The sequence below is a fragment of the Bacillus rossius genome, chromosome 7 (assembly GCF_032445375.1).
Source record: "Bacillus rossius redtenbacheri isolate Brsri chromosome 7, Brsri_v3, whole genome shotgun sequence".
NCBI lineage: Eukaryota > Metazoa > Arthropoda > Insecta > Phasmatodea > Bacillidae > Bacillus > Bacillus rossius.
This window is the reverse complement of record NC_086335.1, coordinates 40183801-40249431: the sequence shown is the minus strand read 5'-3', so window position 1 is coordinate 40249431 and position 65631 is coordinate 40183801. Positions and strand designations below refer to the sequence as shown.

At 38.9% G+C, this 65631-nt stretch overlaps 1 protein-coding gene across 1 annotated transcript; it reads left to right on the top strand.

Annotated features, from left to right (window-relative positions):
* Positions 1-17761: 17761 nt before the first annotated feature.
* On the top strand, positions 17762-60628 carry LOC134534536 (proton-associated sugar transporter A). Its single transcript, XM_063373018.1, has 13 exons — positions 17762-17853; positions 31393-31558; positions 34717-34979; positions 39048-39272; positions 40399-40500; positions 41822-41943; positions 44215-44307; positions 46220-46363; positions 48092-48271; positions 51240-51370; positions 53876-54050; positions 57038-57265; positions 60324-60628. Exons 2-12 carry the CDS (start codon positions 31401-31403, stop codon positions 57260-57262), a joined length of 1818 nt encoding a protein of 605 aa, XP_063229088.1. The 5' UTR covers positions 17762-17853; positions 31393-31400; the 3' UTR covers positions 57263-57265; positions 60324-60628.
* The last annotated feature ends 5003 nt before the right edge of the window (positions 60629-65631 follow it).

The following is a 65631-nucleotide window of genomic DNA, read 5'->3' as shown; positions in this document are numbered from 1 at the left end:
TGAAACTTTGAGTATATATTGACAGAAAATTATAATTTACAACAAAAGCATTTAAATATTCCTTTAAAAATTATTATTTTCAAATTTTAACTTATAAATTAAAAGTACAACTGGTTCACTTTTAAATGGAAATTGTTGAATATTCGGCTTTGATTTTACATTCTTTAAAATATACATAGATTCTAGATATTTTTGACTTGTATTCGTAGATTAAAAGAAACTGCCAAATCATCACGAATAAAAAAAATTACTTTACCTTATTGTTTATTAAACAAAATAAATATATGTTAGACATGCCAGTCATTTTAAAAGTTAAACTTTCAACGTATGGTTAAAAGACGACCTCTGTTACCCGCATATCCTCTTTTCGTAGCCTTGTTAACAATCCAGAGGGTTTTCTAAAAAAATCTATCATATGTCGTTGATTTTTAAAGAGAAAAAAGTCCAAAATGTGTCTGAAACAAATTATGTGAGAGCGATATACTGTGATAGACGTGTGAGATGCATTTAAGTGTATATTGATAAAATTAATAAAATTTTGTTTGGATGTCACTATGTTTGTATTACCTTATAGTTGTTGCTCATTTGGTATTAATTTTTAAATGTAATTTCCTTCATTGTACAATTTGAATAAAGACTAAGCTATGACTGTTTATATTTTCACCAATGTGTGAAGAACAAATTACGCAGAGCATGAAATACTAAACATACATTACACTATCAAAAAAAAACTGTTCTCTCATTCTTCTGTTTTTCTTGTTAGTTGCTTTTAAGTGGGTTTTTTTTTTGTGTGATACTCAACCAGAAACCCAATTGTATGAGACATTAACTCCCAGAACTATTTTATTCACTCGATGCCAACTTGGCAGGGTTTAAACTTGGCCAAGTTTACGTAACATTGCACGCAGTTACTGACAATGACTTTTCAAAGGTTGATTTCAGAAGTTTTCAGAAAAGCCTGAATGACCTGTGAACACTTCTTCGTGACGTAGTACGGAGGCACAGCGAGCAGGAACATATTGCAAGTGGGGAAAAAATTTATTTAAAACAGCGAGCATACCTACAGCCTGCTTTAAACATAGGCCTGAATACACAACCTCTCACCCTGAAAGCTAGCTTTCAATAATTGAGTACTTAGGATATTATTAGTAAGAACATGTCGTCCTTAAAAATATGACTCCGTGTATACGATTGTATGAGTGTATTAGTTTATGTTTGTTTACGATAGCCAAAGCCCTAGGTGGTACACGTTTGAATGCAATTTTTGGTAACTTTAAAATCAAACTTAAATATCATTCATCACACAAAATATAATTAACGTTATAATGAGCCTAAACTCTTGTTTGTATGTATCAAGCGAGGTGAGACTGTCATGTAGTCAAAATCGTTAGGTTACTACCATGCTAAATATTTTTCCTAGTCTAAATGAATTTAAAAAACCGAATGTAAAGACACCATATTTAAAATATAATTCTTTTTCGAGATTTTTAAGTTTGGGAACTGTTTCTCACTATCTATTGCCAACTGAACAGGGCATATAAGCATCGGCTCATCCTATCCTAGTCAGTGAGAATTTTTTTTCAACGGTTGATTTCAAGTTTTTTTCGGATATGTTGAACGGGCTGATTCACATGCATTTATGCTCGACTAGAACTACTTTTTATAGTTTTTACTTAGTATGTTTGGAGTAGTCTGTACGCAACAACGTTTAGGTTTTCATTACTACTGAAGCCAAATAGGATTCAATGTCTTTCAATGTGAACAGGTGTTCTGAATCACAGTTTTTCTTAATGCAACAGTCATCCTTTAGTTACGTAGACTTTTGCGGTATAGAATAGTTTCACCACTGGAGCGGGAAGTTTTCGTAATCTGCTCTCCACCTTGTTTAAAAAAAACTTGTTAGGTATTATATAGTCAATTCGTGGTATTTTTTAAATTTTTGAATGAGGGCATTAAAAAATCGACTCATGTTTATCGCGTTTGGTAGTTTCTTATATAGCTCACCTATTACAAGGATTTATAGTAAAGCTTGCATAAAAAAAAATGTTATTTTTCACTGAAATAACTTTCACTAATCAAGTGTGCCAATTATTAAATTTATTTTACAATGAAAAATAACTTTAAAGTGCTGACGGGGAAATAATATATTGTTAATAGGTAATATGTAATGTAAATGGCATGTACCTACATTATAACATTTTCATGTTTCAGGCAGCATTAGTGAAAACATTAGCCTTATTACAAAATAAATACATTCTGGTTGGGCTATCGAGGAATTATGTCAGGCAGTTTTGCTTAGTTATTGGCGAGGAAGCACTTCTATCGCAGTGGAAGAATATTGATAAATGCACGCGCGTTATAAATGAAACTTCAAACATCAGTGAACCACTGGAACGATAAAACAAAATATTCAGTAAATCGCTTGAACTATGTGACTAAACTATAAAGTACACAATGAAATACTGAATACCGTAACGTCTACGAAATGTGTTGTTGGGAAACGTATGTATGTTTGTCACCGGGTATCCACACTGTTAGGAACCACAGTAAATACACGGACTTTTCAGCGAATAATTAAAATCAAACGGAGAGTACTGTTTCATAATTTCAAATAATTGAATATTCGTAAAAACTAAGCCGTATTTCGACTTCCCAGTTGTGTATTTCGTTCTAAACAAAGGTAAACACACGGGAGTGGACAAAAGAAGAGAGGTCTTGCTGTAGACTAAACCAGTTTATAAATGTTCTGCTAAAGTACCAAGAATTTTCTTTTGGATTCATGTTCAAAGTGAATTCAGTGTCCGAATATTTATGAAGGTAGCCGTAAATTTACGAAGAACCTTGATAATTTGTAACTATAGTTTTTCGTAAATTGAATAGGAAAATTGATTACAATGTAGTGTAGCAGTGCAGCAGGACTAATGTTCACACAGGAGTTTTACAATCATATTTACATTAAGAACTTGGTTTATGACAACGAAGTTGTCTCAATAGTAAACTATTATCTAATATATATTCCATTTTAATTTTATGAAACTACTTTTTTTAGTGTAGAAATATCATAGGGGAAGGTCGGGTAATACCGGACAGCGGGTGATACCGGACAGTACCAGTTTCCAGAGGTGCGCGCTAGGGGCAGCACCAGTCGGTCGTTTGTCTCGTAGGTCTCTGTGAAGGACACGCAGTGTCGCCATTATGAGTTCGTGCGTTGTCTGCTTGTTGAGTAGTGCTACGTTTTATTGATTTTAGGCCAAGATCTTCTGCACGAAGATAACTTTGCCGGGTTGTTACAACATAACAAGTAAGATATTTATAAGTTTAAGTATAGTAACTTGTGTACTAACCATTTATATATTACCATACAGTGTAACATCTGTGTGCGACAAATACTAAATATTTTATGACGTAATTTCGATGGCATGTCCGTCGGGTAATATCGGACAACCTGCTGGAGGGTTATATCGGACGGTTGCGGGTGGTATCGGACACAATGGTAGAGTAATTTCCCGTCTATTCTGATTCAAGTATTCTTTCTATTTGCAGAAAATGGAGAAAAGAAGGGGAAGGTGGAAAGAAGAAGATATGAAATTAGCAGTAGAGCATGTTATAAATAAAGAAATGAGCATTAGAGAAGCAAGTGAACAATTTTCTGTTCCGAAGAGTACACTAGGTGATCGACTCATTAAACTTGGTTCGGGAAATGAGGCAATTATGAAACCACACATGGGTACTTTCAGTAATACATTCAGTGATGCACACGAGGAGCAGTTATACAACCATGTTAAAGCTTTAGATAGACAACTCATGCCATTAACTCGAGATGAATTTCTTAAATTATCTTTTGACTTGGCAGAACACCTAAATATTGATCATCGCTTCAATAAGCAAAAAGAGAGGGCTGGGAAAGACTTCTATTATGAGTTCATGAAGAGGCACCCCGATTTGAGCCTAAGGTCTGCAGAATCCACAAGTTTGCAGCGAGCTGCAGGGTTTAATAAAGAACAAGTTGATCGGTTTTATGAAAAGCTGACTGAATTAATGGACAAATATTCATTTAGTCCATCGCGGATCTTTAATGCAGATGAAACTGGGGTATCCTGTGTTCACAACAATCAACTGAAAGTCATGACAATAAAGGGAAAGAAACAAGTGGGGAAATTAACATCAGGCGAAAGAGGAAGAAATGTAACTGTTCTCTTATGCATCAATGCTTCTGGAGACATGTTTGTTCCCCCACTCTTTGTTTTCCCCAGAGTTCGCATCGATAAGGATCTCACTAAAGATGCTCCTGTTGGAAGTGTGTTTGACGGACAACAAAGTGGTTGGATAACCAAAGATGGATTCCTAAAATGGTTCAAATTATTTGTTGAACGAGTTGTGCCAAGTGAAAAGAACCCTACACTGTTAATTGTTGATGGTCATTCAAGTCACAAGGACTTAGAAGTGATTCTGTTTGCTCGTTCCCACCACGTCCATATCCTGAGTTTACCACCTCATACAACTCACAAAATGCAACCACTGGACAGAGTAGTTATGAAGCCATTTAAGAATGCTTTCAATGAAGCATGTTCTTTGTGGATGCGAAAATATCCAAAGCTGAAAATTGCTCTCAAGGACATAGCTGGACTGGTTAACTATGCATTAGCAAAAGTCTGCAGAATGGAACTCGCTCAATCAGCATTCATGTGCACTGGAATTTACCCACTCAACCGTAGCATATTCACAGACTTGGATTTCCATACTAGTTTGAATGACTTACCAATCACTGTTCAAGAAGAATCTCCACCGTGTGTTCGAAGACAGAGTTCACCAGAGCCTTCAACTTCAGATCAAGCAGTAGGTCTAACAACACAGCAAATGTCAACTCCATCATGCTCCAGAATGGAAGGTTCTGAAAGCACTGTACTGCACACTTCAGCCTTCAATGTAGTAGAACAAATTTCTCCACTTCCTAGCAGTGCAGTTGCCAAGTTGGCCTCACGAAAACGACGGGGAGACAGAAGTGAAGTTCTAACATCTAGCCCATACAAAAATGAGCTTGAAGCAAAAAGATGCAAGTTGAATGTGAATCAAAAGTCGCAAACCACTAAGAAACTAAAAGGGAAACATCTCAGAAAAACATCAATGCATAGAACACCCCAACCAAAAGTTCCATGTGCAACAAACGAAGAGACTACTGACTGTATCATTTGCGGTGAAAATTTCAGTGAGGATTGGATACAATGTACCATATGTAAAGGATGGGCACATGAAAACTGTGCTGACCTTGAAGGGGATGCTGTATTTTATAAGTGTGATGTTTGTAAGAAAACCTAAATGTTATTTACAGGCGGTATTTTGTAAAAATCTGAAGGGGAAATGACTGTCCGATATAACCCTCCAGTTTACTGAAACTTCCAAATACCACTGTTTGTTCAAATGTAAAATACTAATATTTCTAAATGTTTTGGCCCATTTTCTTTATTAGGCATTATAAATAATTAAAGTACAATTCCAGAGACATATGTACATTTCATTTTTTGCAGTAAGTTATATTTTTATTAAAAGAAAACCTAAGGTGTCCGGTACTGCCCGACCTTCCCCTACTAAAAACTCACTAACGCTAATTTCTGTACAATTTGTCAAAATTCTATTAAAATTAATTACATTTTTAAAGAGAATATTCTTGTTTGCGGCGTACGAAGTGTGAGAGTGAGACGTGGGGCGCTCGATGTTTCCCCTCTCTCTTTTCGCTATCGAGCGCTCCACTCCTCTTCTATCTGCCTATCTGCTGTAAAGAAGTTTCACTTCGAAATTACTTTTTGGTGCAAAAGGCAGTGGTACGTGGTTTCCTCGTGTGACGTTCCACCCACGTACTCTCCTGTCCTCTGTGCAGGACTCTGCTATGTGGCTCTGTGCCGCGAGCGGTCCCCTCGACTGTAATTGACGGGTCGTTACCACAACGCCGAACGTACAATAACGCCGAATACCATAACGCCGAATGCCAAATTGACCGCAACGCCGACAGCTATAAAACTGCTGTGTACCACAACGCCGAAATACAGTAACGCCGAAAAATGTTGCTGCGGGGAGGGGGGGCCACAGGAGCAAAATGAAAAACAACTGAATGAATTTGTGTACTAACCTTACCTAACCTAACCTTTGTGGCAGTCCTGCAATGACATTTTTCGGCGTTAATGTATTTCGGCGTTGTGGTAATTTGGCGTTGTGATACACAGCAGTTTTCTATCTGTCGGCGTTGTAGTCAATTTGGCTTTCGGCGTTATTGTACGTTCGGCGTTGTGGTATTTCGGCGTTGTGGTGCGTCCCCGTAATTGACTGTGGTCGGCGATCGCTCGTGCCAGAGTCGAGACGTTCGAATGTCGGTCATGTTGCGTCGTAACAGGGAGCGGAGACTTAAGCTCCTTACAGCGACGGTCGTTTTTAATTGGGCGCTGACGTCGGATAAAAGCTTCTTGCGTCTTCTTTTTTTGAAACAAAAAGAAAAAAAAATCTATGAACAGAGTGAGTGAGAATTCAGCCTACAAACTTTCACCACGAGTTCTTCAAGGGAAAAAAAATAAACTGAAAACATAGATATACGATGTCTGGCCTCGAATGCTCCCGAAGACATATCTACACACTTGAAGTTGGGACTGAGAAAAAATTCCAATGCTAATAATAGAGGAAGTATTACAGATGTATCACTGATCTTCTGCACTGTTAGTAATGTCCACCTTAAAGTCACAATAAATCTGGTTACACATTATCTAGCGATCTTCGTTAATATACTGTTGTCTTAGTAAGTTTAAGGAAACTGCATTGAACATGAAAACATGAACCCACAAAAGTAATCTTCGTATGAAAATAATACATTCAAAAATTTGTCAATTCATTCCTCACACTCGCCTGTTTACCCTGTTCACATGGGAGAACGGAACTAGGAAGTTTGAATACACTGTAGAATTTACTAAGATTCAGCTACCTAAATTACGAGCTTTTAATTTTCTTGAGGTAATTTCTACGTTTAGAAAAAAACGTAAATTTAGTGTTGCTAACAATGTGAATAATATTAGATATGTTAAAAATATGTGGTATAAAGATTTCTTTTGAATAATAATTGGGAATAATAACACATCAGAAAATTGAAGCACTTTAGTCCATATGTCGTACAGTGGAACCTGGATAATTCGAACTTCTTTAATTCGAAATCTTCTTTAATTCGAATTTTCCTCTTGGTCCCTAGCATTTTGTATCTAAACAATGCTAAAAATCGTGGATAATTCGAATTTTATTTTGGATAATTCGAATTTTTGGTGCGTCTAATTTAGTGAATAAATTATAAACTACGGCTCAAAAAATTGTAAATTTATCGGGAAATACGTTTTACAAACAATACTCGGCAAAAGTTAAGCGTTTGACCAAATGCGCGGTAGCTTGTAGTGTGATGACTCACCCTTCCCCTCCCGCACACTTGTGCCGAGTGCCGACCGCCTGCGCGTAGCAACAACACGCAGCAGTAATGTCTCCAAGGTCACCCCTCCCCACACTCACCCCTCTCCACTCCTTACTGTACAACTGTGCATCGTCTGTTTTGTAACATACAATGTACTGTAGCTTATTTAAAATTGTCTTTTGATGTGTGATTACGTGTAGTTTTTACGTACAGTGACGTTTAGTGAGTGAACTGTGAGAGTAGCAACCATGGCGTCGACCTCGTCTACAAAATCCCGTGCTTATAAAACTTTGACTCTAACTGAAAAAGTAGCGGCGATTAGGGAAGTGGACAAAGGCGTGAAAAATAAATTGGAAATCGCGAAGGACTTTGGGATTCCACCCAACACTCTATCCACTTTCTTGAAGAATAGAGATAAAATTCTCAGCAGTGCAGAGGAATTTGATAAAGACCGAAAACGACTACGAGAACCAGATAACCCAGACGTCGACAATTGTGTTCTTAAGTGGTTCAAGCAAGCCAGAGACAAAAAAATTCCGTTGAGTGGTCCCCTAATAAGGGTAAAGGCCGAGCAATTCGCTAAAGAATTGGGCAAACAAAATTTCAAAGCTAGCACTGGATGGCTGGATGGTTTCAAAGAACGTAATAAAATTACGTTCAAAGCAGTCTGTGGCGAAAGTGGGGCAGTGAACCAGCAAGAAGCCGGCCAGTGGAAGCGAGATTTAGAAGAGATGATCCAAGATAGAGACCCAAACAATATTTTCAATGTTGATGATACTGGCCTTTTTTTTAAATGCACACCGGACAAAACATTGGCATTTAAAAGCGAAAAATGTCATGGTGGAAAACTAAGCAAAGAAAGAGTGACGCTTTTAGTCGGAGCAAACATGGACGGCTCAGAAAAGCTGCCCTTGTTGATGATTGGAAAATCGGCTAATCCCCGTTGTTTTAAGAATGTCAAGTCGAAACCGGTGGATTACGTTAACAGCTCAAACGCTTGGATGACAGGCGACCTGTTTTCAAAGTGGCTAATAAAGTTGGACAAGAAGTTTATTAAAGAAAAGCGTCAGGTGGTCCTCTTCATCGACAACTGTACTGCGCATAACACCATACCAGTGTTGAAATGTGTTAAAGTGGTTTTTTCCCAGCCAATATGACATCTGTTGTCCAACCAATGGACCAAGGGATTATAAAAAATTTGAAACATTTCTACAGAACCTTGCTGGTAGATAACATACTGTCCGGAGATGGAAACGCCCTGAAAATAAAGCTCGATATTCTGCAAGCTTCCAGAATGTGTAAGCAAGCGTGGGACAGAGTAAAGCCAGAAACAATCAAAAACTGTTTTAAAAAGGCAGGTTTTGTTAAAACCGAGGACGAAACTGTGGAAGCCACTGAAGCGGAAGCCATTACAGCAGCAGTCGACGGCTGGGAGAATGTGGGAGCCGACCCGACCATCTCGTACGAAGACTTTCTCAATGTCGATGAAGATGTTGCGGTGTGCGGTGACGTCGCTGACACCGAAATCATCGCAGAGGTGCTCGGCAGTGAGAAGCAAGACGATGACGGGGAAGGTTCGGAAGAAGAGATCGCTGGAGTAGAAGAAGAACCGGTGCCGAGTGCAGCTGACGCCATGAATCACATAAAAGAACTTAGACGTTTTTTTGAGAGCCGAATTAATGTAAGTGATTCATACTTCATCTCTTTGAATAAGTTAGAATCTTTTGTAATGGCCGAGAGCCTTAATTCGAGAAAACAGGCCAAAATATCATCTTTTTTTCAAAAACAATAGGTTGTTTTTATGTTTCAGTTCAATAGTTTTAAGGTCATTTTAATACGTATGTATCGTTTAGGCATTAATCGATGTATTTATTCAAAAAATGTCAACCAATAAAGAGTTTTAATAGAAAATATGATTTTTTATTGTTTTGGCCCTATTTATATTACGAACTTCCTTAATTCGAATTTTTGGATAATTCGAAGTTTTTGACTGGTCCCTTGAGGTTCGAATTATCCAAGTTCTACTGTATTTATATTTTCAACCTTTTTTTTTCCGTGATGAACCTGCAACCTAAGTTGGTCGGTCGAATTCTGACTCACTTGGTGTATAGGTGTGCGCGTTAATGTATCACGTGTGCTATAATATATCGTTTCATCAAATAAATCCATTGTTACTTTAATGGCAGGGAATCTCAATTTTAAAATGTTTTATTCCTTTCCTCAATCGGTCTTGCTTGTTTCTGTTATTTCTATGAAGATGACGGGATATTTGCCTGGTAGTCCAGTAACGCAACTGTTACAATAATGTTTCAGAGGTACATGTTTAATTATATTCTGGAGAAAATTGCAGTGATGCAGAAAAAATATTTTTGGTAAATTTATTGATGCGTTAAGTCTTATAATGTCTCGAGCAGGCAACTCAAGCGGTTTGAATCGAAAGTACGGTTACACAGAAAAATTGACAGTGAAAATTTAATGAAAATATTTTTAAAAATTACAAATAATTTTAAACATTAATTTAATAAATGGTTCGTGATTGGCTCTCAGTTCATCTGAAGGTCTCTGAGCCCATAAAAACATTTCAATCAAAGAAGTGTCGAATCGCAAGCATCCCAGTTGACAGGTCTCTCAAGTCAGTAGCCAACGAGCAGGCGGCATTTGCCCAAGTATTTAGGGGATTGAAAAGTACATCGTATAGGCATTATTTTAAAGAATTATACGTGAAATTTCGTGTCCAAGTTTCGTATTAAGTGCATTTGCAACACGAGAACCCATTAATTTGCTGTTTACCGTGGTTGGATGTGAAAGACTAGATCACTTTTTTTTTGTATGGACGCGACTGTTTTTAACGACGGAGATTCTAATTCACACCTACCAACCATCGTCTGAAGTCATCAAAGCACCATCTCTGCGATGTTCTGGATGGAACAATACGGCTACGGCGAGGTTAAAAACTGACTTCAAATACTACGTGACAGAACGCCGTCTCCTGGCGATTCCTAACTCCGTGGTTTTCACACTCTGTCTCTGGGTTCGCGGTAAGTCACCATGTCGACTCGCAGTCGTTGCATCTTATCCACGCTTGGGCGCTCCACGATGAGTTCTCGTCCACGTGACTGTGACGTCACTGAATCCCCCTCACGTGTCCCCACTCCGTCGCGCCGACGGACTGAAGCGGCTGACTTGCAAAATGGGTCGTAAAACCCGTGGATCGCCCCCCCCCCCTTTCACCCCTGGGGGTCGGGCTCTAAAGTTTAATTTGGACGCTGCCTTGGAAGTCTCTTTTTTTTCAATTCGGCCCGGCAGTTTACTGTCTCGCAGGATAGAGACCGTATAATTCTCTCCTAGCTACAGAACACTTGCTCACGGCGCGAGAGCCGGGCGGAACAGTTGTGCACTGCCGTCTGGAAGCCCGCCTGCGCTTTCTGCGCAGTCATCACGATTTCATCTTAAAACAATAACAAAATACCAAATTTATAATAACTGTGTTTCGTTTTCATTAACTTTCAGTAAATATGCGAAATTTAAGCATGGAAAATTCATAAGTTCAATGGCTCAATGTTTGTTTGAATTTTTTTTTTATAAAACTATAACTGTAGTTTGACGTTACCGTTCTATAAAACATAGCGTTTTGCAAAAAAAAATCAAAATAAAAGTTCGAACCAAAAGAAATTTCTGAAACCAATCTGGTCCTGGTAAAACTATTTTCAACTTATATATATATATATATATATATACACATATATATAGGGCTACACATTTATATCAGCCCCGTTTATTACTAGAAAAAACTTATCTGTCCTATTATATAAAAATAAATATTGAAACTTGAGAAACTGAAATAAGTGAAGTCTAAACAACAGTATAATTTTCTGCTAAATAAAAATTTGAAGATATGATTGCTGTTACGAAATAAACAAATATTTGCAATATTACCCGTCAGTTAGATGTTAATTTGAAGTATTTCTTGCCTAGATATATTTTCCATACCAGACAACCATACCTAATGAGTAACATCACTTTATTTTTATGTAAGTAGTACCTAATTGTCAGTACTTAAGAGGCCACTCCAGTGTTTCAGGGGCACTACGCAACCTGTGTTAACCTCATAAGATTCAATGCTATTTTCATTTTGCTTATAACTAATTAACTAATATAGATTTCGAAATGATGCTTGCTTGATATGTAAGACAACGAGATTTTATCAAAGCTCCTTTCTTCAAAAACATGCATAAATTATCGTTAAAACGTAGACAATACACTTATTCCTATTAGTAAAGATTAGTATAAAACCATAATTTATGCACGTTTTTGAAGAAAGGGGCTTTGATAATAGCATCGTTGTCTTACGTATCAAGCAAGCATCATTTCGACATATATATTAGTTAATTAGTTATAAGCAAAATTAAAATAGCATTGAATCTTATGAGGTTAACGCGGGTTGCGTAGTGCCCCTGAAACACTGGAGTGGCCGCTTAAAACGACTAAATATATACTCCAGATATCATGTTATGCCTTGCACGTACTCTTGCGTACTATGAGAGACCAGAAGTCTATGGTTATTATTAAGTACAAATTATTGTGCTCAAGAATACTGCATTTAATTACAATAATCTGCGGACTTACTGGTTCTGTCCAACACGTAGAGTTGTTAGAACACGAAATGCGAAAGCCTTCTCAAGTCAGCCAAGAAGTCGATTGATTTCCCTTCGTTCGGCAGAACCCAGAAATGGTGAAACATTCAACCAGTGTAAAAGAGTGAATTCCAGGGAGCATGTAAAAACATTGGAGTTTATGATGAGTCTAATAGTCAATATATTGACGTTAGATTATTTTCAAACGGGTTGATGTCACTATTTTATCACCTGCATTAAAAGTGTAACGCGATAGGGTAAAAAAAAGCGAATTAAGTGCCCCGCAATACGGTGTGCAGAGCTTCAGAATAAACTACGCGATATGAAAGCTGTTCAACATATCTGAGCGGAGGTTGTTTATGGAAAGTATTTAAGCATACACTGAGGGCGGATACGTAGTTTTATTTCCGGAGTTAGTTTTTAAGCTGTATTTTTAGTAAAGTGAAAATGGCCAAAAACGCGTTTTTTTTTTTTTCAGAATAAATTTTAGGCATGAAACATTCTGGGTAGATTCTTGAAAAGAATCAAGTGACTTTCATGACATATTTATCTTCGTTTCTCCTCCACAGCTTGTTTTAGATACCTTCGTGCGACGGGAAGATGTGCGCCAGTCCACAGCCTTGTGCTTAGAGGCGATACCGTGCTAGAAGCACCAGCGAGCGTCGCACTTATAAACCCGTCTCACTAAATCACAGACACCTCTGACTAGGCGTTGACTGGTTGCCAAGAACTCCAGTAAAATATGAAAATTTGCCTATCTAAATGCACGGATGTATGACAAGTAGCATCTTCTGAATTTTCAGGCGAATTTGGCCGTATAATCCACCTTTGAAAAATGCAGCAGTATTGCTACTACCACTATTACTGCCGTTTCCTCGCAGATAGGCAGTAGGCTTGCGCGCATCACGGACTGTCTACGTTACAGCATATTTAGTGGCGAACTTTTTACGTGTATGTGTATAGAACATTTAGAGGAGATTATTCCCTGCCAATTTAGATTTTTTAAATATATGGCCACGGATGCACTACAAATGTGTTGTTTCATTCTTTGGCTCGAATAACCACGGAAAATTAACTTTGGACAATTGTTGAAGTCAACGTATATGGCACAGCGTAACTGTTATGGCAACTACAGTCGCCAACGGGAAGTAATCAAATATATCCTTTCGCCGTTGCATTCTGGAGTATAGTGATTAATACCAGATTATTACAACTCAAAAATATTGGGAAATTGTTTTATTTGTGCATTTTCGTTACGATTATTAGTATCATGTATTTCAAAATATGAATTATAGCAAAAATCGTCAAAATCAAGATGCCGATTTTGTTCCGTGTTAGGGCTCTTGCATATTGTGTGTTTGTGTTTCGTCTCAAATTTTCTATACTGAAGATTGTCTAACAGTGGTAAAACAACACGCAAGTGTTCGTGAATATGATCACTTGCTTGACCTTCTTCGGCTGGAAAATAACGTTCAGTAAATATCTCCCCAAAAAAGCTATCGTGTTAAGATGACAGGAAAATCCATTATTTACGAGCAGAGACCACCGACGTTTCTGTTGATAGTATTGTATTCGCTATTTTCAGGGTAACAGTCTCCTACCGAGACTATTTAAAGTATGAGACTGCTATCTTGAAGATGAGGTAACCAACTAGGCATGTGAGACCGAGGCTTAAATTTAACAATCTGTAATTCAGAACCTGGACGTGCCAGTTATGCAGAAGTGCAGAATAAAAATAAAGTATAACATAACTTTTACAAGTAAGAGTGCGTCGGTGATCAGTGTCGCTCAAATATCAGAAAGAGCAACGAAATTCAGTGCCGTTTCTACGCCCCTGTGTGTTCTTTCATAACAGCCACATCGATTATAATTGCCACTATTTTCGTGTGCCATTAATTCTCGTTCATTTAACAACAGTTTTTTCTTACCGTTATACTTAATACTTCACTTCTGTAATCAAGGTTTTTTTTATGGTAATATTCCCTGAGTTTTCTATAGCGTCTAACTATGGACATAAAACGATGGTCACCGTTTGGACTATAAACATTTTATTCAATAACAGTGGAAGTAACCGTTAGGTTTGGAACTCTGAACAGAGTTTTACGCTGTGTGTAGTGCCCGGTTGTTACTATAATGCAGCAAACCTTGTACCATTGATGGATGAAGAGATATTTTTCAAGTTGCGATGTCTTCCACGACAGCCAAGGGCCGGGAAGCAGGAGGAGAGGGGGGGGGGTAAGGGAGGGTGTCCCTGCTGACGCGCCATCTTCTTGCCTGAGATCCGATTACAGGGTTGAGGCCCGACTCCTGTGCGGCTTCGCGGCTGGTAATGCGATGTCGTCGCCGCCCCAGGGCGCGCTGCCGGCCACAGCTGAGGAGCGGTGAAGACCACGTCCGGGCGAGGGATTGCGCCGACACACGCTCTTAGCGATCACAGTCAATTTGCGGTCTTTCCAACCAAGGATTTTCCTCGAATAAACCAAGAGTTCTTCGTAATCTCAGATAACTTGACCTTCGTAAAAACAACGTTGCATTTCGTCTTCCGGGTTTTTTTTCCCGTAATAAACAGGATACTCACACTTGGAATAAACAAGTGTCTCTCAACCATATAGTCTTAACAGTGTTCGAATGTTTTGCTTACATGCCAAAATTATTTCTTGTGGATTCATGTCCGAAGTAAGTGAACGTAGTACCCGTAGATTTACGAAGATACCTGGGTAATTTGTAACCAGTGTTATTTGTAAAAAAAAAAAATTGAAGTTGAAACATTTCAACAGTGCACTAGGCAAGGGTTCATCAACCTATGTGAAACGGTTTCGCGATGCCCCTGTAGGCACGCAGCTAGTGGTCGCCAGCAGATGGCATGCTGTGACGTGACTTTCTAACTCACCGTTGCCATACTGCAACACCCAACAGTGAGTGGTGCTTGCTCACGTCTGATGTAGGTTAATAAGTGTGAATTAGAATTCCCGTCGTTTCAAAACACTCATTTACATAAAATACAGTCCTTCAGAACTGTTCCCGCAGTGCGAACACTACACTTCTCCCAGTGGTTTGGGCGTGCCGCGAACATGGTGAGCTGACGTGAGATGGACAAAAAGTAAATTAATGCAGTATCCGTGGCAACACTTTGATATCCAAACAAATTATTGTGGTAATACATAAAAAAGAAAAACTAAAAATGTATAAAATATTGTATCCATGCCTTAGAGAGGAGGCTCATGTTTTACGTTAAAATATGCAAAACACTAACTAAGGGAAGCTAATCACAAATTTTTTTTTAAACTTTATAAAGATTTTCATGAAAAATTTTAATACAAAAGTTATGTATTTAATATTACACTCAAATTATATTTATTAATTTTTTGTTTTAACAGTTCCAACATTTTAAAATCCAGAAGCCGAAAATATCGACGCGTAAACATGAGCGTGAAAATGTATGTAGTGTGCCGCTGATTTCAGATAGGGTTCCACGATAAAAAAAAATAAGGCCTGGGAAACATTTCACAATCTGCTCGCTTGCTACTACAAGTTCGCTCAGTATCCAACACTAACTTGTCAACTCGCGACTCACTTCGCTTCAGCGAGTAATGCTTATGATTGGGCCACTTTTCTCGCTACTCACTACCTGGATAGTAAAAACTATTTTTGCTTACTTATTGTTAAGTATTGAAATAACAGTTTAAGGACGAAATAATGTATCTTTTGAATCAAAGTAATTTTAGTACTAATTAAATAATTGTAAAATAATGTGATGGAAACAAAAAAAAATCACAAATTACCTTTGCTGAGCGAGTTGGCGAGTTTCACTAGCTCTACACAATTGACCTCCCTCGGAATATCATAATACTTTGAATATCATAATACTTGTCTGCTGTTAGTTTGGTTGCACATGTTACCATAACGGAATTTTTGCAATTTTTATAATTTTAAAAGAGAATTCGTGGATGTCCCTGATTTTACGAATACCAGAATGTTTACCATATAAAAATTATAATTTTAATGTGACTCTAAGAGTAAGTAACAAAAAATTTAAATCAATACTATGTAGGGACGCTGTTTCCATCATTAAGGTAAGAAGTCTAGGAGTGAGCGTATTAAAGTCCTTCCCATCCGGACAGCCTAACTTTTTTTTGTTGTACTGAAGTTTATCTCTAATTCGTTGCTGATGTGTTGTCAAAATCTTTGTTTAACAATACCCACTTTATGATGGCTTATGGTTCTTCCTAGCAAGTTCATTTCACGGTATTGCACAAACTTTTAGAATTAGCCTTTATACAGCTACGGTTTGTTTTGCTAACCAGAGTGACTTCAACTGCATATCAGACACCCGCTTCATGGACTAATTAATACCTCCATGATCTTTATCCTAACGTAAAACCTACACTTCACTTCACAAAGCATTTTCAACGCGCCCGAGTTTTTGCCTTGGTGTGACTTAGAGGTTTGTAAGTGTGGGTTAAAAGCGTGACATAAACATATCAAGTAACATATACTTACGCCGTTAAAAAAACTAGAAAAATATTTGAAAATTCAGCAATTATATTGGCACGTTACTTAATAACTGTTGTTTTTCGACACGTTCTAACTTTAATCCTTTCGGTCACACTTTATCAATTCCTAAGGTATACCCAATTTTAATTATTTTTTGTAGGCAAACTATTTTTTATTTTATTTTATAATAATTGATAAAAGTAAAATAAAATATATTTATTTCATAGCCATGAAGTATGATGTCAAATAGAATGTAGGCGCACCTTTTAACATACACATCCAAGGTTTCATAAACTCCATGTAACATTGAGATACAAATGGTCCATTTCAGTGGACGACTAGGCTGAAAGGTTTAAGGTTCCTGACGTTGTTGAGGCAAGCTGTTTGCAAGTACAGCAAGGACTCGCTCATGATGGCGCCCGCGTCACTGAACAAGCCTAACTTTAAAAGGGTTAACACACGTGAAGTTAAAAAAAAATTGGTTGTCTGTAAAGTCGGTTTACGGACGATAGTTTAACGTGACAACGTCATAAAAAAACATTGATGAAAGGATTGCATACTTTATGAATAAAATTTAATCATTTTTATTTTAATAATAAAAGAATAAATACTTGAAATTATACTAGTGATCAGATTTTTTAAATGCAAGAATAATTAACCTTTATTGCCGAAATTGTTGTTGTAATAAGCAATGAAAACCACATTAACTTTTCACTTTACTTTATAAACAGTCGACGAAACAGTTCAAGATGACTTGTAATTAATTTTAAAAACTGGCGTTTAGCTATAAAGTTTAAATATAATTATGAACAATTTTTCATATAAATAAACTGTAATCAAATATCTATCATCAGTTATATGAATCACCATAATTTTTTAGTCAATTGTAACGTAACATATTATTACTGCACTCGCCGACAGCGTAACGGGACACAGCGTAACGGGACAATGTGTGTAACGGGACACTTTTTCGTGCGTGCAGCCTACGTTCATCGATTTATTAGACGTTGTCACGTCAAAAAATCCCAAAGTTACACTGCTGGCGAGTACTCGGTCGTGTTGAAAAGGCTTTGTGCATTGTAGGTATCCCCCAATCGGGGCGACGGAGCGCGCATGCGGACGTAGTTCGCGAGGCGCCCGCGGGGCAGCGCTGCTGCGGCGTGGCGTCGCGCGGGCCGACAGAGCAGCGTGGGCGGCCGTCCAGCGCTCTGATTGGTGCGCCCGCTGAGCCGCGACTGGGCATGGGACCTGGCGTCACGTAGGAGAAAATTTCAACTCCTGATTTTTAAGGTACGTTGGCGTGCGCCCTCGCGCGCCATTTCGATTTTTAGTTTTATCGGCATTACCTACTATTATCTAAGGCTAACTTACGTAATTTTAACACGATACCTCCCTTGAATATGTTGTTCTGTCCCTAATATTTTCAACAGATATTCTCTAAGTGTAAAATAATAAGCGTAAATAGACCTGCAAGTTATAATTACGACTACTTGCGTGACATTTTACACCCGTTCTGTTGAAAATATTTGTGACAGAATAACAAATCTAAGGAAGGTATCGGTTTTAAATGATTTATGAAGTCACAAGGAATCCATATACTCGTCAAGTTTGTCGTTCAATGTATTGAATAGTTATCTTTTAATTAACAATTTTAGTTTCGGACATGTTCGAATGTTCCGTGGTAACCAACCGTATAATATTTGTAGTGATTATATTTATTTTAATAAAAATAATTATAACTTTATTTAGTAAATAAATGTAATGTAAAATTACGCCAGTATGGATAAAATAAATGAATGAAATTAAACTGTCGAAAATTCATTTAAATGCTTTATTTCTATTGTTAAAAAAAAATACCTAAAAGTAATTGAATATGTTTTTAAAGTGCCATTCAAATAAAAAAAAATATATTTAAAACTTGCGTTTCGAACTCTGTATATTAAATAAAATGAAGTAGCTGAATATGTACGTGTAACTCACTGAATCACCAATCTATACAAATTTTAACCCACTTCCAGATGAGCAAGGAACTTGTGAGATTTAACCAGCTCAAAGATTCGGTCTGTATTCAATGAAATGATTTTAAAAAAATTATAATTTCTGTGTTTTTAAAAACCAAAAAGTTCAAAACTGCGACACGCCTTTAAAGTTGGTGCAGACCTTTATTCGGGTAGTCTTCGTGGCTGAACGGCAAGACAACCAAAATAACCGAATACACCATGAATCGGGTCTGGCAAGACCTGTAAATTTTATCGAATTTCTTTTTGTTGTATCTTCATAGGGTTATAGCTCAGCTGGAGCTGAATTTTTTTATCCCACATATTTTTTGTTTATTTTCTACAAACTTGACATGTCTATCTAGGTAAAAAAAAAAATCAATTTTGGGCTTATACCACAAGTCGTATTTGCATCGGTTATACCTTGGATAGTCAACAAATCTTGTATTAAGGGATTTTTCACGTATAGCTACTAAAAGGTTTTTTTTTTTTTTTCGTAATTGGTTGGATCTGCAGTTGAATATGCAAGTATTGCTGCTAAAGCTGAGGACCCGAGCTGTTAGGCAAGTACTCCTTATACAAACTCTATGTGAGAGAGAGGGGGCGAAATTTCCAGCCGTGAGCGAAGCCCTCGAAACTCCTAACGAGAGCCGAAGCCATAAGCTATTGGAGGTTTGGGGTAATCTCCTAAATAATGAAAAACCCAAACGAGTAGAAATTTAAAACAAAAATAATAACTTATTGTTTTCGAAAGTTTTGCGATACAATGGATGTTAACACAAGATAAACATGTTGTCATTAATGTATTTTATTCTTACTACAGCGTTTGAAAGAGTATTGTACTGATCTTCAAGGTATTGTTAGTGTATGTACTGTGCCGTCTGGCGCCGACCAGGGTCTACGCCCTTCCTATGAGCTCTATGTGAATCGCCAGCAGCCACCTTCCATCCCACATCCGCAGGGCTTAATCTCCCGCCAACTTGCGTGTGCGTGGGGGAGCGGAAGACTACCATAATGACAGTATTCCGCCTGGCCTCTTCGAAAAAGGCTGAAATCTGCCATACGTTCAAAGGACGAGACGGAATTCTGCCATATTTTCGCATACACTCTATGGAAAGAGTACAGCGGCCTTGCCCTCAAAGTAGCGTATAGAATACTCGGTAGGTAGCGCTGTCAACCCTCTAGTTGTTTCTCAGGTTAACTTTAAAGCTTACAGATATGGCTTCTGACGGTGATAGTTGCAATTACAAATAACGGCCTTACTCGCAAAAAAGTAATGTAACTAGATTCATAGAATTTACATTTTTGCACACTGGAATACTTGAAGTAATTGTAGATCGTTATTTAATGAGTGCAAATCCAACGCAGATATTAACCCAGATATTAAGATTTTGAATGTCCATATTAAATTATTTAAAGTCTACAAAATGTGTTTTTAAGATGCTGAAATGCGAGGGAAATATTTTTGTGTAGTGTAGTTTGTTGGCACAGGCACCATATAAGCACATAGAATAAAAACAAAAAAAATTAACACAAGACATACACTGATACTTTACGACAAAACACGAAACAACACAGCACACAGACAAATAAAGAATGATAAAGTTCATATTAACTAATTGGTTACTTTGGTTTCAAAAAAATCTTAAAACTTAGGTATAAAAGTTTTAAAAAATATATTTTCAAATGAATGTTTCTAGATTATTCAAAAAGTTATAATTTTTTACAAATTTTATAGTTACTAATGTTTTTAAAGTGTCACTAATTCTATAATTGATTAATTTAAATTCTTAATCCAAACCTAGATATTATGTCTGAAGCATCAAAAATAGTAATGAAACGTATATATTAAAATGTGTATCACTGATTGTGCGTCTAGTAAATAAAACATATTTAAAAGGAATTTAAAAGCCTGAAATTTTAAAATATTAATTAAAAAAATTTATCTGTATACTTTCAATTCTATTACAATCAAAATTAGTTATTTATTTCCAAATTACGACACTTCATAGCTAATCAATTTGAAGAACAAAGTATACATACAATCAGGTATTGATGCAGAGAAAATTATAATATATTAGTATTATCTAAATGTTGGTGAAAATTAAAAACTTAACATCCACTTTAACTCTAAGGTATTAAAAGTGGACACCATGTTTAATGCAATTTCTTACTATGTGATAATTATAATTAATTGAATTAGTTTTTTTTACTAAATGTTGTACCTACAATAAATGCTATCGTAATTCAGAGACGTTTGTTTACCTGAAAACCAGATCTGGACAGCTGAAATATCTTGCTGAATAGTTTCACAAACATATTTCCTTTTCTTTTTCTTCAGAATCTTTTCTTGATCAATTCTGATTCCAGTTGGAATATCATTTATTAAATATTAAAGAGTAGTTGAGATAAACCTAATACCATGAAATTGCATTTGCAAATTTGACTGCAAAGCATATTTCTGTAAGATAATTAAAACAAATAAATACCACCCATTATACTGTGTGTGTTCAAGACGCTCATCCTGGTTTTTCAGAAATAATATTTTTAGGAATAAAATTCATGTGCCTATAAATATTTTTTTCGTCAAAAACGTCTAAAATACTACATAACAATAGTTTGTGACTAAAATTTAACTGCCAATAATACTTCACGAAAATATATACCGATAAATGGTCGAATTCACAATAACGGTATACAACAACTCACTGAATGATACACACTTAATTAAAATATTTTATGTAAAAAATGTTTTAAATGTTTGTTTGAGCTCTATTTATGACATGTTGGAATGATAATGCTACAGTTACTAAAAACAAAAACATTACAAAACAAAATTTTTTTTTTTTTTGCAAAACTCCGTTCCCCCGGAGAAACCCCCGGAATGGCCACCGCATGGGGAGCCCAAGAAAAGAAACGGGCTCCCCATTTGGAAGCCACCTGGAAGGTTTTTTTCTGTTCCACCCACCGTTTCTTTGGTAGCCTGACTTGTTACAAGGGATTGTATTCCTACCAGAGAAAATGCCACCATTTTGCCTGGGCAATCCGCCTTGGAGGAGCCGGGGCGCGAACCCGGGTCCTACAAGTCACAAGGCAGGCGCTCTACCCCAGAACCAGAGTGGTAGAGCGGATACTTACAGTCTTCTTAACACTGACATGGTGTTATTCCACGAGTTTACTGTAGTTTCGTGTGTCGTTAACACGTGTAGTACGTGCATTAACATCTAACCTCGGTAACGAACAGATTTATGTGTTCTTATGTTGTTCGTTCAGCATGAAATATGTAATTTCTTAACAGTGAAATATAATTTGTATGACTAGTCTGGCAATTTTTTTAGTTGATTTTCTGCACACAAACTTACAGTCCCGCTGTACAATAATTATGTAAAACTATAGACTAGTACAAAAATATGTATAGAGCTTGTAGGCTGTCGATGGTAAAGTTATTTTGAAATAAATTTTAGATATTAAAAGAGTGTGTTTAGTTAAAATATTTGTGTGCTTACAAGCATGAAGTTATTGTATAACATTTTATTTATTTGGTTTTAAAGCCATAGAAAAGTTAACCTTGTTATATCACTTTTGGTTTTTTATTTTGTTTTACCGTTTTAATATGTGCAGCTAATACTGGAAATCTATTCAAACAACTGTTTGCAAAAAAGCGTTTTCAAAATCCTAAATTAAGTACTAAATCAATGATAGTGTTGGAGATGTCAAATTAAAAAATACCTATCATACTGACATCGCCGGAATTTTAGGTAATGATAGTACTGACATTAAATCGATTAGTTTCTGAAGACTAAGAATTAAGATGACACTAGTTTTGTGAGATTTGCTTACTTATTGAGAAATATTCACATTATTTGAATACTACTAGGTATATTTTATTGGAACTTACAGTAGGTACTCCTGAGTACAGAATTCTTGAATAGCTTACATAAGGGTTAAGCAGGGGCATAAATGTTTTATTTCATACAATGAAACCCACAGAAACTTTATTAAATCATCCGGATTATTAAACATGTACTTCTTTGAGTATACAACTACAGAAAGTTTTTATTTGATATGTGTGCACATCGCAGTGACATCGTTATTTAATTATAATTTTAATTGTAACAAAAATTGGAATTCGGTGTTTTTATTTTGGATGTATAATATTTCTACGTGTAATAGTATAAAACAGGTATATTTTAACTGTTACAATATAAAAAGTTCTTTAAATGGTTGTGTATTTTTATTTTCGTCCAAAAAAAAATTTTGTACAAAAAAATGTCCTACAACAAGAGGTTTCACTTTTCTTATAATTTTGTTGTTTTAAATTATTATGTTCGAACCTTTCCTTCAGTTCAACAACTTAAGTAGATATAATAATTTCGTTATGAAATTAAATTCTCTATACAAACAACACTTAATATTTTGAGATTATTATGAAATAATATACCTATAATTTTATTTTTATTACATTTTTTTGCAAACGTACGGGTTTCAAATACCAAATAAATACTTTATTTTTTTTTTAATGTTTCTTGCAATTGGGGAGATTGATTATATACATAACTAGCTATGATACCCGGCTTCGCTCGGGAGTTGATATGAGATTACGTGGTAGTTGAAATAAAAATAATAAACTATGACGTAAAAAGTAAAAAAAAAATATTGAAAACATTTTCTCGTTATTTACACTACTTGTTTATAAACAACATTTTTAATTTTATTGTCCGGTAAAGGCGCGAAATTTAAAAACTTAAATTTATAATGTTTTCAGAACTAATTTGAATAACTAAAATTATGTCACGATAAATCCAAAATATAAGTTAGCTACTGCTGTATAAATACACAAAATTTAATAACTTTATTATAGTATCAAATGTAATTTAAGACTTTATTTAAATTGTAATTTTAAATTTCGCGCCATTACTACACATGCTGCAATTGCTCGCAGCGCCTTTCGAAATGCAACCCAAATAATCGTTGTTCTGAATGAAGTTCAAATACTCGACAACAGATGGCGCCACTACACTTAATTTCCAAGTTGAAGGGTTGGAAAAGCCCTTATATCTTTAAAAACACGCCCTTTAGGTTAAAACGCGAACTCTCTTGTTCGAGGGGGGATATAGGGCTATAACACTATATAAGTCCCTTTATCGTGCCGGGACTCCTTTTTAAGTTTTATCGGCACGCACATTTTATCAACTTAGTTTTATTATATATAATAATGATTTAGGACATACTCCATTGCTGATTATAATGATGTCATAAAAAACCTCAACAACATACAAAAAATATAAATGTGCAAACATACAGGAAACAAGCGAAACTCAGGGAACATCAAAACATTTAAAACAGAAAATTACGTAGAAAGAATTGGTTAAAATATTATTTCAGCACCGACTGACACAGTGGGCTAACAACGATGAGACATTAGCAACAAGAACAGTAAATAAAGACGAAAAATACTTTGGAAAACTCACAGAATTGATTTTCAGTACTTTTACTATTTACTATTGGAAAACAGTTGACAAGGAATAGTTTGCAATACTAACAGAAAAAAATTATAACTTTGTACACCACATAGCTTTGGTTATTTTTACACATCTGAAATACGGTTTATCGAGGTATAACTGAGTATTTCTTACAAAAATTGGCTAATAAATTTATACTTCAATTGATGAGTACATTCGGCAATTTTTTTTTAAACCATGGAAAAGATAATCGATCAAATATTCAACGATTTGGCTTTCTTTTGTTTTACCGTGATTAATATGCGCAGTTAATACTGGAAAGCTATTCAAACAAGGGTATACAAATAACTTTTAAATATTGAAGGTACTGGGGCAACACAAAACATAAATGGTAACACTATTTTATAGTGATATAGTTATTTTCATGTAAATTTACAAATATCTAAGTTTATATGAATATTTATGTTCCATTTACAAAGATAATTTACGGTGCACAACGGCAAACAGATGAAATTAACAAAGAAAAATTGAAAAGAAAAAAAGTAAAACGGATATACAGAGACGCACAGGCGAACCCAGCGATGTTACAAAACAGCGACGACAGCGCAGGCGAACACCGTAAGCAACAGTTGAGCGACAAAACAGATATTTTTAAAACCACAACGATGGTAGCACAGAATAACACAGTATGTTTTTCTCAAGACAACAGTTGTGACGTATCGGGAGAGAGAGACTGAGGTTTCTCATTACATACAGTTTAATGAGTAATAGTTTATGTCCAAAACTACATCCTGAATTAATTTACCTATTATTTAAAATGTTGTTTGTCGGTTGAAATTTTATTCAATGAACTACACTGTTTTTGAAATTCACTTAGATACTGACTTTCTTTAAAATGATTTGTATTTTGATTTGTTTTATGTGTATATATGTTTACACTTCTATTAACAAGGCACAGGTATAAGTGAAGAGAAGCTTACTCAAAAGAGGAACCTGTTTCTGTAACAATAAGTGTCAAGATAGGAATTTAAAAAAAGAGGGGGGGAGTTATTGTGGCCAGATTTGTTTAAACAAAAAAAGTTTATAATTTAAACAAAAAAATTTAAACAAAATTTACAATGGTGGGAGTTTCAAAAGCACTTAAGGGATCTCTAAAAAGCCTAAAAATGTATTTTCAAGAATTATCTTAGTAAAAGAGTTTCCGGAGGAGTGACTGGCTTCTGTCCTCCCCTTCCACAAATACTGTTTAGACCCATGGTAAATGTGTTAACAAAATCACACGTCGTTACACGCACTACTACACGATATAGGCCTACTCAAAAGACGTGAATAAAAATTTTCTTGACTGTAATTTTTTATAGTTGTACTTATAATATTAGATGTAAATATTTTTTCAGGACATGTGATGATAGCCTACATGGAGTACTTTAGTCTGAAACTATGTATTTGTAATGTTATGCAATGATCGTACACTCACGCCTGTAGCATGAGGCATCACTTCAAGGCAATCTGAAGATGAGAAAAGATACATTATCGAAGTTTATGGACCGAGTCGTAAAACACTAGATCAGTATCCCAGAGAACACTAGTTCAAATCCCGGCTGGCCATTGTCATATCGTTTTGACGTGAAGCGTCTTAAAAATCACAGCGAAACACATGGGTAACAGATCAGACGAAAAGGTCTGTATCATCTTTCTTTAACATTTTCCTAACTATATAGGCTTCGGTCTGAGACGCATTTAAGAGTCTTCCGTACCTATACTTCCCAAATAGGAACACTTAGTTTTAATTTAGGTTTGGAAAAAAAAATTCTGTTCAATGTAGCTCAGACGTGATGGCGCGGTGATTCGTGTGTTTGTGTATAGAGAACCGACAACACTGGGCTGTACAGATTGTACGTTCACCAAAAAAACATTAATATTGATATTATGCCTTCAATATCTCAAATCACAAGCCAATGTTAAATAAAATGTTCGTCCAATATTAATTGAAATTAATAGTAAGCTACCATTTAGTGTCTGTTTTGAATTAAGATATTTAGTTCGTAGACAATGTCTAGTTTTTATTATTATAATTTTAAACTATTACACTAAAAACTACTCGCTGACATAGAAGTTTCACGTCAAACCAACGGCCGTGACTCTCGATACAGCGCCACCGATTTTTTCTTGAAAATTGGTAGGATGGTTCCTTACTTTTGGTCTTGGCTAATTCCTTTCACAATGACGCTCTACAGTGGCGTTGTGTTTGTCGTCTGCATTGACCTCGCTATTATGTTTACGGACAAGCAAGCATTTCAGAATAAGAAGAAAAATAATATTGGAAATAGGCTATTCTCCTGGTAAACAAATATAAAAATGATTTCAAGGCTTTCATAAATTAATACATATTCTGAAATGATTTCGTTGCCATTGACGCAGTTAAAATATAGGCCTAATGTCACAACTACTTAATCAATAAAACTTAAACAGCAATTATTAATCGCTCTCACTATTCCGTATTCAAATTTGTGATTGTTTTTATCTATTCTTAATGGCAATTGTTTTTCTGTACATCTATATGTTAAAATACTTTTCTAATGGTTTTCACAGCACATGCTAAAAACATAATGCTGGAATCACAATACTCTGTAACAGCCCCGAGATGACAAAAACACCACAGCCATTAATAAGTAAGGTCAGCCCACGAAAAGTGAACCCCAAAAACCCATCAGAAACTTAATGTGGGTATTATTAAATATGTAGTAACGTAAACATTATTTTTTTTTGTGAAATAATTCATTCTTAAGTTTAGTTTATTGTTCTTTTGATAGACATGACGTAAAATAAACTCAATTGAATTTCCACCTCAGTACTATAGATGACTATTCCCCTGACGGTGATAATCTGTCGTGGAATTTCAAACATATGATATAAATCATGCAATATTTTACTTATTTAACCGTCGGTTGTCAGGTAATTGTGATTTTCGGTCACTAGATTGTATTTCATTTCAACTAGTGACCTGGAGTTAAAACATAAATTATTAGAATCACAAGACTTTGTATGCTACTTATTTATACAAATTATTTCTAAGATAATATACATAATCTAATCTTGTCGTTCCAGTATTAGGACTGTATGGTCTCGTTTTAACTTATGATAGTTTTACATTATGACACTTTTCCGTCGCCCCCCGGCGGAATTCTTCGATTATGGTAGTCTTCCAGTAAGGCAGTCTTCCATTATGGTAGTCTTCCAGTATGGCAGTCTTCCAGTAGGGTAGTCTTCCAGTATGATAGTCTTCCAGTATGGCAGTCTTCCAGTATGGCAGTCTTCCAGTATAGCAGTCTTCCAGTAGGGTAGTCTTCCAGTATGGTAGTCTTCCAGTATGGCAGTCTTCCAGTATGGCAGTCTTCCAGTATGGCAGTCTTCCAGTATGGCAGTCTTCCATTATGGTAGTCTTCCAGTATGGCAGTCTTCCAGTAGGGTAGTCTTCCAATATGGTAGTCTTCCAGTATGACAGTCTTCCAGTATGGCAGTCTTCCAGTATGGCAGTCTTCCAGTAGGGTAGTCTTCCAGTATGGTAGTCTTCCAGTATGGTAGTCTCCAGTATGGCAGGCTTCCGGCGACCCCCGTCAAAACAGGAGGAAATATGCCATAATGGAAAACTACCATATTTTAATTTTTACAGATAATAGTTATAAGTATACAGTGCTGCTTCCTATAACCCATTTTTGGAAACATTTGTTTCTATTAGTGCGCAATTTGTTGAGTTAATTTATGACTGGAACTACGGAAAGTTACCGTCAGAAGCGCTATCTGTAACTTTTTAAGTTAACCTAAGAAACAACTAGGGAGTTTACAGCGCTACCTAGCGATGTATTCTTCACCCTACTTTGAGAGAAAAGCAGCTGTACTCATTCCATGGATTGTATAAGAAAATATGGCAGAATTCCGCCTCGTCCTTTGTAATAATGGCAGTTTTCCGTTATGGTACCTTTCCGCCTTTTTCGAAGAGTCCAGGCGGAATACTGTCATTATGGTAGTTTTCCAGTACGGTAGTCTTCCGTCGCCCCGTGTGCGTGAGTTGCGTGGTTATTGTTTAGAGTCAGTGCTAGGCTTCCTTAAAAATTCGTAACTATCATTAACACTTTCACTTTTCATTCACGGCCGCAAGTGTTCGTGTTTACCTTTCAGCATCTGAAGCAACAATGACGAAGAAATGCGACGCAGCCCGTTCCGAAAAAAAAAAAAAGTTTATAAACTTTCAAATGTAAATGTAACTAATTAACATTATTGTACAAGGGTCTCTGTTTTGTTACGGACATTATTAAAAGTATGGTCTTCTTTCGCCTTTGGCACGGTTCGTTATTCTACCCAACGGTCGTTTAATTCGAAGGACGGACGGACGCTTGTCTGCGACCATCGCGCTTGGCCTCTCTCCCGCTGTCTTGAGATCGACACCCGAGGAAGCACACCCGTCGCACCCCGAGGAAAACTTCTTCCATAACTGGTATATTCTCATTCGCCATTCTTTTAATAACACTGAAGCTGGAATCGCAATGCCACGACGAAAAATACGCTACAGGCCCCACATGCTCAGTAGCCAATGAAATCCAAAGGTCACAGTGACGTCAACACTCTAAAATACGCCACCTAACGGCCCTCAAGAACTAGATTCTATTTACAATTTTGACGTGTCATGCTGCACGACGGAAAGAATTTGAAAATAGTTACTTCTTGGTATATCTTTATGCTATTAAAACAAAAATTCTTTTTACGTTTGAGTACCTACACTTTCAAATTTGTAGTTAGACTTCAACTGTTTATTTTAAATTTCTAGCATAGCTAATAGCAGCATTATTTTCTGTCCCTTACCGACATATCTAGAAATTGCATCCTTGTATCTAAAAATAAACTTGATATCACGTTGTTTAATAGACGACTAAATTATTTTGTTATGCACTTCAGGAAATAAATAGGAAATAAAAGATTCCTATAGGGCCTACGTGGTTTTTGGTGCATTATATACTGCATTGTATGGACACATTTGGTTTAGAATGATTTTCCGACAGCCATAACTAGAGTTCGTCGTGTTATTGTGACGCTACACTATTAACTCTGTCGTGCTAGAACGCTGTACGACGCCTAATCGAATTTGTCGTGTTGTGTTCGACGTGTACTGTGATTCCAGCTTTGACATTTCTCGTCTTTCAAAAGCTTTGTTATGTAAATAAAAAAAAACAGTGAGCGAGTCTATCAGCACTTGCCAGTGATGTGTGACATCTAACCTCGGTAACGAGAAAAATTTTTGAAGGATAATTAATCCGGCATTAAAAGGAATTGACCTCAAGTTTTAAAACGACACTTTAATATCAATTAGAGAACTTATTTATATAAATTGCTTCGAGGAATGAATTCGTTTAACTATGTATTGAAGCAACGCGTATTTCTATTCAAAACTTAAAAAAAAATATCGAATTTATATTATATATTATTCATGATTATTTCCCAACGTATTTATAAGGTATTATAAAAGCCACATAGTAATGCGTTGCTTTGTTAACGAATATTGTTACCGGAATGAAATGTAGCCAGCTGTGTCCTCTTTCTCTCTCTCTCTCTCTCTCTCTCTCTCTCTCTCTCTCTCTTCAAACGCCATGGAAATGTTCACACTCGCCGACACGCTGCGGCCTAAGCGCCAACCGTAGGCCGCGCCGTGTGCTTCTCCCTGCTTCCTGTTACACATTTCCGTCGCATTCACGAAATTACTCTCACCAATTAGTTTACACATAAAAAAATTGTGAGCAAGCATTCCTAAGGAATGGGAGTTTGGGCCTGAAGCCACCAACGAGCAAAGTTATTTGAATATACAATAAATACCATGTGGAAGTTTAAAGGCGAAGTCTCCCATGGCGGCTGAAGTCCACAGCGAGTGGAAACGGGAAGTTGAAGCCTCTGTCAGGAGAGAATCCCCTAACAAGGAGGTGAAGCTCCCAGCGTGTGGGCGTCTGGGTGTGAAGTCCTTCTGAAGGTATGCTTGGGACGGAATCTCCAATAGTTTGTTGTGATGGAAAGAATTTGGTTGCGAAGCCTCCAACTCAGAGCGAAGAGAAATTTGATGCGAATTTTGGGAGCCAAACACCTAACCTGAGGTAAGTGTCCCTTGGGGTAATTTTGGGTGTGAGGTCCTTCTGAGTAGATGCTTGAGTACTCAATGGGGGCGATGACCCTTAGGGAAACTTTGAGTTGAAGCTCTCTTTAATAAAGTACTTGGAAGCGAAGCCATTAAGGATTGCTGGTTTAGGGGCGTAGTTCCCAGCGACTGAAGTGAGTAACTTTTATAAAAAATTAAAATATTTTAAAAAAAAATTATCTTAGTGAGAATATTAAACGTTGTTTACACGACAAAAAAAAACTTTTCATAGCTCATCACGCCGTTTAGGTTAACTGCAGAGAATTCTCTTAGATGTTGTATCATACGAAGGATATCAACTGTCGGAATAAGTTTCAAAAGTTTAGTACTAATGGAAATAAACCTTAATTACTTTTAAAATTCTATCACATTTTACCCAAGACTGTGCAACATATGAAATCTTAAATTTAACAATATTAAATTATTTATTATATGTATGTATCCATTGCTAAAACGTAAACCATAATTTTATTTAATATATATTTTTAGTATTTGACTCACGTAATGACTCGTCGGTTTTGATTGGCAAACGACGGAACACATTTAGTGAAAGGAAAAAAAAAAAGAGTTAAGTGTGAAAACCCCAACGGCTCCAGGCAACTTCGCCGCACTTCGATTTTGAATAAAATTTCAGTTTGGATTCAGATAAGAGCCCTGGGTAAGTATGACATCCGACGAGCGCGCGTGCCATCCCGCGTCACTCCTCAGAGCATCTGTGGGATTACCTCAGACATCGTCCTCACACCTTGGAAGAACTGAAGATGCGAAATCTGGAGGAAATCATCGCTATACCTCACGAAATGTGCCGAAAAGCGGTAGAAGAGTTCCGAAATCGCCTTCAACAATTATTCATCGCTGCTGGTGGCCACAATCTTCCTGATGTGATCTTCAGAGCTTGATAAACAAAAGGAAATGAATACAATAAACCTCATTTCTGAAAATTTCTCCGTTTTTTTTAATAGTCCTTCAAAACACCGATACAAACGCCTTCGGCCCCACCTTGCATGACACCCAAAAATTGCGGAATTGGTGCTTCACCACGTCTGATGATGGTTAGTAAGTATGGATTAGAATCCCCGTCGTTTGAACCACAGTCACTTCCAAACGAATGCGGTGTTTCAGAGCTGTTTCCAGAGTGCAGATGGGAGTGTGACGGCTCTGAACCAGCGGGCTGTTGTGTCGTGGCCCGCAGCGCCCGGGATGGCGGACAAGCTGCGGCAGTACCAAGGAGTGCTGGGGCGGCTGCACCAGCTCCGCGCCGACGCCAGGGAGAAGTGGCAGCAGTGGAAGGACAGGAGGTCGCTGCCGCGGCCGGGCGAAGGGAACTACCCTCAAGAGGACTACTCGCACGTATTCAGGTACATCCCCGGGCAATGCTGGTACCAGGACGGCGCCAGGGGCTAAGCCAGGGGGGGGGGGTGTTTAAGGGTTCAACCCCCCCCCCCCTTAGCACCAAATCTTTAATTAAGTTTCTTATTCATCACTCAAACAAATTTCATATTAAAAATTAATAAAAATTTTACCATTACAATATTTAAATTTAAGTACCGAAAACTGCTAAAATAGCACTATTTTACACTTTAAAATCCTAATTTTCCCGGGGGAGGGCCACCGGACCCCCCGCTTTAATACGAGGGGGGGGCATGCTTCTTAACACCCCCCCATACACAAATCCTGGCTACGCCACTGGACGGCGCGATGGCGGGCACGCCCAGATTTACAACCCAATCACCAGGGCCACGTGTGAACATCTCAGCTCTCGGTATGCGGTATTTGGTAGGGGCGATTTATTGAACGGAACGAAAATATGAAATTTTGATACTGCCATCTATGGCGGATGGCGCGATCAACGTTCACAAAAAGTCAAAAGAAAATTTAGTAGCTAGTATTAACCGTTTAATGAATTTTTAAACAAGATGCGCAGTATTTTAATAAAATTTCCTTATCGAAAATCAGATTCAAAGCAGGGATTTAATAAATTTTAATCATGTAAGGTTTGAAATCTTGGTCTGCAAATCAAATGATTGGATAGTCGACGTAGCTGCCCTGGCAGCGAATTCTAGTGGCGAATGCGGAAACTACGCGTGATTCGCGTCAATAAATGTAGTTGAAAAAAATTTCGCGTATTATTTATCAAGCTCGGCACTGTTTTTAAAAGAATTCGACGTTAACAATCGTGTCCGAGATTTTGTGCATTCGCAAAATAAGAACACATGAATTTGCTTGTTACCGTGGTTAGATGTTGCGGGTACTGATTATTTTTGCGAAAAGATTTCGAGACAATTATGTGTTAAAACATTGAGTCATTGGTTTTATTTCATCGTGGTTATTTGGGTTTCTTTCAAGCACATGTCTACTCTAAGCACAGCAGTCATAGCCATGACACGATTTTTGAAAACTTTAAACAATTAAATATTAAAAGCGTTGTGTAATGATAAATAAAAACTAATATTTTTTATGAGGCTTTATATCGCAAAGATGACAGTGTATTAATTTTCTAACCTTAGTTTTTTAAAGAAGTGGCTTTTGCGAAAGATGGTAAACTAACCAACGAAATGATAGTTTTTTTTTTTTTTCAGTATTTAAAAATACCACTTTATTTTCCCGCGCAGTTTTTTTCTTACTTAAGACAAAAATTTTAATTCGTGTATTTTATTATATATATTTTAAGACATAATTTATATATTATTATACATATTAAGTATGTATTCATAAACGATTGGCACTCGTCATGGTAGTGACAAAGAATTAACTGAAGTTAATCCTACAAATTTATAGCTCTATTTAACCCAACTTGTTTTTTTTATAAATTATGTATTTTACTAGAAAAAAAAACTCTCCGAGATATCTTAAAACCTGAAACCTAGGTCGGATCGAGAAAGAGAAAACCACCGAAAAAAAATGTTTAGACATAAATGACGAAATTGAACTAATTACAAGTATCAAATGTATCTTCTGATTTAATTTAATGGAAATCAAACTGCCATTAACTTCAACATTTGTTGATAATCGCCGTTTCAAAAACATGGAAACAGTTTAACGTACAGTTACCAACTAAACAATCTATCTCCAGAGTGACGTAACAAATTGATAGACAGAGACAGATATAGATGCGCAAAAACATGCAGTTATAGTTTCACGATGGACCCATGTATTTTTCGCGAGAAAATCTTAACTCTCATCAGACTTCATTAAGGTATACCCGCGCCATAGGTTTCTTCTTTGTAGCCTAGTTGGTGGCCGTCAGACTGCAAGACCAGCAGTTGCCTTATTCGACCAGGCCATTCAGGAAGCGTTTCCTTCGATACTGAATTGCTGTGATTCGTGTACCAACAGTTAACAATCACCTGAAATAACCTCAACCAATCACGAAACATAGACGATGATACAGTGTTTACAAGACCCTACCAATTATAAGAGTCGATCATATTATGACTAGAGTCCCGGAAATTTCGCGGATTCATCTGGCCTCAGGTTAGAATTCAAAGTTATAGGTGTACTCGACCCATGTTTCCTTTCCCATTGGTTGATTTCTTAGCGAGAACATTTTTATCCTTGTTATTTGGCACTACCTGATTCGCTTACTTCTCTCCTAGCTGGGCATCATTGGCTCACGGTCGTAGATGGGCGTGTCCAGATAACTGCGGTCCAATCATGAACACAGTGCGACAGTGTGGAGGTTTGCATTCTAGCTTAAGACTAAATGAATCCGCGAAATTTCCGTGGCTCTAATTATGACATAAAAACTGTTGAAACCAAGATGGCGTCTTTCCGTTCCCAAAACTCCCACTTTATATGCACAAAACAATAATAACTACTTAGTGCCAAACACGCGAATGCTTGGTTTGTTCCTCATGATGATGATGGTCCGTGGTCGATTCCTACCCCCAACATCACTGATTGGTAGAGACCGGAAAAAAACACGAATTCATTTCGCGATAGGCTAAAATACAAATAGTTATACCTCAGTGCTGCCTCTGCTATTGGTTCACAACTCACCTGGATGACTCTGGGCCAGGGGCGAGACAACAGGGGGGGGGGGAGGGCAAGGGTATTTTGCCCCCCCCCCCCTCTGAAACCTTGAAGTGGGGGCAAACGGGGGCAAATAAAGTGCTGTGTAATCAATTTTTAGATAATAAAACTGCTTAAATAGCACCATTTTCCACCTTGAAATAGAAATTTTCCCGGGGGAGGACCCCCGGACCACTCGCTTCATTAGGGGGGATCGATGATAATTTATATAAAGGTGTATTGCCCCCCCCTTTGGAAATTTAGTTGTTGCGCCCCTGCTCTGGGCCAACGAGAAACACCCAACCAAAGCTTTATCAAATTACAAGCTGCTATACGTTGGGAAGTCTCACAAGAGAGCAGCAGCCAATGAGTGGGTGACATTTGACAGAGCGTACGCAGAACTATGGAGTTCATCCTGCAGGTCATTGAGCCCACGAATTTCTACCGGTCCCTACTGATTGGTGTCGCCGCCGCGTGGATCACCGAAACAGTTAGTTCCTTGCAGGCGGAAGACGCGCGCCGAGCTGGTGCGGATCTCCGCGGCCGTCATGGGCATCGAGTTCTCGTACGCCGCCGAGACGGCGTTCGTGTCGCCGACGCTGCTGAAGATCGGCGTGACGCACCGCCACATGACGATGGTGTGGGCGCTGTCGCCGCTGGTCGGCTTCTTCCTGACGCCCGTGCTGGGCTCGCTGAGCGACCGCTGCCGCCTGCGCGCCGGGCGCCGCCGCCCCTTCGTGCTGGCGCTGGCCGCCGGCGTGCTCGCGGGTACGGCCCTGGTCCGCCGTCGGGAGCATCTACCTCAGTAGTTCCCGAGCGATCATCTTGCCGCGACAAACTGCCATTAGGAGCCTTCAAGCTTGGATCTATACCTCAGTAGTTCCCGAGCGATCATCTTGCCGCGACAAACTGCCATTAGGAGCCTTCATGCTTGGATCTATACCTCAGTAGTTCCCGAGCGATCATCTTGCCTCGACAAACTGCCATTAGGAGCCTTCGAGCTTGAATCTATACCTCAATAGTTCCCAAGCGATCATCTTGCCACGACAAACTGCCATCAGGAGCCTTCAAGCTTGAATCTACCTCAGTAGTTCCTGAGCGATCATCTTGCCACGACAAACTGTCATCAGGAACCTTCAAGCTTGAATCTATACATCAATAGTTCCCGAGCGATCATCTTGCCACGACAAACTGCCATCAGGAGCCTTCAAGCTTGAATCTATACATCAATAGTTCCCGAGCGATCATCTTTCTACGACAAACTGCCATTAGGAGCCTTCAAGCTTGAATCTACCTCAATAGTTCCCGAGCGATCATCTTGCTACGACAAACTGCCATTAGGAGCCTTCGAGCTTGAATCTATACCTCAATAGTTCCCAAGCGATCATCTTGCCACGACAAACTGCCATTAGGAGCCTTCGAGCTTGAATCTATACCTCAATAGTTCCCAAGCGATCATCTTGCCACGACAAACTGCCATCAGGAGCCTTCAAGCTTGGATCTACCTCAATAGTTACCAAGCGATCATCTTGATACAACAAACTGCTATTAGGAGCCTTCGAGCTTGAATCTACCTCAATAGTTCCCGAGCGATCATCTTGCCGCGACAAACTGCCATTAGGAGCCTTCGAGCTTGGATCTACCTCAGTAGTTCCCGAGCGATCATCTTGCCACGACAAACTGCCATTAGGAGCCTTCGAGCTTGAATCTACCTCAATAGTTCCCGAGCGATCATCTTGCCGCGACAAACTGCCATTAGGAGCCTTCGAGCTTGGATCTACCTCAGTAGTTCCCGAGCGATCATCTTGCCACGACAAACTGCCATTAGGAGCCTTCGAGCTTGAATCTACCTCAGTAGTTCCCGAGCGATCATCTTGCCACGACAAACTGCCATTAGGAGCCTTCGAGCTTGGATCTACCTCAGTAGTTCCCGAGTGATCATCTTTCCACGACAAACTGCCATTAGGAGCCTTCGAGCTTGAATCTACCTCAATAGTTCCCGAGCGATCATCTTGCCGCGACAAACTGCCATTAGGAGCCTTCGAGCTTGAATCTACCTCAGTAGTTCCCGAGCGATCATCTTGCCACGACAAACTGCCATTAGGAGCCTTCGAGCTTGAATCTACCTCAATAGTTCCCGAGCGATCATCTTGCCGCGACAAACTGCCATCAGGAGCCTTCGAGCTTGAATCTACCTCAATAGTTCCCGAGCGATCATCTTGCCTCGACAAACTGCCATTAGGAGCCTTCAAGCTTGAATCTACCGCAGTAGTTCCCGAGCGATCATCTTGCCACGACAAACTGCCATTAGGAGCCTTCAAGCTTGAATCTACCGCAGTAGTTCCCGAGCGATCATCTTGCCACGACAAACTGCCATCAGGAGCCTTCAAGCTTGAATCTACCGCAGTAGTTCCCGAGCGATCATCTTGCCGCGACAAACTGCCATCAGGAGCCTTCGAGCTTGAATCTACCTCAATAGTTCCCGAGCGATCATCTTGCCTCGACAAACTGCCATTAGGAGCCTTCAAGCTTGAATATACCGCAGTAGTTCCCGAGCGATCATCTTGCCACGACAAACTGCCATCAGGAGCCTTCAAGCTTGAATCTACCGCAGTAGTTCCCGAGCGATCATCTTGCCGCGACAAACTGCCATCAGGAGCCTTCGAGCTTGAATCTACCTCAATAGTTCCCGAGCGATCATCTTGCCTCAACAAACTGCCATTAGGAGCCTTCAAGCTTGAATCTACCGCAGTAGTTCCCGAGCGATCATCTTGCCACGACAAACTGCCATCAGGAGCCTTCAAGCTTGAATCTACCTCAATAGTTCCCGAGCGATCATCTTGCTACGACAAACTGCCATCAGGAGCCTTCGAGCTTGAATCTACCTCAATAGTTCCCGAGCGATCATCTTGCCTCGACAAACTGCCATTAGGAGCCTTCAAGCTTGAATCTACCGCAGTAGTTCCCGAGCGATCATCTTGCCGCGACAAACTGCCATTAGGAGCCTTCAAGCTTGAATCTACCGCAGTAGTTCCCGAGCGATCATCTTGCCGCGACAAACTTGAATCAAGCTGGCAATCACAAGCTTGCCGGTTTCAATCATGTTTATTAACCCCCACGGCGTAGCCGCAGTTCGCTGCAAATCAGCTACGACAAGCTGCTATTAGGAACCTTCAAATTTTAATCAATATTATAAGTATCCGCGTGATTATCGTGCTACGATAGGCTTTCCATTATGCCTGCCGGTTTCGGCCATTATTACTTGCCCCACGACGTAGCTCACTAGCTGAACTCCAGCTACGACAAGCTGCCATTAGGAGCCTGCAAGCTTCAAGCAATATTAAAAGTCTCCACTTGATTATATTGCTACGACAGGCTTCCATTACGAATCTTCTGGTTTTCTAGCATGATTACTAGCTCTCAAGTCGTACCCAGGTCGCTGCAAGCCAGCTTCGATATGCTTGAGTTAAACTTCCTATTAGAAGACTGCCAGCTTGAATCAAGATTATTAGCTTCCCCGTCACAGCCAGCATGCTGCATGCCTTCAGAACATCCAGAATTAAAAGAAAAACTTGGGGAAATCACTAATTCTACAAGCAGTTTATTGTATCTATGGGTGAATTTTAGTTATTAATATTTTTTAGTTAAATATGTTAGTATTGTAGACTCAAGTTATCAAATCATTAAGTTTGATAGTAAACAGAAGTTATTACTTCAAGTTCGAAGAAATACTCTCTGACGTTTCAGTCAACATTGCAGTCATCATCTTCAGTGTAATATATGCCTACTACAGGCAATTGCATGCTACCCTGACGATGCTGACTGCATTATTTATCGAAACGTCACAGATTATTTCTTAAAGATTAAAGTTATTAAAACCTACAACTAGGTATGAGCCAATCAAATCCTCAAATCCTGAAATTATTTGGTATTCGAAAGAATTTATTTTCGAGGAAAAATACTAGAGGACTTTTCTAGGTCAATTTTTAAAATTCATACCAATCATTGTTACAGTTCCCCAAGATATTGTAATTAAAAATGTAATTACATTTAAAAAAAGGGTACAATATGTATTGATTCTGAAAACTTAGTTTGTAAATCAAACATTAGCTGACATTTTTAGTTCTTGTCATTATTTATTTTTGACCGTTGAGACCTAGATTCGGAGTCGAGCAGTGTATTCGAGGTACTCTTTGGGATTCGATTTCGAGATTAGGATTCGAGAAAATTGGGAATTTGACATACATATCACTATAGAAACCTGTCAACAACTGGGCTGCCTAAAATAATAAATCAGAAATGTATAATTTAGTTAGTTAAAATAATGTAACATTTTAACCGATAAAGGTGGTTGAAAGATATCGGGGCCTGGCCAACGGCCACAAGCTGTTCTCGCAGCTCGGCGGCGTGGCACGCTCGTCAGGGCCGGCGCGTCCGTACAGGCGAACTAGGCAACCGCCCAGGGCGGCGCAGCACGACACATAACAGCTCATACAATATGTTTAACGATTATTGATACTAGATGAAAATTGATTTTTTGTAACAGTTTGGAATGTTTATATTGATATAAGTAATTATTATTTAAAGTCCACGGTGACCTGTTTATGATTTTGTAATAAGTTAAAAAAGTAAAAAAAAAAACACAAGCCTGCTTACATTTGATTGTTGACAAAATATTAGGCTTACGTGATGTATTTGGAGGCAAGGACAATTTTTTTTTTTTTGGGTGTCCGGGCCGGGCGGGGGGGGGGGGGGGTAATTAAGATTTTTTTCGCCTAGGGCGCCAATTTACCTTGCACCGGCCCCCTGATGCTCGTGTGTCTGTCTCCCCCGGAGGTCTGGTCCTCGTCCCCAACGGCGAGCTGCTCGGCCGGGCCCTGGGCGACGCGCCGGAGACCTCAATGCACGCGTCGACGGGGAACTCTACCGCCGCGCCGCGGGCTCGCGGCTCCAACTCCTGGGGCGTGTTCCTCACGATACTCGGCACGGTGCTGCTGGACTTCGACGCCGACGCCTGCCAGAGTCCGTCCAGGGCCTACCTGCTCGACGTCACCGTCCCGGGTGCGTGCTGCTACTCACTCTCCAAATATCACAGCCAGATCATCTACCGTCGTGTAGTTTTAAAGCTAACACCAAAAGAAAGTTAATAAACAGTACAATGGTATGTAAAACACTGATGTATAGAAATAAAATAACCAGCTGAGCGTTGGTCTTCCTCAAAAAACAATCAATACGGAAGTGTATCTATGAACATGGTTTTGTTGAAAGGGGGTGGTCGTGAGAACGTGGAGGGTATGGGAGGAAGGCAAAATCCCTGTGACCCCGGCCGGTTTACTTCAAATTTTTTTAATGATAATTGCATTCTAATAACATCTATTGAAACCTAATAATTAATCCATTGTTTTTTATATATATAACGTTTACAAAGTAACGGCCTCGGAAATGTTTAGTCTTTAGAAATTTTTTCTTCCATTGTGTCCTTTGAAAAATTGTACATATAGTAGAGGGGATGGGGCCTCAAAAATAATATTTTCCCCCGGTTCCTTAGCTTCTCTCGACGGCTCTGCCTGTTAAATGTGAAATGTAAACCACTAGAAAACAGGAAACGCTGTGCCAAAATGGTGCGCGAAAAAAAATACTTAAATATATATTTTATACATAATGTCGTCCAGGCTTCATTTTAACTAATGTCAATATTATGAAGGTTCATTTCAGACTATATAAACTATCTTCCAAACAGCTTTACTACAGTCGTTAATCAAAACAGCTGATACAAATATAAAAATTTCCGCCATATTGGTATGTGAAACACCGAAAAAAAATGGGGGAAAAACGGCTTCACGTCTGATGGCCCTTGCTCCATCTGGATAATTTTCTAATCTCTGGTCTATAGTGACATGTTCGTGACGAAGAGCCTATGATGTACATTCTGTATTGCACAGACCCGAACAAGCCCGAATATCTACCTTCGGCCAACTACGGGATAATTTTTTTTTATTACTTTACAAAATTGTGGATGGTTGGTTATGTTAGGTTAGTATAGCTACATTAAAAATACTGTTAAATCATTTTAATGCCGACGTTGGCCGAAGGTAGATATTCGGGCTTGTTCAGGTCTGTGCAATACAGAAAGTAGCCTACATCGTAGGCTTCCCGTTCGTGACGGCGCACCGTTGTTGTGATGCAGAGGACCACGCTCGAGGCCTCAGCACGTTCACCGTCATGGCGGGTCTCGGAGGCTTCTTCGGGTACGCCCTGGGCGGAATAAACTGGGACGCCACGGCCATAGGTGAGGAAATGCTTTGCCAGTCGTGCTGTGGTTCGTAGCAATCACAGCAAACATGTGCAAACTCTCTGCCCATTAGCATTGGCGTAGCTGTGTTCATAAAGTTGGGGGGGACAAATAATGATTTTGATGTCATGTAAACCCATTCCCCTCTTACTAAGACGGGGGGTCCGGGGGTCCTCCAACGGAAAATTTTGATTTTAAAAGTGCAAAATAGCGCTTTTTAAGCAGTTTTTGTATCTAACCATTGGATACATCGATTTTAAATTATTATTGTTTCCTTAAGATAAAATTTGATGAGTGAAAAAATTACAAATAAAGTTGGGCAGAATAATATTATAAAATAAAAATATCACGGTCTAGAAAGTTGGGGGGGGGGGGACAGTCCCCTCCACCCAAAAAGGTCAGGGGGACACGTCCCCCCTGTCCCCCCCGTTTCCTACGCCCCTGCCCATTAGTGTTGGAAACATTGGTGATTTCCTTTAATAAGTCATGGTACTTGTTATTCTGTATTGCATGTTCGTCCACGATGCTGTAAACTGATATATTTATGCCAATTCTATTGAAATACCACCCTGGGGACAAAAAAAAACATTCATCGTGACTGCCAGCCCCACTAGTTGATAGCTCCTATGTTCTCATAACAGCAAGTATCATCTTAGCTGATATTAATGATAGCTCGGCTGTACACAGACTGTTACGAAAAAAAAAAAAAAAAACTAGAAATCACCTTGAAAAAGCACTGCTGTGAAAATTAACCGCATCGCAAATTTTTACCCGTCGAGACGTTTTGACACAGAGAGTGCATTTTTTTTCTGGAATCGTTGCTTGCTCACAGACCCGTTCTATTATTATATTTTCATCCAATTAATTATTTGAAACCAATACCGGTTATCTCTAACACAGGAGAGCATGTGATAAATATTAACCCGGTGGCATGAAGTGCAACTATACAATAATTTTATATTAGTCAATTGTTAGATAATGTTATTTTCACTTATGTTAGGAAATATGAAGAACTGGGTGTTTTTTAATTACAAATTAATTTTTATTACGTTAAAAAAATATTTTTTTTTAGAATTAAGTTGGTAACGTACATTTTAAACAAATACAATGATTAAACTGTGTGTGTGTGTGTATGTGTATATATATATATATATATATATATATATATATATATATATATATATAGGGGCGGACTCGCAGCCAGAAGTTTTCCGTTCTCCTTGAAGCGAACTGAAATCTGCTGCTGACGGGCGAGAGAGAACCGCCACGCAAGGTATGGTGGTCAGTGCTGTAGCGTGGCGTCGTGTGCCGTCCCCAGGAGAACTGCTGGGAGGTCACGTGCGCGCCGTCTTCACGCTCATCGCCTTCATATTCTGCGCCTGCGTGGCGACCACGGTCACCAGCTTCAAGGAGATACCGCTGGACCGACTGGATGCCGAGGTGACCTCATGTCGATATCCACAGTTGCTCTGTAGTCTTACCAACATTATTCCAATCACAAATATTTCTGCTATGGGATTTTCAAATAGAAACACGTATAATATTTCTTTGATTCGTAGCCCTTGAGGCCGGGCCCCATCAGAGTCCCAACTCCCACAGCAAGCACAAACTCTTGTTACTTTCCACAAGGTAAACACTTGCCCAGATGGGGCCTAACCTGCATATTAAATTCAAAGTTCAAATACAAAGGGATAAAAACTATGCTGAAAAAAAAATGTAAGGTGGCAGAACATTGACCGAAGACATCAAATCAGTTTCAACGTTTATTGTTAACCTTTAACCATATCTCATAAAGCTTCTTAATGACCTTAAATGTTTGAGTGTAGAATCTTAAATTAACGTCTCGTGACCATACACGGTCACATCCTCAAAATACTATTTACATAAAATCCCTCGTTATGGTTGTAGATAGGTGAAATATAATATCATCTTGAGCTAGTACTACTCCTTCCTAGTTAACTTTTCTTGTCCTACACTTTTACTGATTCTGACATAGATTTTTGTGAGATTAGTTTCATTATTTTTATACTATAGTTGCCACTTAATATGAAGTCGGTCTTTTTTTTTTTATGAACGGCATTTATGCCTCAAATGTTTGATGAGTTCAAAACACCTGTTAGTTATTTTAATATTTGAAAAAGAAATTATATGAAGTAGACTTGTTTTGTTAATGGCTAATGCCATATTTATTAAATCTGTAGTTCTAAATTTTTACATGGGCATAATTGTGGGGAAAGGTACGAGGGGTTAACATTTAGGTAATTTAGTTTGATTAATACTAATCATAACTACTAATCAACTAATGATATGATAAAATCGCGACACCTATATTCTTCATTTGAAATAAAAATGCGATTCTTTCAAATATTTTAAAATAATGTAGGTATCTGTAATTTTGTTAAAATTGTTACAATTTTTGAGAATAGATATAACCAAAATAAATGAAAGTGTAAGTGTAAACGATGGCATAATATTAATTAAAATTAAAAAGGCGCTTGTTTCACAGTGTTTTAACATGGCTACTTCATGAAATGAAAAGAAGGTAGAATTAGTGTGATTTCATGAAGGTAAAATATATTATCTAATACATTAAAATTGTATTTATACAATGAGAATAACTTATCTTGATTAAAATTTAAACAGATTTGCGCATTTCCACTTCAAAAAATATAAATCAAAACGGTTTTGTAATGAATCAAATCTCGTATTTACTTCATAATTCATTGTGTCTATTAATCTAAATATATAATAATCGATGTGTGTATGTATGTTACCTGTAGACTCCAAAATGGCTGGACCGATTTTGATGAAATTTTCAGGCAATCTTAAGATTATCCCAGCGGGTGATCCTGTGAGGTTTGGTAGTAATTGTATCAACATTTTTGTTTTTAATTTTGTGTCATATTTCCAATGCAAATAAATACAAAATTAGATTTTTTGCTTTTTTATTTTTTTTATTTTAGATTTACAATTAAAAGCGATATTGGAGTCACTAGTTTAGTATAAACGTTTGGATTGAAATACATACTTTTCTTACAATTGTAAAATATCAGCAATTACCAGCAATTTCGCGTGCGAAGCCGTGGGCTATTAGTTAGTACGTTATAGGACAAGAGTGCCACAAAGGGAAGCCTAAGATTCATTGAAACTCGTACATTCCCGAATATAATCGAATTTTGCCGCTCGCTCGTGCAACCTCGAAGTAAGAAAAATAAAAAGACCATTTTGCGAGATTTCATAGTTTTTTTCGTGATTTTAGAATATCTTATATGTCGCTGACATAACCTAAAAATCTTTCATTTTAGTTACTATCTCCTAGATGTTTCCCTCTCGGGGAAAAAAATATAAAAAACTAAAGTTTTCAAAATTTTATTTATGGAACACAACTGACCTACTATTTACATTTTACAAAAGAAAAAAATCCGAAGATGCACGAACGAGGATTATTCGGACGTCTGACTCGGGTTCAATGAATCTTAGGTTTCTCACACAGTAATTAAAAATATCTCAAACATGGTGAGGTGGAGACGAATCCTCCTGTAGTCCAAAGTGAATTTTTTTTCTTTTGCCTGTTTCCCCCCGCGATTCTGTTATGAAACGCTAGTTCATGTTGCAGATAAGAACTGAACAGATATTATAACGTTGTAGGAGGATCCTGAAGTGGTTAACATAGGCCTTAGAATTTGTCCTGGATTTCTGTTTTGTTTAAAGTCCAAGCAAGCGTTGGAGCGGACCAGGTTATCTCCAGGCTCGGAGAACCACAGCTACGGGGCTGTGGAGGCATCCGGCATCCAATTGCAACCGGTGAGTATTGTATTTTATTTCATTGGAAGCAGTGCTAATATATCGTTTGGGTACCTGGAAAAAGTTGGCTACCAACATAAACAGATAAAATTATTTAGCTGTCAACAATCAGACAGAAATATTTTGTGTCTGAAACATTCAGACGACACGTGTTTTGCACTTACTGACTTTTTTTAGACACAGAAACTATTTTATTTGCCTTGGTTATTAAAAAAACGCCATATTCAAGAAACTGTACTAACCTTGTTTTCCCAACAACCATGCGATATACACACATATAATAAAAAAAATAATAGCTGCAAGTTACCGCTTCACTGGGGTTTTTTGGTCGTTATTTTTTTATAATGCTATTTTTTGTATAAATCACATGTCTTAAAAGACTTCTGTTTTATCAAATACTTTTTCATTTTTTTATATTTTTTACACAAAAATTTTACATACTAAGTAAACACACATATCTTACACATATTAAATTATTTAAAATAAATCGGATAATTTATAAATTTTTAGAGTACATCAGCATTTACATTATTTTTAGTCACATATTCGTGTGGTATTAGTATATAATGGTTTTCTCCTCAACCTGATCTAGATAAGGCAACATATGGGGGGGAAAAAACAGTATTCTCTCAAATCTATTCCGACATACTTAAAAGTTGGTCCCTGAGCTTTATTTATAGTGACTGCAAACGATACCTTCACAGGATATTGTAACCGTTTAAAACTAAATGGTAAATTTGAAAGTATCATCGGAATGCGAGCTAATAATACCGTTTGCCCAACTGCTGGCCAATTCAAAACTATAGCAACAATGACATTGTTTCTAAGAAATTTAACCTGAAGTCTGGTTACGTTATTTAAATTTGGTGGTCTAAAGTTACGTAATAAAATAATTAGAATGTCAATTTTTAATTGCAACAAATGTGGAGGTAGCCCACACGGATTCTATGAATTTAAAAATTCTTGAGGGTAATGTACGGCGTTCTTCTTGGTCCATGACGGTATCAGTGGCAAGGTAGTCTACAACGTAGCCTGGTAGTTTAGACATTATTTTTTCGTTGATGGCGTCAACGCTTATATTACTGGCAGTTAAAATTGACCTCTCACACATCCATTTATAATATTTTTTCATGGATATTGGCCACTTCCGGATACACTTTAGAGATAAGTTATTCAATGTTGGTCACGATATCAACAAGGTCTTTATCAATGACAAATTTTTTGTCTGATTCAGGTACTTTCACATCACCAATCAAAAGGAGCTTTATTGGCAAATCTGTGCTTCCTCCACCTAAGTGACTCCTCGTGTTGGTATTCAGCTTCAATGATTCAACAGACTTTCACAAAATGGGGTAGTTTTTAAGCAAGATTTAATCATATCGGCTCTAGTTCCTCTAACTATTACGGTCAAACGGCAAACGGTGTCGGAGTTTATCAACGTCATACAAACTAACATTATATATATATATATATGCCGACCTGTGTAGTGCATTTGGATGCATGCAGGCTTTTGGTGCAATGGGTTCTGGTTCGAGTCCCATAGAATGCATGGTTATAAGTTTGAATAGTTTGAATTGGTCAAAAATATGACTAACTAAATTAATCAGTTGAAAGAAACTGTTAATGATTAGTCAATAAAGGGTAGATAGTTGGTTCGCTGGTGATAAAAATTCACCTGAGTCAAACATTAAAAAAAGGTTAAGTAGTTATGTGCCTTACGTCTATAATTGGGGTAGTTGGTTCAAGTTCCGATGTCCAAATTTGTTCAAAAACATAATAAAGTGGGAAAACGTTTTAACGCTGAGATAAATAAAAAAGTAATTTGTGAAGTAAGTTTGCATACGATAATAATCAGTAAACAAATATTTACAGTCAACTTGCTATTTATGACGCGTTATTCTTATTTTCACAGGTCCAACCAAAAGAAAGCTATAATTCTCTAGGAGGAAAATCTGATGGAAATGGCTACATCAACTATGGATTCGACGAACGTGGCAACCAATCCGTTGATGAGACAACTTTCATTAAACCTGTTCCAGAGCCCGTACATTCACAGGTACTTTTATTATATAAGTGTCTCATCGGTTCATTTTTGATGTGTAACATCTTAGCTCTTAGTATAAGGCATTCGGTAAGAGAAATTTCGTAAATGGAACGGAAGTCGCATGGAACAGAAATGTGTAGTCACAGTGCTGCCATCTGTGGCGAATGGCGACAACCAAAGTTCACAAAGCCAAAGGGAAACTTTATAGTATCTAAGATTGAATGAATTTTAACAATATGAGCAGTATTTTAATAAAATTTGTTGTCTGTAATAAGGTCCAAAGCCGGGGTTTAGCATTTTAAATACGCTTTTTTTTAGCTTTACTTGTAACTAACTATGTAACCAATCTTATAAGTCAATCTTAACCTACTTCGTATCGATTTGAAACTTTGCTAGTATATGAAATCCCGATGATAATACAATAATTTCATGACTTTGACCCGAAGAGTCATATGGGCAAAAAAAAACACTAATTTCATGCTATGGGCAACACCATGTTTTTTGTATATCCATGAGTCCGGGGTATGGTGGGAAATTCGCCCAAAGTCGACTGTCCCTCTCATGGGGGGGGGGGGGCAAAACCACAAATTTTTTGACATTTCTAAAGTTGACTCTCTTTCTAATTGGAGTGTTTCCGAGTCATTCGGGGTCCTCACATCTCCCCCCCCCCCTTATTTTTAGGAAAAGGTCATTTGCCCCAGATTTTTTGAAAACAAAGTCAATTAAAGTACGTTAATTAAAGTACGTTAAAGTGCTTCCGGGGCCTTCGGACACCATCGGACTTCCTTGAGGGTAGGCAGGGTCAATTTCCCCCGAAATTACCGGGACTTTGAAAATTGATATTGTAGTGCATTCCGAGGAATTTATAAAAAAATATATAATTCCTTGTAACTATGTAATCAAGTTTTAAAATTTTATTTTAACCTACTTTTAATTGTTGTATCGATTCGAAACTTTGCAAGTATATGTAATCCGGATGACAATACAATAATGTCATGACTTAAACCTGAATAGATAAGGGGGAGAGTCGGTCATAGGGACAAAAAACCACTACTTTCGAGCTATGGGCAAAAACCATGCGTTTTATGTATCCAAAAGGCCATTGGCAATTTTGCCCGAGGAAAAGTACAAAAGTATGAAGCTGGAAGTGATGAAGTTTATAAACCAAAATTTCGTACTTCAGTCTTTTAAAGCGACTTAATTACTTCTAAAATATGTTTTTTTTTTTTTTAATTATATGTGTCACAACTGAACACCCAATAAAAGCCTCAACATCGTCTGATGATGTCATTGTCATCTCTGAACATGTTTTGAGCCGGGCACACACTGATATTCTTCGCAGGATTTCCGGAAAGTGTATGTGCGGAGAAGGGTACATTCACGCCGCTTTCGATAACTCGAGGGGCCTGGCCTGTGTAGTTTCTCCTATGAGGATTTCCGGTACATGTTTGGAAAAGAGAACATTCACGCAGCTTTCGATAACTCGAGGGGCCTGGCCTGTGTAGTTTCTCCTATGGGGATTTCCGGTACATGTTTGGAGAAGAATGCATTCAAGCCGCTTCCGATAACTCGAGGAGTAGTTTCTCCTCTGAGGATTTCCGGTACATGTTTGGAAAAGAGAACATTCACGCAGCTTTCGATAACTCGAGAGCCTGGTCTGGTTTCTCTGAAGATTTCCGGAACGTGCGTGGGGCCCTTCAGACGCACCGCGGTGTGTGTGTGTGTGTGTGTGTGTGGCAGGGCGGACCGGAGCCGGCGGCAGAACCCACGCTGGCGCAGTACCTCTCGTCCATCGTGTTCATGCCGGGCTTCCTGCGCGTGCTGTGCCTCACCAACCTGTTCTGCTGGATGGCGCACGTCTGCTACTCGCTCTACTTCACGGACTACGTGGGCGAGGCCGTGTTCCAGGGCGACCCCGCGGTGAGCGCGCCCGACGACCCGCCCCCAGACCTTTGAATATATATATATATATATATATATATATATATATATATACTGTATAGAAGTCGCGAGTGGATAGGATTTACTCTACGTTTTTCAGGAGCGCATGATGTGCAGCTTGGGAACTTCACCGCTGCAGTGCGCTGCCGTAACGCTCTGTATCGTCTTAGGTTGTTATTTACACGTTAGAGCGCAGCACTGTCGCCCGCTGTCATTCCCCGCACCCCCCCCCCCACCCATCATTCACTGCAGCTCAAGGTCGTTCAACGGGAGGGGAAGGGGTGTTTGAAGAGTTCGACACTTGTCCGCTAGGGACCACCACAAGTCGATGCCCTAGAGATGGTGGCGATTGCGGCGGTGAATTAACCAACTACCTCAAACCGTATTAGATAGTTTAACCTGGGCTGGCGACAGTATACAGTATACAGTATATATATTCAAAGCCCAGACGGTGACTCATCGCGGTCGACACACCCTGCAAGACACTGTGGCTTCGTAGTGATGGTTCGGTTGAAAGAGGCGTTGCGGATATTAGGAGTGAACATGTTATGTTTCGGTTCGGGTTTTTAACTACAAAAGGAACGCAAGACGTAAGTCTGCAAATACTTGCCTTCTGCCACTGAGAGAAAGGTTTGTTTGCCTCAACAAAATTTTTGTTTATATATGGTGAAATAAATATATTTTGTTAATCCAAACAAATATTTTGTAGTAGGAAAGATTCTGTTGACCCAACAAAATGATTTTGTCAACACAATTGTATATTTGGTTAGGTGTAACAAATGATTTTTGTTACTTACCGAGTTTGGTTAAACTAACAAAATATTTTGTTCCGCCAAGTAAATATATGTTTCGCCATATATAAACAAAAATTTGTTTGATTCAAACAAACCTTTTTCTCTGTGTGTAACGTAGCCACGTCGAAGGCGAAGATATCACCTACGTTTCGGTCGATGTTGCAGTCGCTATCATCTGGGAGCAGTTACCTACTGAAGTTATTGCAAGTTATCCTGCCTGAGAGGGGAGTGTTTCCCGATTGGCTGCAGAAGTGGGCCAATCAGAGCCTTCCTTTCTTCTGGTTGGTCTGTTGTTTTTGGTCAATCGATGTTGGACTTCTGTGATTGGCTGGGAGTACTGGCCAACCAGTGGCCTTTTCTCTTCTGTTTGGCTAGGCTGTTTGGCCAACCAGAGGCCATCTGTTGTTGGATGCAGAGCTAGGTTTTGAGGATTTCTCAATATTGGATCCCATATTCCGAACGCTTTTGATGTCTAAGGCCTGCTCTACAATGGCATGGAAGCAGAGGCGAATCACCTAAATGGAGACGGATATCACGGAACAGAGTTACTACAATGGCACGCATGCGGACACCGACCTGTACGGATTAGTTCTGCAATGCTCAGCTCTCTAGTTTACGTTCCTTCGTGCGACTAATAGAAGAAGAGTATTTGTTTAAGCTTTAAATATGTTAAAATTTGTTTCAAGTACAAACATGTATGTAAAATTCTATCGAAATTTTATGGTTTATTTTTATTATGGGTGTAAATCGTGACCATGTAATGTTATCGGAGCTAAATATGTTTTTAGTTTAATATTTCGTAACCATGAAATTCAATCTCATTGGTTGTCGCTTGTTACGTTACCGTGCATTGCGGAAGCGGAAGACGCGGTAGTGAAGTGTTCCGGGAGATCCGTCTCAGTTTACGTGATCTGTGTCATTGAAGAATGGGCCTAAATGTTTTCTCCCAGTCAAGAAGATACTACTTAACCTAATGTGCTGTAGGTTTGAACAGGTTAGGATAGGTAGTGTTTGAGTTGACTTGTGATAAAAGTAAAACTGTCAACATCAGTTGATGCATTCAACGACACCAATGGAGTAGTAAGATAGGGGTAGGGTGGGGGCCATACTCCCCCTCAACCTCCCCAAAACTGTTTTTTTTTTATTAAGAAAAATGCATCTCATAAACTAACTTTAAATATCTGAAGTAGATATCAATTTATGGCTACCAAAGTTGCAAAACATGTATCAAGACATAATCATAAGCAGAGGTAGTGTAACGATCTACCTTTAATAAGTGACAAATTTTATCTAAGACTTTCGGATGTTTAAAAAGCAGTGGATCCTCAGATAACCTAAAAATACGTATTCAAGCGTCATGAATTTCAGAAGGGAGGGGGTAGCGCTTGTCGGGTGTCAATTCATGCCCCTCAGAAACAGGCCTATCCAAAATATATTGTTATACACCCACTCCTCTCCCATTTTTACCACGAATACTGAATGAAACATGCATTTATTAACATTTAATATTCAAACTGGCCTAAACTTCTGTTAAAATTAGTCAATTGAAAGATATAATTTAGCGCAGATTATATTTTTATGATCAGTTTTTAAGAACCATCAAACTGTAACTCCACCCCTATAATCAACAGGAATGGACCACAAGAAACTTGAAACGTTAGCACGAGTAAAGAACAAATTTTTTGGGCACACAATTTTACTAACAAACACATTTTATATCTCTTTCTGCTAGTTAAGATAATGTTTCTGCAGCCCATAAACCTTGTCTTCAGCATACGGAATTTATGTCTGACAAGCCAACTCTCGAGATTTTAAATTGCTTTTAAATATTGGATTCTCAATACATAATTATATATACATGTACACCTAACTCCATGTATATAACAGGGATGTTAACGCACTGTAGTACTTGAGTAGGTAACTGCTCCCTGATGATGGCGACTGCAATGTCGACCGAAACGTCGGTGAATTATTTGCCAAGGACACGGCTACAACCCAGAAGCCAAGCTACTTCAGACAATGGCCGTGAAAGCCTGCTAATATTATTTCAAAACAAATTGTTTCTGATTGTTTGAAATATTTAAAACAAAGAGATACACTGCTATAGGTATAATTAGGGCATAGTATTAGAATAGTAACTGCCTTGTTTTCAGGCTGCAGATGGAACGCCTGCCAAAGATACTTATGAAGATGGGGTGAGATTCGGCTGTTGGGGCATGTCGATGTATTCCCTCTCGTGCGCATGTTACTCCCTCGTCATAGAGAAGCTGATAAAGAGATTCAGGTCAGTATGCCACGCTCTCGTTTCAGTGTATCTCCCACCCTCTCAAACTCGCCGCCGCAGCAAAGTTTCCATCAACATTTTTACTGCTGCATTTGAGATCAGCGTCCTCAATTATGTAATTCCGTTTTACAGTCTTGTTAAATTATTTTTTAGATAATAAATTACATGATGTGGAGATGCACTCACAGCAACATAAATATTTACGTTTCAAAATTAAATAATAACCACAAAAAACGCCTAGGAACTGTATTATTTTGTCACTTGGACCTATGGATTTCTTGAGTTGCTAGCCGTGTGCCCGATGGGAAAGAATTTTATCCTCATTTTAGATGAATTACGAAAAACGCTGATACAGCTGACTTTTATTTACAAACAGAAGCCTAAATATCAATTTCCATATTTCTGACTTTAAAAATGACAAACTTCCATACAAAATTTCATTCGCTATTTAACCCCTCTTATGAATTGAATTTTTTTCAATCGTTTCTTAGTGCTCACCTATGTTACATAAAGGACTCCTATCCAAAAGGTCATGCTTATAGACCTATTGTCAGTCAGTGTTAAGTGTTTTATTAAGTTGATTTTTTGTTACTTATGAAAGTTTTATATAAACTATATGAAGTACCTGGCGTTGCACGGGCTATACAGTAGCGGTTTTTCGGAAAACCGAATTTCAAGTCTATAAGTTATCTAATTAAAAAAAACAATAAATTGTGATTTTTAAGTCCCTTGCAACCCCTCCTAGGAGCTCATTTTCGTACAAATCCGTTCTAAGCCGACGTATATGTAGCAACAGTATAAACGAGTCAAATTTCAAGTCTGTAGGTCTTATAGTACCGGAGAATTCGTGATGAGTGAGTAAGTGCAGGGGCGCAACAACTAAATTTCCAAAGGAGGGGGGGAATATACCTTTTTTATAAAGAATCGTCGATCCCCCCTATTGAAGCGGCAAGGTGTAAAATGGTGCTATTTAAGCAGTTTTATTATCTAAAAATTGATTACATAGCACTTTCTTTGCCCCCGTTTGCCCCCACTTCAAGATTTCAGAGGGGGGGAGGGGGGGCAAAATACCCTTTCCCCCCCCCCCCCCTGTTGTTGCGCCCCTGAGTAAGTGTGTGTTATTTCGCTTTTATGTGGAAGGAATAACTATATATAGTTATGTTTTACTATATATGCAGTATATATAACTTGACTCCAAAAAACTTATATACTTTTCAGTCGAATAACTATTTAAACATGTATTTGCATCTAATCCTGTTACCTAAAGTTTTTAACTTCTATATTATACGACACTACCGTTAGGTATATTCGTAAAACAAAATCTTACCTGGACAAAATTTAAATTAGCTCCTTATAACATGAAATATAACGAAAATAATCAGCAACATAAAAGTACATTTTCATAAAAAAAACTCATTAGCCTGTGACACGTGTGCATAGGCACAAAAATTTATTTCTTTGAAACTGATATAGTTCACAGTTCACAGACTATTATTTACACGTTCACACGAACTCGCAATAGGTAGGTAGACCAAAGTTCATTCCCCTGTTCACAATTCGAAAATGTGCGAAAATAAATTATAAACTACTTTTTATAAATTTTATACATATAGTATATGTGTAGTACTTACAAAATAATCAATGATATTTTAACGTAAAAAAATTACGAATGTTCACACTTTAACTTTTTTTAAGTGCGAACATTAAATTGCATATAACATGAGCCTGCTAACATAAGGTTGGCAGCTATTCTACACTGAGTAGCTAGATCTAATTACATGAATAGTACACTGACATTGACAAACCCTAAATCGCATATGCTAGCAGAACTCTAAAACCATTGAAGTTGTGGACCGAATAATCATTTAGAATGAATACATTATCTGTTATGGCTACGAGTCCTAAATTAAATTAATGATACGTATTAGGCCCGCTCTGCAATTACACGGAAACGGCGACGGATTACGTTAATGAAGACGGATCTCACGGAACAGGGTTTATACAACGGCACGCAGACGGAGACGAACGCGTGCGGATCAGCTCGGCAGTGCTGAGCTCTCCTGTCACGTTGCTCCGTGCGACCAATAGAAGCGGAGTACTTGGCTGCGGCGGCAGCCATGTTTGTTTATGTTCTAAATACGTTAACATTTGTTTTAAGTACAAAAATATCTGTGTTTTTTTTTTTTTATTAATTTGTCTTTTATTTTTATTAATTATTACGATTCTGCCCGTGCTATGATTTCAAAGCATTATATATATATATATATATTTTTACTAAATTAATATTTCGTAACCTTGAAATACAATCTCATTGGTTGCCATTTGTTACATTTTCCGTGCATTGTGGAGACAACAGATGCGATAGTGAAATGTACCGGGAGATCCGTCTTCGTTTGCGTGATCCGTGTCTCCGTTTCATGGCCATTGTAGAACGGTCGTTAGTCTACGGTGTATTTGCTTAAGTCCCTTCTTTTTTTGTATGGCTGTGGCGTGGTTTGTTCGCAGGGCGCGCAGGGTGTACGTGGGAGGCCTGCTGTTCTACTCGGCGGGCATGACGCTGATGGCGCTGGTGCGTCACAGGGTGGGCGTGATCCTGTTCTCGTGGACGGCAGGCGTCATGTACTCCACTCTGTTCACCATGCCCTACCTGCTGGTCGCCCGCTACCACTCCACGGGCATGGTGAGAGAGTGGTCGCCTCGCAGTGAAGACATTGCACTATACTCTTGGCCCTCGGTGGGAGTGGTTTCGCTAATGCGACGGAAGTCAAGGAACGGAAATGTGCAACAACCGCGGTTGGCGTGAACCAAAGTTCACAAAGACCAAGGGAAATTTTATATTATTAACTGTTCAATGAATTTTTAAAAAAAGATGTGCAGTTCTTTAATAAAATTCCTTGTCGAAAATCAGGTCCGAAACCGAGGTTTAAATTTATGAAGTCTTTTTCGCTTTAATCGGAGCCGTTTCATTAAATAGTTAAAAAAATTCTGTCTGAACATCTCTGGTGTGCCTTTTTTTTTTCTTTGGCTGCAGCACACGTCAGCTAGCCGTGTATAGAAGCTATACTGCGCGCGGGATGTCAGGAAGCTAAACCAGTGTTTCTTTCAGGCACTTCTCCGGGGGGGCTTTGCCCCCCCGGAGTTCTCCCAGAGCCCCCCCCCCCCCCGGGGAATATTCAAAAAATAAAATTGGAATCCATTTTAATGTTACTTGTTAAGGAAAGAAATTCGTTACAGTCACAATCTTCATGTAAATTGATTAAAAACTGGTTCATGGCCATGTCTATTATGCAGTCCCTCTTTCAGTATGTTAAGTTTTTATAAATGATTGCAATCGGTTTGCCAGGCATCCTTTGTTATAGATGCAGTTAGCAGAGTCCAGCATGTGTGTCTCAAGTGCTCGCCCCCACGGTATTATGTTCCCGAACGCACCTCTTTATCTTTGCCCTTTAACTCACACATGTATGGTGGGAATACAATGACATGTTATAAAGTACCAGTGGAAAAGTTCTTAGCAATAGTTAAAATCCCAAATGGAAAGGCAGAAACTATTGCAGATGCAATTGACAAGGAACTTGCTGCTCTTGATTTAAATTATGAAAATATTATTGCCTTTGGATTTGATGGTGCTTCTAATATGGCTGGAAACATTGGAGGTGTAAGAAGGAAGCTTTCAGAGAAGGCGAACAAGGAAGTTATTTACATACACTGTAGAGCACACATCTTGTCCCTGGCAGCAGCTTCCTGCAGGAATAAAAATCAAAAAGTCAAAAGGTTTTTCCATGTTTTGAAAGACATTTATAAGCTGTTTAGTAAGTCACCAAAAAAAGAAAACATTTTGCATGAAATTCAAGCAGTAGTAAATGATCCAGTTCTCAAGATTCCAGAATGTATTGAAGTGAGATGGTTGTCCCACTACAAGGTAGTGAATACTGTCTTAAGATGCTTGAAGTCTATTTTGATGGCTTGTGAGCACATTCATAAAGAAGGAGCAGACCTCGCGTCATTAGCTGGGGGAATTTTGCTGGAAATCAGAAATGAGAGTTTTCTCATAACTTGTCATGTGATGAATGAACTCCTCAGTGCACTCTCTTACCTGAGTAATGCTTTGCAGAGAAAGGATTTGAGTTTGACCAAAGTCATTCCTCTAATTACTACAACAAAACTTCACTTACGAGATATTGCAGACCAGTGTGGAGACATCAACAGCGACTTGCAAAAAAATGTCTGAAGCGAAATAACAGAGAAGTTTGGATCTGAGGTGTGCCTAGTTGCTGATGAAGATTCAAAAAAAAACATTCAAGGGTATGAAAGAATACAGTGAAAGTGTCCTCCAAGAAATTGAAGACAGGTTCAACGACAAATCGATAGATATCCTGGTATTTTCAAGCCACTTTGACACATTTAAATCATTATTAGAATTAAAAGACAATGATGCAAGTAAGTTTTGCGCACACTTTCCTATGCTCGATGTCGAAGGTGTACTTGCAGACTTGAAATCCTTCCAATTTTTTATACGATCCATGATTCATAGCGGGCAATTCAAATTGGACGAGAGTCCAGTGATAAAACTCCTTGAGGCTGATGTAGGCTACTGCGAGTTACAAAAACTTTGCGAAATTATTCTTACCATTCCTGTGACTACAGCTTCGGTGGAAAGATCTTTCAGTACAATGAACAGAATTTTGAATAAGACAAGATCTAGAATGCTACCGGAAACCCTATTTCATTGCATGATGATAAGTATCGAGGCTCCTGAGATTCCGACTGAGGAGTTTCTTGAAAAAACAGTTGATTTGTATGCAATGAAAAAAGGTCGTCGGATACGATTTCTGTAAAAAAACAATCAAAGTAGGCTTTAGCATTTAAATATTTAGTTTGTTTATTAACGTTCATTATTTTGTAATATGGTAATTTTTTTACATGAAATTGAAGTTTAAAGGTCTAATAATAATTGCTTGACCTAACAGAAAAAATTTTTCTTCTCATTCCTTCCCCATCTCTCTCCCCCCCCCTCCCCGAAACTTTTAACTGCCCCCCGGGGGAAAATGTCTGAAAGAAAGCCTGAGCTAAACGACCATTGAAATTGCCTTTGAACAGGTCAAGATAACAGTATATATATTTGTATATATATATATATACAAATATATATACAATATACACACACACATATATATATATATATATATAAACACACACCAATTTCACGAGAATTGTAACAAGTTGATTCTTTCATCTCCGACGACGCCAGTGCTTATAGAAATTTTCTGAGCTTGACTCCGCTGTAACTCGTGAACTATTCGTCTGATTGAAAAATGTTTTCTACAGTTGTTGCAAGACATTTCATGTCCTATAATTTTTGTAATAGCTATTTTTGACCTATGTGGTGCTCGAGAGAAGATATTCTCGAAAAAAAACTTATTTTCTGTATCATTTTTCCAATATCGTGGCGCGAGCGACGGATCTTCAAGGTTTGCAAACTCGAGATATTAATTAGGACACCAAATTGTACAAACCTACCAAATTAGAACTTTCCTTGGCCTGTTGTAGCGAAAGCCCCCTTTTACGTCTTCAGAGACTTGACTGCTTGAGCATTCGTTGTGAACGCCCATTTTAAGAATGAGATGCGAGCTGAGCCACCGTGACCGCGCGCGGCCGTGTGCCCCGCAGTTCGAGACGGGCCCGCCAGGCGGCGGCGTGGCGCGGCCCCGGGGGCTGGGCACGGACGTGGCCATCGTCAGCTCGATGGTGTTCCTGGCGCAGTTCTCGCTGTCCATGCTGATGGGCCAGGTGGTGAGCGCGGCCGGCTCCACCACGGCCGTGGTCGCCGCCGCCGCCCTGCTCAGCCTGTGCGGCGCCCTGGCCGCCACGCGCGTCATGTACGCCGACCTGTGACGGGTCAGTAGTCACTGTGTACAACCGTTGAATATATATACTGTATAGAAGTCGCCAGCCCAGGTTAAAAATTCTAATACGGTTTTGAGGTAGTTGGTTAATTCACCGCCGCAATCGCCACCATCTCTAGGGCATCGACTTGTGGTGGTCCCTAGCGGACAAGTGTCCAACTCTTCAGACACCCCTTCCCCCACCCGTTGAACGACGTTGAGCTGCAGTGAATGATGGATGAGGGGTGCGGGGAATGACAGCGGGCGACAGTGCTGCGCTCTAACGTATAAATAACAACTAAGACGATACAGGGCGTTACGGCAGCGCACTGCAGCGGTGAAGTTCCCAAGCTGCTCTTCATACGCATCTGAAAAACGTAGAGTAAATCCTATCCACTCGCGACTTCTATACAGTATATATATTCAAAGGTACAACTGCTTTTGGCATCCGAGTTGGAGGTTATTACCAGGGCCCCGCGCCGGTGTATCGTCTTAGGTTGTTATTTACACGTTAGAGCGCAGCACTGTCGCCCGCTGTCATTCCCCGCATCCCCCACCCGACATTCACTGCAGCTCAAGGTCGTTCAACTGGAATTTGTGCGTCACTAAACTGTAGGGATGTGTGGAAGGGAGTGGGTGGGTGGAGGACAAAGCATGTTTGAGGGAGGGTGGGGAAGGGGTGTTTGAAGAGTTTGACACTTGTCCGCTAGGGACCACCACAAGTCGATGCCCTAGAGATGGTGGCGATTGCGGCGGTGAATTAACCAACTACCTCAAACCGTATTAGAAATTGTAACCTGGGCTGGCGACTTCTATACACTATATATATTCAAAGTTTAAAGTGAAGCGTATTTGCTGAGGGGGCCACAATTTTCGAGCGTTACAAAAATTCCCATCGCATGAGAGGAATACGTTGTGGGGGAACCGGTAGAGGCAGGTAGAGGCAGGGAGTGCGTCAGTGGCGACGCCACTACAACGCATGCACTTTGCGATCGAATGGTAAGAAGGCAAAGGGACGGGGGATAGGTACGTAGTGTAGAATGCTATATGTTAGTTGTAACGTCCGGGGGGGGGGGAGGGAGACGGCAGGGGAGAGGTAGACATGACGCAGCAGTGATGCTACATAATTCTCGTAACGCTGCTTGTGTTTGTCTATGTTTGTCTACTACTCAGTTTTGGTGACGGCTAATGTACGACGCTACAGTTTTTTTTTTAAGTCTCTACAATTGATTTATTATATTATGTTATTATTGATAGTGCTGACATTCCTGAAAAGCGGCAGAAATAGTCAACTGGCAAAATGTGTTCCCAAATTATTTAATACAATACGTGCTGCTGTCAGTACAAAGGGGAATGAATGTATAGCCTCGGTAGTAAATACACAGATGGATCATTAGTAGAGACCGGAAAAATTCGCGGGTTCAATGAACTTCAGGATAGACTCCAATATCCTCTACACACTCGGGAAAATGCCAACTATACATTGGCTGCTGACTTGTGAGTCGTCTCGACTGGGTAACCTGTGATTCGACACTTCTGTGAGTGAGGGTCTCTAATTGGCTCTCAGTCCTCCAGATTAACAGTGAACCAATGGCAAAAGCCGCACTAAGGTATAATTATTTGAATTTTAGCATAACACGAAATGAACCCGCGAATTTTTCAGGTCTCTAATCATTAGGTCTGTTTCTGAACGAGGGAGGCAATGAAATTCACGCATCAACGTAGCAGCATTTTTTTCTTTTGTATAAGCATTAGCTGTTCTAGACGTAGGTAACACAGTTCATTTCGGGTTGAACGAAAAGTATTTAGATGAGCCTAGTAATAAAAATAATAAAGGTTAGAAAATTCTTATTTTCCAATTAACTTACAAAGACTGTTGTTCAAAACAAGCTGAAACAACTGATAAATTGAAGGGGAAAAAGACAGCCATTCTGGCGTGTTAATAACATCCAAAAAAAGCAACAAAAAAAAGTTGTTTCGCTTATAGAATGTTAATGCTACATTATTAAACATTCCTTATATCTAGTATCTGTCAGTAAAACAACCTTTTTTTATCTTTTTTAACACCTAAATATAATTAAATTAATTTATCTTAGTGGAATTGTAATTATTCCACAAAGCTGAAGTAATATGAAATAATTAATTCTCTTTTTGGGTAAATACAAAAAAATGTCAGCGATTGAATTTGACAGCTAATTACATTAAACACAACCAGTTTGTTTTTGTAGTTCAGAAAAAAAACTTTAAAATAAATAAATAAAAAGAGTTTTCTACAATAAAAATAATGACACGATTTGTGTAGAGAAGACCTATTAGCATATGTATTATATAAAAAATATGTTTGACCGAGTGCCTAGTTTGTAAGTTCGTAATGTTTTTCTTCTTTGCATAGTTTTTAGGTGCTGTCTATTAGCTGGTTGGGTGGTGATTGTAGAGAGCGTTTGTCACTCGTTACAACAAACATCCCGATGTGGAGAAAATTAATAAAGCGGACTTCGGTACTTCTGCAACTATCGACTCTTCTACCGAACCATTCTCTTTTTCCTGGTATTTCCCTACATGCTTAATGCAATCCCTATTGTACCCTGCATGTCTATGCCCAGGGTTTTCCTTTTGACGATGCGGGTTTTACCTGGGGCCCAACTTAACATGGTTTTAATTTAGATTTAAGATAGGGGAGTTAGTCATGGCATCAGTCGCTAACTATGTCTGGCTGATTCCCGCACGAAGCAACGATGCATGCGACCCTCTCCTGCACGGCTAATACCCAGCATGACTAGGTGTACAGCTTTACCCGAGACGCACTTAGGTCCTTCCCTAACCCGGATACTCCTACAAAATACTCTTAGTTTAATTAGATTAGATGGCATACGGAGTCTCGATGGCGATGCCATGTGCCAAAGGTTGTAGCTTGAGTATTCATATTAAAATACATTTCGATATAGGTCCTACTTTAAGCAGAGATATGCGTGAACAAGAGTCGACGAGTTGTGTTAAGTTACAAGTAGTTACGTGGATTAAATTATGCACTAAGTAACTTACTGTACATGTATGAATCTTTCATGTTGCAGACTTGAAGAACTCCTCTTCACATCTATACGAAGACAACATAAAACCACGATTTTTTGCTTGGTGCACATACGTACATTAATGTCAGAACAAAACGTGGCATTTTTATAATATCTACACACTTATGCCTGTCTATATTTTATTATATGTGTTATGTTAATATGAGCTAATATTAATATATTCCTCAAAATATTTCCAGTTGGGCCAAACACATAGGGCTTCGGACTCATAAAATCTAATCGTAAAAGAGTATGAAAGGGCATTTAAAAATTTGAAACAGTTTTATTTTACAGTAACATATATATATAATTCTGGATGTATCTTAAATAAACCTATAAACTACACAGCTCCATAATTTTCAGTACCATAAGTAGGATATTCATACGTGATACAAAGTGCACAAATGTATATTGATATAGTATGGTTGAGAACATGTTTTAACATTGTCGCACCCATCATCTATGTGGCACCTTCTCGGACTTTATATATATATATATAACTATATGTATATGTGTATGTATATATATATATATATATATATATATATATATATATATATATATATATATATAGAAAGAGAGAGAGAGAGACCCGATTCACTGTTAACAGCTGAACGTCACCTCAAACCTCGGAGAAAAGTTTAGCTGGCAACGAAACTTCAGCACAAAGAACAGACTAGCATCCCCTCCCCTTTTTTTCACACGAAAAATAAAATTGTTTGGTACTGTTATTCAAGGATTTTTTGCAACTAAAAGTGTGGTTGGGGAATTGTATATATGTATATGTATCATATATGTGTGCTTTTGTGAATTTGGATGTGGATAGTAAAATCATCTAGTAATTCTAAACATGTCTTTTTTTCTTAATTTAAAAACAAACTGATTACTCTAAAAGTCATATTTAATCAACTTACGACCATAATATTGGTTGAATTTTTTACCAGGTAGAAATTTTCACATGATTAAATATCAGAACTTTAACGAAAATGGCTAGTAGACTATTTAAAGTCCATAAACATTCTATATCAGCAGCCATGGAAGACAGAATGTGCTGCATTGAACATTAAATTGCATAGAACATGAGCCTGCTAACATAAGGTTGGCAGCTATTCTACACTGCGTAGTTAGATGATAATACACTAACATTGACAAACCCTAAATCGCATGCTAGAAGAACACTAAAACCACTGAAGTTGTGGACCAAATAATCACTTGGAATGCATACATGAGCCTGTTATGGCTACGAGCCCTAAATTAAATTAATGATACGTGAGCTACAAAGTCTGGCCCCGAAAGTCCTCGGGGCATAAATGTAAAAGTCTTAGGGCGCACTGTTTGCCTAAAATGTGGGCCCTGTGCGAGCACGCTGCAAATGTCTCTCAACTAATGTCCATTAAGGGCCTGGACTGCAACACACGACCAGAAAAATATAACAAATTACATATTACAAGAAAACATCCCTTGCATGGGCACAGATGATAAGGTTAAGCTTTTGGTGAGTTCAGGCCAGCCGTGGTGAGCTGACTACGGAGCCAATGAACTAAGATTTAAAAATGTACACTACTGCTGAAATGTGGTCAATAATGAAACGATTAAGGGGCTTCTATCCCTGGTGGTGAAAGATTACGAACTGACTTAGCTCCTTATCGCCACATGCCACTAGGATTTGGCTTCCTGTAAAAAACATGCAGTAATCTTTAAAGTACTTCAGGTTATATTACGAACATAATGGTGCTAAGTCAGAAATTAATTATAATTTGAAATGTCAAATACTGGAAAAAAAAGTATATTATTTATTGTATTATTAAATTTAACAAGTAGACACATCAAATACCCTGGTCGATTGCAACTCAGGCGACAATCGATAATTCGTTTTGCCATCCATTCTAGGCATTGCACTATACTACATTGCACTCGTTCCCATCACCATTTGGCCACACACTCCCCTTTGAGGCAGTGATGCGGCACAATGGCGTGTATGAGCAGAAGCACCACCAACGAGTGTTGTGAAGAGTAGCATTTGAATTGTGAAAAAGATTTAAATATTGTATTTTTTGTAAGTGACTTGTTTAATGGCAGATTCTAATACATACTTACTAACCATCATCCGACTTGGTCAAGCACCATTTCCTCAGTGTTTTGGGCATGATGGTGAGATAAAAGTGCCTTCAACTACATCGCATCATGAGGTATCCTGGAAATGCTCCATGCTTTAATATATTTTTCAAACTAAATTTTGCATAACTTGATTGGTTATTGAATTATTTTGTACTTGTAGTGGAAGTCTTTATATGTAAGTCATAATTTATCTCAATTGTAGTGGCAAAGGCCTTGCTACAATAGAAAGGCGCCAGTGGATCCTACTAATAGGGTGCTTGTCCAAAACTGTTTTCATGCCAGTGAATTGAAAGCGAGCCAGCCTAGTTTCATGTCGTAATAAAGGTGGTAAGGTGATCACATTATATCATACATTTTGTCGCTAGCCATAACACTATAACTGCCGACAGTAAAAAAAAAAAAAAAAAGGGCAAACAACCGCTACTCAATAAAACTATGGAAAATTTTGCTACGATCCCTTGACGCAATACCTCCTTGGCCCTTAATTTAAGCCTGGGTCCTAGCCCTAACTGTATTGTCTGCAACTGTAGAAGAACGCCCTGTGATGTAACTTCCAGCCACTGCCTGTTTTGGGTTTAGTACACATTGTTTAAAGACTGTGATCAGCAAGATGGGTGGGGTGGGAGTAACATTCCAGTTCGTTATATACATTCCAGAGCTTATTTAAAACAGAACTGTTAGGGTTCACTCCCTTTTGTTTTATCTGGAGGGTATTAGAGCTTCGGCAATGACCAGCGGCTGGGGCTACCAACCCAGCATAGTCACCGCCTCAGCCCCGTACCTCACTCAGCTGAACACAGTTGGCTCTGTCCAGAGCTCTAAGACTTTATCAACACTGCTGGTGCCTTCCCCGATCTCCCACATCACACTGGGACCCCTCAAAACACCCATTGAACCCATGGTCCAGTGGAGTCCTATCCAACCTCTGTTAGCTGTCCAGGCTAGTACCAGAGCTGTGTCGTCGCTCACCACATCGACTCTACATCGGGCTAGGGAACCCTTGGAGCCTGCTCCAAGCGGTCGGAGCACCACTACCAAGTACGAGTCCTGGGCCTTGGAGAAAACCTCAGCGGGTCATCATTCAATCTTTCATGGATTCTTCCCGTACTACTACCAACTTTGTGTCTATGCGGCAAAAGACTGTTCGCCAACAGGCTGACAGACTGCTACTCTTCAGAATCACTCTTACTGGATATCCTCGTCTCCTCGGACTACCCTCCAACCTGCCGTACCTCGCCCCGACAGATTTACAACCGATTAAGGCCCGAACGTGCCTGGACTCATCTGGCGGCGACCGCAGAGAGCCCTGGCTAGAAATAACAATCCGGTCATGCGTGAGCTGGAGAGCCTCGGGGTTACCTCGGTACCTCCCCCGACCACTGGACTAGGGGAACATATCACACCTATTCGAGCAGTTTACAGCTCTTTTTTAAGCCCGGGTGCCCCCGAACATGCCGGCGCCATTCTCGGTCGTTTCCATTGCCATAGGTCTAATCCATTCACTATGGGGCCCTTGGGACCGAGACACCGAGGCTCGGCAGTCGAACCCTCCCCCCCCCCCCCAGAAAGGCTTCAAACGTGTCTGCTGTTGCCCGCATATTCAGCCAATTCACCATTTCTGGTCCCATACATGCAATTGAGGATTCACTGCGGCAATGTTACACCCGGCATTGTCCTCTTTAGTTAAGGCGATGCTATGACTAGAGGTTGAGGCTACCCATCCCAACATATTCACCAAGATTCGCTCCCAAAAGCGGTGCCCACGTGGAGGCAGAGGATTGCCACTTGGTGCGGAGAGGCTATGTATTCGCACTCTTGCACCCATTCTGTGGACCTGTTGGATCATGTCTCGGATACTAGAGCCGGCAACAGCTCTGAACCTCAAGGGACAATCACCTTCCCCACAGGGTCAGGCCCACTCCCGCCAAGGTACATAATCAGTGCATCTGGAATGGCCTACTGTAGACAAGGGGCCCTGTCGGCATGTGCATGTGGCAGGTTCATGTGCCTCCTGCCACAAATCCCGCCATATTATGGTTTCTGCATGACTACAAGCTGTCCGGCCAACCCGGAAAAGAGTATACTCTAAGTGAAGTGTGAAAAGTTTTTTTTTTTTTGGCCAGCAATGGATTGCTATGTTTGAGAATATTGGCACGCTTTCAGCATTGCCAGCAACTCAAGTCCCATTGCCTTGATGGGTGGAGCAACAAGTGTCCAGGCGATCCAACCAGCAATTTCACACAGTCGCCCCGCATGTCCCATGTGAAATGCTCAGTTATTTTGGTCATGGGCATCTCCATCTGGTGGGCAAAAGCATTTTCCCTTATGGACCGGGAGGTTTTTCCACAGTGTGCCGACCTGTAAATGTCATGCAGTTCTGAGGATGGTGCTGGTGGACAGCTTGAAGTGTACAACATAACACCACCCCGACCTATCACCCCCACGCGAATCCAACAGAGAATCGCACTCAAGACTTTAAGATGCAGCTGTAACTCCCTCTGGATAAAGATCACGCAAGTTGGGACTTACACTTAATGATCCTCCTGTATTGTCTTCGTCGAAGAACTAATGTCTTTACTGGCCACACTATAGACGAACTCCTTCAAGGGTGGAAACTTACCCTCCCAGGGGAAACCCGAGTGACTGGGGAGGCCAACCAGGTCCCTCTAGAAGAGCAAAATGAAGAGCCCCGGTGCCGACAAGCCAGATTTCAAGCTGACCGAACTCTGCAGATGACCAATCCCCCAGTCCAGTTGAACCTGGGCCAAATGGTACATGTGAAATGCCACTAATTATCAGAAGGTGGCCACAACTTCTTTGCAGGCCTGGTCCAAAATGGTCTTCCCCACGAGAGGTTGGGAATCATGTTGTACCTGGCAGCTACCTAGTTAGGTTGCCCAACAAAAAACTCGCCAAAATTCACAGACAATATGCACTTGTTCTCACAACCCGATTCCCTGCCGACTCCAGTGCAGATGTCACTGCCACACACACCATGTCCCGAAAACCAACCAGTTCTTCCCAGTCAAACCAAACCCACCAGGGGCTGCACTCGACACTCCTAATGGGAGGATAGGAGCGCCCGACAGGACATAGACATGGGACACCCTGGACACAGATGCTGGTAAATCCATCTCCCCAGTAACTACAGTTTCACACCCAAGGGCCTTGTACAACTCACATGGAACGAACA

Excerpts from the sequence above, each read along its gene's own strand:
- LOC134534536 (XM_063373018.1), top strand. The coding sequence starts at position 31,401 with ATGGCGGACAAGCTGCGGCAGTACCAAGGAGTGCTGGGGCGGCTGCAC. Across the intron at positions 34,980-39,047 it reads GGCCGCCGGCGTGCTCGCGG|GTCTGGTCCTCGTCCCCAAC; the intron begins GTACGGCCCTGG and ends TCTCCCCCGGAG. Across the intron at positions 40,501-41,821 it reads CTGGGACGCCACGGCCATAG|GAGAACTGCTGGGAGGTCAC; the intron begins GTGAGGAAATGC and ends TGCCGTCCCCAG.